Below are 72089 nucleotides of genomic sequence, written 5' to 3' on the forward strand. Positions count from 1 at the left end.
TCAAGTTAAATATCATTACTCCATACAGTAGCGCTGGTCTGACCTCTGAAAATCCTTCTTATTTGTGTCAACTTCAATGACCAGCATTAAAAAGAGCTTCTGGCTATTATTATTATTTACATTTACTTACATAAACACACACTATATAGTCAAAACATAGAAGCATTTTATTTGTGTAAAGAGGGTCAATACCTCGTTTATTTTGAAAGACCTGACCGGATTTGCTACCCCTAATCACGTCTGGCTTGACACCGGTGCCGACACCGCCGAGTGGCCCACTGAGCCCAACCTCTGAAACGGACAGAAGAGCAGTATTACCCGGACGGTCGCGGTAGCCTTCTGGCGCGGATATTTTTCTTTTTTCTGGATCCTAAACATCACAAATAAATCGCGGGATGCCTTCAAATAAAAACGTCCAAGGTAATAAATGTATAGATAAATAAATACGTTAGCGGACTGCCTTGTTTATTTCCCGGGCGCTAGCTAAAGCCTCTTTACAATAGAGCATCAGCAGGCCGACCGGGTAACCGTTAAAGATAAGCCTATATTAACCAGCTGGTTTGTGAAATTTTCTTTTTTTTTAAACAGGAGGGAAAGCCTTTGGACTGTTAAAGGAGCAGCAGCGGCAGAAATTGGAAGAAATAAACAAGGTACACATGTTCCCTTTATTTGCTGTCTCTAACGGCACCTCACGGGATTTGAATGTAAGGAGCACGCACACACTTGACTTGGCATTGGCCTTGTTCTTGAACGTGAGGCCACATTGATAATTCAGATTTAACTGCTCCACTAGCGCTGTGAATAATGAATTCCCCCCCCCCCCCAAATGCCACACTCGGTTCAGTGTAGTTGACCATAGCGACGCTGTTAATGCATTTTATTGATTTTTGTTCTCCCCCCTGTGGTCTCGTGGGCACTTGTTGAATGGTTTGCATGCTGTCACATACATCTTTCTGTGTGTGTATGAGTATTTCACCCTGACCTGATCATATTCACCACGAGTAAAAATGCATTTGAAGCCTTTGCCATCCCATATTTTCTGTGCACGCCGAGCTGCATGTGTTTAGACAGGGGGGGAACAGGTGTCTGAATGAGCTCTTTGTCTGACATTAGGCCTTGTTCAGTCAGATAACTCTGCAGTAGTTCCCACAGATTAACTAGATGTCTGTATAATCTCTGTTTCCCTCCTTTATTACTCTGCTGGCTGCCTGCCTGCTTGTCATCGGCTCCCCGCTGATGCCACATGAAAACCAGGTCGCGGCAAGAGGGCAGCCGGGAGCGCCTGTGACATTTCTGTGCACAGTTGCAAACACTCCCTGCTCCCCCCACAGTGATTCATGCAGTGTTTTGATATCCTTCATTTGTTCATTAGAGAAATGGGAAGAGATCAGACCCCAGATTCCTAAGCGGCTAGTTCTAATAATAACCGTACTGTGATTAAATCCAGTCCAGACATTTATTCTATTGTTGCATTATATTAATATGGGTGCATTTGCGTGAGTGGATCCTGTGGGAATAAAACCTCAAATACCATCACTGTTATGTACTGTATAAAGGGTGGCTCCTTCTGTGAAAATCTCATCTGATAAAAACTTGGGAGCTGGTATGATTAGTTGAATAATTTATTAGTCAGTTGGCAGAAAGTTAATCTGTGAATAGTGTGATAATAAGTGAATTGTTTCATTGCTTTAGAGCTGCAACAATTAGATGATTGGTCAACAGAACAATTCAATCAATCGTTTAAGTCCTTTTTTAAAGCAAAAAATGCCATACATTTGCTGGTTTTAGCTTCTAAAATGTGATGACTTAATGCTTTTCTTTGTCATACATGATTCTCTCTGGATTTTTACTGACAAAACCAGATGTTTTAAAATGTCACATTTGACTCTGGGGAAATTATTACGGCTATTATTCACTATCTTCAGACATTCTATAGACAAAACGGTTCATCAATTAACCAGATTGTCTGCTTTAAGAACAGCGAGGTGCAGACCAGTTTGAGCTTCAATGTAAGGCTGTCAAAATTATTATTTTTGGCTACAGCTGAATAAAGCAGGGTGTGCTGCTGGAAAGGAGTTGCGCTATGTGTTTTAATTTTGATGATGGATTAACCCAAAAAATCTGCAGATTAATCGATAACATAAATATTCTCGAGTTGCAGCCTACATTGATTGTTGTAATGTTTTCAAGCAAAAATACCCCCCCAAAAAATCATTGCTTCCTGCTTCTCAAATGTGAATATTTTACTGGTTTTCTTAATCTTCTATATATGAAATTGAATACCCCTTGGTTTTGGTCTGCTGGTTTGGACAAAGCAAGAGTTTTTGAGACGCCTGCATGTTCTCAGAGTAATTATGGTGGACATTTCTCAATTTTTTCTGATATTTTATGGACCAAACAGTTAATTTATTACTACTACTAATTCTGTTACAGCCCTAAAATATTTAGAAAATCTAAGTATCTTGCTGGAGGAGATTTGCTCTGTCTTTGACCTTTCTATGGCAAAACATTCTTTGCAGATACTGACAGAGCTTTCATACCTCATAATACTAGCACCATATTTGTTCAAAGGTACTTGCATTCTTGCGTGATACTGTGTGTTTGAGAACGGACATTCCTGTGTGCGAAGGCTGTAGTGGTGATTCAGCACAGCTGAGTCAAGCCTCTCTGATAAACATCCAGTAGTGGTGTTTACCCTGTTCACCCTTAATTATAAACCTGACGGACACATAGAGGTCAAGGCAGATAACAACGGTACTTTCTGTCTCTCTCTTGGTCTCTCTTCTTTCCGTGAAGCTGACTCCCACATGGCAGATTGCGTCATTATAATTTCATTAAAGTGGCTCCCCTTTGGGCATTTTCCTACTCCTTTCCTTTTACACCCTTGTGAGGTGTCCCACTTAATGATTACAATGATAAGTAATGACAATCCCGGAGGAAGTACATCTTAAGATTGTGAGTCATCACGCTCAACTTGAAGACAGATTTGACAGGATACGATTAGATGAATGTACTTTGATTTGTGTGTGGGCTTCCTCCTTCTTATGTAGTGTATTGTGTTCAACTAAATGTAGATTGGCTGAAGAGTTTCAGTAAACCCTGTAAAACTTGTTTTTTTTTCTGATCACCTTTTGTTCACACCCCTCTCTCTCCATCATTCCCAGGAATACTTGGAAGACCAGAAATACAGGGATGAAGAAGACCTGGCTGAAAAATTGGAAGGTTTCAAAAGTAAGCAAGTCCAGTCCTCCCTTTAATTCCTTAAGGATCTGCAAGCATGTGGCTGTCTTTTTGTGGGTGTGTTCCTGTTTTTTCTAGCTTTTGTCTTCGCCTCGATATTTGTTTATTTGTTGGCAGTCCGCACGCACACAAAACTCTGAAGTATTTTGTTTTTCTCTGTGGGAAAAGACAGACCGCTGTGATTTCTAAGAGGTTTGCAAGGCCGAGTCCTCAACGGCCTCGGAGGAATGTAGCGGGGCGTTTCTCTGCTTGTTGTTACAATATTCCAAACTTTCCTGGGTAAACTCATAGCTCATGGGAATAGAGAAAACACTGCCGCTAGGAGAATGAAATTGCTTGATTTACCAAAGGACTCCTCCTCATTCCTTAGATATTACACATGTAGTCTATGCATTTGGTGCTTGTAGAGTTTTTTTTTTTCCTTTCTTTTAGCGTCTGTGAGTTTTCTATCTGCGCTTTTCCAGACAGAATAACATAAAGCTGTTTATTCTAACAGGCATACATATGTCTTGAAAAGAGAAACATGCTCCAGTGTCCTACTTACAATCTGTGCCTGCTGGAGGAAATGGAGCAGAAGTATATAAACAGAAAGGGGGCCCAACACCTAGGTCCTGAGAAGATAGCTATTTTTTTTTTTCGCACTTTCTTTTTCCATCTGTTTCCATACTGTCCCAGTTTCCCAGAGGTCAGTGTCTAAACATGGTGCCTTTTAACCACCAACCAAATAGCATCAATTCAACTGAAGACCAAACAATTCTTACACAAACTCTTCTTTAACACTGACGTAAAGGCTGCAGCAGGTGTATTAATCTAATGATATGTTTCTTATATGAGTTATTATAACACAGACGCTTGTCACCGTGTTTGTTACTAAAACAGACATCAAACAACTTTCACTTAAACTTTCACAGTTGTCATTAACGGAGGCACCTCATGACTACATTAAGCTGTGTTATAAACCATTTATTAAGTGTTTATATAGCTTATAAATCCAAAGTAAAGTGTTACCTCAGGTGCTAAGGTGCCAGTCAGACACCAGGCTGAAGCTAGTCTCACCAGTTGGACACACCATCACCCCAGTAGAGTTTGAATTGAGTTGTGACTTTTATCACCTGTTACCACCATCAATGGCACTACCACTAATTTCATGAGTGAAACCCTGAAGATATATCATAAAGATTTGTGTGATTTTATGCTTGTATATCATGAATTTTATAGCACACACATTTACCACTCTAAAGCCCTTATATGTTGAATATTTACTGTTTTATGTCAGTGCCAAATCAGTGCTGACTGCAAAGTATAATAGCTGAAGAATGATTAGACCGTTGTTGTATGTATTCCTTTTTTTGGTGTAATTAGTCCTGGTATTGTTGCCAGAAATGTGCAGCACAAAGGAGCAGCCTGAAACAGGAAGAGGATTATTTCACTCTCTCTGTGTCATGTTTCATATAGTATGAACATTTGGGGTTTTTTTTTTTAATTAGCAGCTTGAGTTTGCATCCGGTTTAGGTGTTTTTAACTGAACAGGACTACAAAGCTTATTATGTATTAGTCAGTCTGAGGACAGATTGGGAGGAGAACGGAAATCAAGTTGTTTTTCAAACGAACAGAAGCCTGCATCGACCCTCCCATCTGCCCTTAGGGTCGGGTTTTTTTTTTTAAAGATATGGGAAAATTCTTTCTTTATCTATTGGCCAAAGTGGCAGGGGAAGTCATTGTCCATTTCAGCTATTTTATCAGCATGGTTTGTTTTCTTTTTTGATAAGTCGAAAAGCCCCTTCAAATTAAAGCGGTTGGCAGCAACAAATTAAATCAAAATAATGTCAACAAACATCAAAAAGAAGCAAGAAAAAATAAAAGTTAAAGTGAAAATGACTCGCAGCTCGTAAGCTGATGGCAGCGTCAGTTCGTCACGTTAGTTTCTGAAGGAATGTAGGTTAGGAGGACAGACTAAATACTGCATGGTTGTTCAGTTCAAGCCACTTTCTGTGGCTGCAGATGATCAACAGACTGCTACAAGACAAGTGTCCCACTCAAGACCTGCTCTGTATGTGTATGTGTGTGTGTGTGTGTGTGTGTGGAGGCCCACTCCTCAGAGTTTATGAACAGGGTTAGCATTGTCCTGTCCTACTCCCCATGGGTTCACACAGTTAACACAGTTCCCTCTCTCTCTCCCTCCCGATGCACACACAGAGCGTCCATTGTGGGACAGAAATAGCAAGTGTAATCTGAATAAAGTGGTCTTCCACAGTCGAAAGAATGGCGAAATTTAGGGAGAAGCGGGAAAATGTCTTGTCTGCTATCAGTTTTCATAGCAGCAGCAACTTCAGTAGTATGTTAATAATGCACTTTTATCAGAGAAGGAGAGTAGAAAGTAGTAAAGATTTACTATTTAAATGCAAAGCTGTCTGTGGTTATAACACTGCCTACCATCATGACCAGATAAGATACTGCAGGAAAATTGTACCAGGGGGAATTTTTGGAAAATTCCCCCTGGTACAAATTGTCTCTAAAAGGAAAATCACATTATAATTGGCTTTGGATAATATGTATTTTCATATGTTTTGTATATGTTTTGTTGTTTTGCATAAACAAAATTAAAAAAAAAAAAAACAGACAGGGCCAGCTGTTTCCTCTTGCGTCTAGTCTTTATACTAAGCTAACAGTTTCCTGGCTCCGGTTTCATATTTCATGGACATCTAACTCTTCAAAGTACAGGAAAGAAATCCTGTAGGCATATTGCCCAAAATGTCAAAGAATTTCTTAAAGCTAAATGACTACCTGCATGTTCTTTACATTGCTCTTTGCCACTAAAAAAACCCTGTTTGCGATATCGCCTACAAGATAATACCAAATACTGCTGAAAGTTAATACCGCAAAAAGTTAAGGAAGGTAAAAATAGTGCAAAGTATGTTTTTAATTGTGATTTTTTTTTGCCACTCATCAGTGTTTTATCTGCATGTTACCAGACTAGAAGTGAGTGACAGTAGCGTAGTATGTAATATCTCAGCAACAGAAGTTTAACTCAGGTATCTTTGTTTTTCTTCCTTCCTTCTCGCTGTGTTTGACCTTAAAATCCTATTTCAATTTCTTGACCTTTTCCCTCTAATCTGTCTTGCATGGCAGCCCCGCTCAGCTGCCCTTTGCCTGTTTTCCGCTGACAGACATGCAAAAAAAACACACACACACACACACACAAAGACACACCTGTCATTATCAGCTATTTGTGTCTGTCCTCATGCCAGGTCAGCTGTCTGCAGCGTGTAAGACAGTGAAATCACCATAAAGCTCGTGCTAACAGTTTTGCTGACATGTAAGATGCCAGCTGCAGGAAGATGTTGCATTACAGGATGTGTAGTGTGAGTCGAGAATGAAATAGCGTTGCGAGTAACAATCTCTTGTGTGTGTGTTTGTTTCACAGATAAATATGCTGAGTTTGACCTGACTGACGAAGGAGAGATTGGTGAGTAGAAGTCACCACCAAAACACCAGCTGCACCCCAGAAAACAACTGTCAGTTGACCCAAGTGCAGTGGCGACACGAGGGAACAGTAATTAATACTGTGTGTGTGTATTGTCTGACCGGTGTGAGCATGAACAGGCTCATGTGTCGTGTTTGTGTCTGTATGTAAAGTGAAACCATACTGTACACCGGTGTGAAAGGCCTTTGGTTCACGAGCAGCGAGGTGAGCTGTAGTGTAGGAGTCAGACGGCAGATATGGTTTCTGTCTGCAGGTCCTGAAAGAAGTTGTGAACAAGAAGTGTCCTATAATTTCAGTTTTTTTTTAGCCACATGAGCAGCATCGCTCTAGAAATGGCGATGTCAGTTTGACGTTTTAGTCCAGAGTGAGATATCTCAACAATTATTTGAGGGATTTCAATGACATTTGGCACATATATATTCACGCAAGACAGATTTTAAAAAGAAATCAAAGTCAAAACTGAAGCAGCAAAGGCAGAGATACCATGACTTTTAGTCTTTAGTACAAGTAAAGCTCCAATAACACTGGATTCTACATTTCCCATAATGCAACTCAATAGCTTCACTGATTAAACTCTCCCTGCCTCCTAAATGCTCACTTATACCTCCTGGTTTCACAAGCTTTATGTTTAAAGCTTTAAGTCTCAAGCCCAATCCAAGATGACCCTGATGACCTCATGAGAAATACAGACTTACACTCTGAATAGATAAAAAAAAAAACATTCATATTTCCCCACGTAAGCAGTCATCTGATTGTCTTTCCTTGTCCCAGATCTTATGGGTCTGAAGAGGATGATGGAGAAGCTAGGGGTACCCAAGACCCACTTGGAGTTGAAAAAAATGATCGTGGAGGTGACTGGCGGCAGCAGCAGCAACACTATTGACTACAGGGACTTTGTCAAGATGATGTTGGGCAAGCGCTCAGCTGTGCTCAAACTGTAAGTAAACCTCTGTGAATGTGTTTATAAGATGATATATTATATATATTATAAGATAATATTTTTTAAGACAGTTGAGTAAGAAATATAAAAGACCTGCGCCCCTGCAAGGCTGTCATCATTATGCATAAAATACAAGTTATCCCACATAGCTATTGACTATCAGCACCAGATTCTTCAACTAAATTCAGGACATCCGGTTTCAGCACAGATAGAGCAGAATGGTCCGCTCACTAATTGATGTGCTGTTGTTTGTGTTTCTTGATTAGACATCAGCCCGATATCTGCGGGCTGCTGCTAGCTAGTGTAGAGACAAACTATACAATTTAGAATCTGGAAACTGTTCAGTTGACTCCCGGCGCTTCAACTCTTACAACAAACATAAACCGAGAGCGCAGATCAGTGTACAAAGTCATTTTTAGTCTGTCCTTCTCATAGATTCGGCTGTTAAATTCACTGTAAGATAGCCAGAGGCAGCTAGCCGCCTGAAGTTACAAGAGTCCTGTAAATTACATGTAGTGTAACTAATCACAGTTGGTAGCAGCTACCATCTAAGTTACTTTTTGACTAAAAATAACATTTTTTGTGAATATTGTAATAACTCAATTTTACAATTTAGACATTTTACACATTGAGCTAAAACAAAAAATTAAATTAACTGAATTAATTTGAGATATCACTCAGCCCTACTTTAAACCCTCTGCTGGTTCATTGTGTATGTGTGTGTGTGTGTGTGTGTGTGTGTGTGTGTTTGTGTGTGTGTTCACATAATGGAGAGGGAGTATATGAATCGTGTGCTGTGTCAGCCAATTGTTTTATCCATCAGCAGGGGTTCTGGGATGACAAGCGCTGATGTCACTACCCACATGATGCATTAGTCGTTAATCTCCATGGCAACAAAACCCATCTATATAGCCTATCCATAGTCAACCCATCCTTATCCTTAGCTGGGATCATGTGCTTAGGTAACTGATTATAGGCTGATTAACCACTGACAGTCACGTAGGACTGACAAATACGCCAAAACTCATCATATTCTATGCCAAGAACTCATACAGGACAACTTGTTTCTTTCAAAATTACCTGGATATATTTTTAAAACAGGTTAGTGTAACCGATATAAGCCTTTTAAAGCAGCCTTGCACTGGGTCAGACTGCAAAAGCCAGAGTGTAGTGGCTGCTGCATGTCAGCTCTGCTGGAATAAGCTGGCTGGACCCTTTAGTAGACAAATCTCATAATCCCAAATACACCAAGCACAGGAAATGCATAACTTTTCCTCCTTTGCCCTCAACCATTTTTCGAAAGTGTATCCCATAATCCCACAGCCACTATTTATAAATGTCTCATTGCCTCCCCGCTTCACTCGTCCACTCGGTAGCACTCTAGTAAGAGAGCGGCCATATTCCTAAAAAGCGGATGTGTGTAATTGTTTTCAACTTTGCTGCATCAGGAGAATCGTACATCATTGCTCAATAACTGCAAAGGTCTACAACGCCTATTGTTTTTGTCTCTAGAGAGAGGAGAGGGGAGGGAGAGGTTGAGTGTACAAAACAGCTTTACAATAGCGTTATTCAAAGCATTTGGCAAAACAATTGATTTAGTTGCAAGTAGAGGACTATTTTGGAGGTCAGGGTCCACAATTGGGCTCAGACTGTGAAAGGCCTTCCACTGAAATGCAATAAACAATGTGAAATGATATACAGTCAGTCGCTCTAGTTTGTTTATCCAAGGTTTGACTCTAATAGATGCAGATTTTTTATTTTATTCTTGACTAAAAGCCTTCCACACAGTGTGGATCTACTAACTATTATCTATGTGTGTGGGTGGGTATGTGTGTATTTTTGTCAATATAAATACAGATGTGATAAATATTTGGTAAGAAAATTAAGGCAACCAATCACTTGATCTCTTAAATTCTTCTGTACATAGAACAGATTAACCAAACATGGCAGTATCATAAATTGATTGATTTTAATGTATTCCAAATCACAAAAATGTAATTCACGTATTTACTATGAATCACTTCTTTAAAGAAAAACAGCGTATTTTACTTATTATTGGATTCGTCATTGAATCAGTAGCTGAAGGGTGACTCAGCGGTGACCTGACCGACTTCACCCAGCGTTTGAGTGCAGAGGAAGTTTGCAGAAAAAGGAAATGAGAGTGTTTGCCAGAGAGATATGCCAGAGTTTGAGATGCTGAGGGCTGGTTTCATCGCTGGGATCATTGCTCCTTATGGGCTTAGCGGGGCTTTGCGTAGGTTTTCCAAAAAAGGAAATTAAAGACAGACATTCGCTGCGAATAGCTCCCGTCAGATCCCTCACTCTACTGTGTACAGTCTAAACCACTATTCCCCTCAGTCGCTTGGTTTCCTTTCATTCCTTTGCTTTCACTTAATGCTCGGCCAGTTCATACCCTGAATATGACCGCGGCTTCTTCAGCAGCTGAGTTTCCCTCCTCACTGACACATCATGATTGTAGTGTTTGTACTTCTTTTACAGTGTTTTAACCTTATGTCTTCCTGATTAGTGTGTTTATTATTTTATTACTTTATTATTTTATTATTCTTCTGCCATATGTCTTTTGCTTGACTACTACTTCTGCATACTTTCAGCTACAGAAACCATTCAAATATCAAAATGTTCAGCTCTTTAAGGACATTTATGCTAAGACTTTTTTAAATATTAAGCTTTTTTCAACATTTTTTTTTTATAAGTAAATAGATGTAATGTTCAAAATTTTCAAATGTTCACTCCAAAAAAACAGCTTCAGCTTATTTTTCATGCATTTTCAACTCTTTATCTATTAATTCATGCTCCATTCAAACCTTAAAATGTTCCACATCTTTCATACATGAGGAGTTTTATTCAACTTTTAAATCCAATTCAGACTTTTTGAAAATATTCAACACTGCATGCACACACACGGTGTCATTTCCCATTTTCAAAATGAAAGCCCAAGATGGTAACTTTATCATAACAGGAAAGTCAGGATGAGCCAGACTTTTCAAAATAAAAGCTGCATACTTTCAGCTAGAGATTCCATTTAAGCTTTTAAACAGGTCACAAGACTTTCAGCTATTAAACTTTTATTCAGCTTTTCATAACTTGTACAGTTTTTTAATTATCGCATTTTAAGCTTTATGCTTTTTTTCAGTCCTCTTCTGAGTTTATAATGAATTGCTTCTGAGCTGGAGTTTGACATCTAACTTTCATGTTAATCTCTATTAAATGACCAGTCTGACCCTGGACTGAGACAACAGTTAACAGCAGTTGGTTGATTCTTAGCTGATGTGACATTCACTTGCAGTCACCATTTTATCCCTAAATGTAATTGGTTGAGCGGGTCCACCTTCTTGGACAGCTAGGTATGGTAACATCACTTAGACAAACCACATAGACCAATTCTATATGAAAAGTGCCCTGAGATAACTTCTGTTCTGATTTGGCACTATACAAATAAAACTGACTTGACTTGAATGTGTGCAAAATCTTACACAGAGCGTTGTACTTGAATGTGTCTGAGCTCTGTCTTTTGTCTTCTTCCATCGTTGACATTAATTTGATAAAACACTGGTAATTTGTTATTTAACTGAGATCCTGCGGGTATTTTTATATTGTTTATTTTGATAAAATGTCAGTGTAGGAAAAGATATTGAATCCATTGAGATTAAATATTATTTCAACAAGCACAGTCTTACCTCATGGAACTTCTCATTTGTTTTCACCATTCTAATTGTATTATATTACATTTTCACAGCATATGAGTTATTACATAAAAATGTTTGGTTCATGATTAAATGATGCTGACAGTGCCTTTATACCTAACGGCCTTTGCTCAACGACATTGTGTTATCTCTCTCCCTGTGTGTGGCCTGTGAACCTATTGATATGGACAAGTTCATGTATGTGTGTGTACTGATTAGTGTGAATGCTGTTCTTCTAAGCTTTATTATTCTTCTTCTGTATATTTTTTGCTTGACTACTACTTCTGCATACTTTCAGCTACAGAAACCATTCAAATAACAAAATGTTCAGCTCTTTAAGCACATTTATTAAGCACACACACACGCACAGATACCAATTATATTTTCAGATCTTTGTGTTTGTTTGTGTGTATGTGTGTGACAGAGTACACACATGTACATAAACTTGCCCCTATCAATACGTTCATAGGCCACACACAGGGATAGATAACACAATTGTTGAGCAAAGGCCATTACATTACATATAGAGGCATTGACAGTATCATTTGTAACACTGGTACAAAATAACAAAACTTCAAACAGCTAGGAAAATGACTTTCAATCCCTTACCCTCTACCACACTGATTGGCAGCATATTGGTCTCAACCATTCGGCACACCAACTGGGTGACAGCCTAATAAGAAAGTAACACCTGTATTGTTATTACAGATAGACCCTAGGATTAGAGACACACTGAGAGCAGGCTGAGCAGGCAGAGAGCGGGAGAGTTCCTGCCGAAAACAAGCACCAAGCACCCTGGGAGACATAAGAGCTGCTGCTCACTAACACCTACGTGTGTTTACAACAGAGAGCAGGAGGGAGGACAGATGTCTCACTCCGTTACTCTGCGTTGCGACACTGCTGCTGCTGCTCCTGTGAACGGTCACAGAGCAGACACTTCCAGTTTATAATTGTAGCGTTCATTGTCCAACTTAGTATTGATAACACGCTGAGTATTTTACAAATTTAGAATTTTTTTATTTGATGTACGTGAGGGCTGATATGCGAAAATGAACTTAAATGGGCAAGTAATGTAATCGGTGTATGCCCAAACACCATGTAAGACCGACTATCACAGCAAGCATAATGTTAACAGGAAACAAGGGATGGACCTAGTTTTTCAAAATGAAAGTGTTAATAGTTCAACTCTTTTCAGGGCTCAGATCTCAGCTTATGTTTTATCCTTATTCCAACAAAGACAATTAAAGGAAACCTCAATTCCCTCTCAGTCCTCTTAAGCTCATTTAAGTCTTTGCTCTAAAACTCCCATTTGAACTTCTTTCATTGTTTAGTCTATATTTTTCATCCTCCATCCCAAAATATTCAACACAGCTGATTGAGATTTCCTAATTTAACCCACCCATTTCCCACTTTTCCAACTCATTTATACTCAATCAGCTGCCTCTTCATCCAAATTGAAGCCAGCAATCATCTTTACTACAGTACAGTAAGAGTAATTTGCTCTTACTGTAGTGTAGACATCAATATGACATAACTAAGACCAAATCTGAATATTGATATAATAATGTACATCGTCAGTGAGTTTGCTGGGTCACACAGGGTGATATCAGCCTGTGTCACTACTACAGACATACAGTGCACCAAAGCAACCATGAAGTTTTCCTTAGTATTCAACCACAAACCATAAAAACCAACACATACATCCCATTCCGCCCCAGCAACTGCCCAGAGCACTATACCTGCCACATAACCTTCTGAAAGTGCCCTAGATGCCTGACCCTGAAGAGTGTACCTATCACTGAGCAACACCTTAGCAACCACCTCGCAATGCTGCACCACTTATTCATTAGCAAAAACTTATATAAAAACCTGGTTCAGCCAAGGTTAGCTCTGGCAGCAGGCATACCGTACTCAAATGTTTACGTAATTGAACTGTTCCTCTGTCTAGTTCTCAAGAATTGTTTTAATTTTTCAGTGCAATCACATCGATTCTGACCCCCTTCACCCATCATTTTGCACAGGTTTTGAAGATAAGGACTCAGGCATTACACTATAATTATTTGTGTACTGTGTTTAGCTATTGCTTTCTATTTTTAAACATTGCCGATATATTTGACTTGTGTTTTTTTCATGATTCCTCTCTCTCTCTCCACAGAGTCTTAATCTTTGAGGACAAAGCCAACGGGTCTCCCTGCAAGCCAGATGGACCCCCTCCAAAGCGGGACATTGCTAGCCTGCCTTAAGTCAAAATGTCAGCCTCCAGACTGCTAGTGGAGTAGAGGGACCATCGGCGGCTGCTTGGAATTGAGCTGTTCTCTTAACATGTGGAGTGATGTATTAGTGTGGGACCAGTGATCGAGGATATTATTTTGTGATTTACAGTGCGTGCAAGGTATCTGTTATTTGGAAGACTGAGCCCACGACTGGCTAAATGATGTTTGACTGTGAATATTATTATTCATCTTTTTTCCTTAATTAAAATGTAGCATTGATAGTTGTACATGTAATCTGCTTGATAAATTAAATTCTGTAGTAAGTGTTTCATGGTTATACTTTAAGGGAAGATGCGTTCATTTTAACGGCGTGAAAGTAGGACGCTTTAGGAGAAGCACAAGGAAAAGAAGCAGTTTTTCCAACACATTTTTGCACTGTCCTCAGTGGTCTCGGCATGGATTCTTGCCAGGCTAATCTTGGTCAGCGTCTCACTTTTAGATCAGGTGCCAGAGATTACAGGCCCAGCCCATTTCCTCTGGGTCAAAGGCATCAGCCCTCAGAGCTCGAATACTGATCTGGAATCAGTAACTAGGCTATCATGACCACCTCATGATCTGAAAAACATTTTTTTCTGCATTTTGAATATTCATTCACATCAGCTGAGAGAAGAATAAGTGATCATGTTGACCGTGGGACTTTCAGTATCATTCATTGTGTGGCTTGATGACCATAAGCAAATTTGACTCAGTTTTAGATCTGTAAGGTTAAGCATATGTTCATTTTGGAAGGAGTGTGATTTACAGGCACACAAAAACTCTACAAGCATAACAAATGTACATAATATACTACATACAGTACAATCATATTCTTTCCAAGTGCCTCAACATGCAGATACTGTAGAGCTCAAACACACAGATTGAAAAAAAAAGGAGGGAGTGCACACAGGTGTTCAGTTCAAGCAGTCCTTTTAGCTTACTAATTCCAGAAATCCACAAAATCATGTTCTTTGGCATTTGGTAAGGTAGTTTTAATGATGTTTGTTGAATTTTATTGATATGGTGTGTATTATTGCTTTCCACAACATTCTGAGTGAGTGAGGTTCACAAGTGGTGGGTTTTTTAAAAAATGTAGTTTCTATGTATTTTCCCTTTTCTTACCATTATTTTTTATGTCACAGCACACAGAGTTTAACATGTTTATTGGGTGATTTGACTGTTGAGGTTACCGTGTATTTGTCATGTTATTAATTTCTTTTCTTGTCTTGGATTCATTTTTCTCCCCCCACATTTTTTTTTCATCAGCCAGCAATGTGTGTCTGTTAAACTGTCCTGTGAATTCTGTTATTTGTGCCTCAGAGTTTGTCTCCAGTTGAAATGTTCCTGTAACTCACACTATTTACTGTGAAATTCGTACTTGTCGTATTTTTAACTCACTTAACACATTTTAAACTATTCTGTTCTTCTGTTTCCAGTCTGATATTTTAGTGTTGTTTAACTATCAGTAAGATGCACATTTTTTGCAGACACCAAAGGAATTAAAATTCTTCTTACACTGGCCTGTTAAGTTTTGAAATGTTCATTGTGGTGATAGAGACCTCTTTTAAACTCTTGATACATTTTGAGTTCGGATGAAAAATGACAAACAAGCACACAAATAGATTTAACTATTTGAGTTTCATTGAAATAATGTTTTCATTCCATTTTGTTTTCCTCATTAACTTTTCATGTTGCATAATGTACGTGCGGCTGTATGCATTACATACTGTTGAGCAATAAAATGTTTTCATGAAAAAGTAAATAGCTACTAGTGCAAACAATCCCTTAAATGGGTTTGGTTGTGTCTTATTTAAATATTCCGTTTCAGTGGGAGAGCTGTTGTTTGCGTGTGGCACAGTGTCAAGGATAATAAGCAACACTTTAACGAGCATGCTAACAGGCAGGTCCAGTAGGATTATAATAAGCACCTCTGTAATTAAAATGATAATCACTGTTCCATGCAATAAACTGCCAGGAGCTTACTGTATGTAGGCGCAGTGGAAGAGGAGATGGAAGGTGCAGGGATCCTCATATAAAACAGCAACATAAAATTTATTCTGCACATTTTGTATTTTATTTACTTCTTCAGATCTCAATTGTAAGTTGTGTGTCATGCTGTGAAAGGAGGTCTCACTACATGATCAGTTACAGTGTGCTAGTTTAGGTTTCTCAGTATTATTCTTTACTGTACTGTCTCGCTCCATTCCCCCTCACTCATAAACTATTTTTATTTCTCTGTATGTCATCAGTCTGTCTGCTTCAGCTACATGTTCGGGAGATAAAGCATATACTCAGCTGTTTCCACTCATTGACCCACGTGTGATTTATTTTGATTAGTTATTGCTGAGTCCAAACCAGCAGGTCTGTGGCTGCAACACTGCAGTGCATCCTAGGTCAGTACATCATCCTCCTGCTCTTTTGTTTAGACACTACCATCTACTGGTCGCTCAGAGTCAAGACATGAGACAGATATTTGGTAATAAGAGCGTGGTAGACTACTCAACCACCTACTTTAGTAACCCAAACATCCTGAATTTAACAATAAAGATGACTTTTTAACAGAAAGAAAGATGTTTTGAGCTCAGTTTGCTCTAAATTTGCAGTGATGTAGCATTAAAGCAGAGCCTTGTTACTGAACCGTTGATGTAATAGACCAGCAGCAGGGATGTGAAGATAATTAAAGCTACATTTAAAATAATAAAGTTTTGAAAAATTGAGTATAATTGTTATAAAATATTCAAATGAAAAGATTGGCTCCCTCAGGGGCGCCAGTGGATGTCTCACCAAGGGCACCAAAATGTCCAAAAATAGCCCCGATCATCAGACAGTGATTAGTGTAATATGCACATAACCCAAGCAAATTGTTTAATGTTTAAATACAGTACTACATAGATAATACTATTATATAGTACACCTTGAGTCATTCCCAAAAACTGGTTTGTACTGCTGTAGTTCAAATGAAAATAACACATTCATCCTTTTTACAGAAGGCATGCAAATTAGTATTATTTAATTTAAAAGAAATGTTCAAAAACTGTTTTTGTTGCACAGTTATTTATCTCATCTTGAGGGTATTTCAGTGTATATATTTATCACACCTCCCCTCACTCTATATGATTTGAACTAGCTCTCATTTAGAATTAATATTTCCTCTAAACTGTGTGTGATTGTTTCATTGTTGCATTTAATCCTAACATGGACAAATAGTTAATTCCCAATTAGTCAAATGCTAAACCACAGAACTAATTTTGTACATTATGAACATCTATTAAAGTGGAGGCATCATCCCTCATATCAATTTGCTACAGTGACTACAGTGATTGATATTTCAGCCCACTGGGGTCACCCCATTTAACCTTTGACCTACTTCCTATTGTAAATGCAAATAACATTGTCACCAGATATGTAGCTGTAAACATATAGTCCCTTTATCCCCACAAACCTTGTAAACACTGTCAATGAGCAGCTCTTCTCATCCTGACCAGCGCATTCTGCCATTCACAGCAAACAAGATGAACCGACTAGAATTACGCTTGAAAAGGGACAATTTAACCTGCAACAGGCACAAACAACCACAAGGTGCCGCCACTGAGAAGACTTTAGTTGATCACGTTCGTAGGGATCTGACTGGAGAAGGTACAAGAAGAAGGAAAGAAAAAGAAACAAATTATTGAACAGACAGAATTACAGAACAGAACAGACTTAATAACCATCAGTCCTAAAATATTGACGTGATAAATAAGGGCAGAAACACAACTAAATATACCTGAGTATATGTGCTGCACTGTACTGATGTCAAACTTCAAGAGGACTTCTTGTAGCCTAAAATGGGGTAATCAGGTATAAAAACTTTTAATTTAATCACTACCGTTGTATCCACTGTTCATTCCTACCAGACCACTCAAGGGAGTCATGGTAACTGTTCACCAGGCCTTTCTTTCTTTCTTCATTGACTGAGTGAAACGTGTTTGTTCAGCCTGTACTTTGGGTTTGACAAAAATGAAAATCTTTTAAGTTATTTAGGATATCCTTGGAGTTACATAAGGTTGTGCTTTGTTGCGCTTTGGGGTAATGAGTATCATTCGTCACAATGTATTCACATATTTGCTCATCCATTACTGTCAGCGAGCAGCTGTTCAGATCCTGACGGGCTAATTGTTATTCACAATGTGTCTCTCAGGTCATGAGATACAGTCAGAGTGGCCCTGATCAAAATTCACTGAGTAAGTCTTGGAAGTCTCAAGAAACAGCAAGGTCCAGCTGTCTTTGACTTCCTACTTTTGGAGATGCTCACAACTCACAAGGAGAACAACCCAGATCAGCACTGAATAATTACATGTCACATCTGCAGGCAAACACTTTAGGGTGTTCACATCTCTCTCACATGTCACAGAAGATTTGGGTTGTCAAATTGTGACTCAGCAAGACGGCGCTAAACTGATGAAAAACAACTATTTTTTAACTATTTTCTGTATATCACATGGGGGGGTTACAGATATGTAGATCACACAAAATATGAAATGCCATCATGCAAACCTATTCTATTTGATCATTAAAAGTTATGCTGGATTCTGTCTTTGTTTCCCATTTATTCACTTTAACTAGAATTTCCTTTCTCACTTTCTGTTCACTCTCTTTTGCTTTTGCAAAAGAATAGTTTCTTACTACTGACTACAACAGAATAAAAGCTAAGCAGGGTAACATGACAAAATGGATGTACAACTGAGACTGCATTTCAAATTTTATCCACCAGTTTGTGGAATGGAGCAGTATATGGAAAAGTATTTACATAGTAACATAACACAGTATGATGAGACTTACCGACCAAGAAGCTAAGATTCACTAAGATTCATTTTTGAAATGTTTTGCCATTTCATTTGTAATTATCGTGGAGTTTGTAAAGCATAAATAATGTTTCACTTGTCATGTATCAACAGAGTTTGTCTCCTGCTCTTAAATGTAAACAAACACTTGTTGTAATTTGATAATTACAGTGAGTCATTCCACTGAACTCGCCTGACACATTCACATAGTTTTGTGACGAAAGCTGAAAGCAAATCCAACGATTAACCAAATCAAATAAAAGACAAGAAATTAGATTAATGAAATCAAATAAGAGAGAGAATAATGTTTCTGGTTTTGGCTGAATATCAGGTATTAATGTTGCATCAGCAATTAGTCCTGTAACATAATACATTACTCATTATCTAGGATATGAGTAATGAATCTAGGATAAAGGTCACCTGCTGAGGTTGCCTGGCTGTGTATCAGCTAACCGTATATTTAGCTATGCAAATAAACATTTTGCTTCTCATTCGGGCCTTGTTGAGACACATGCCTGGATCAGGTACCTACAATATTAGATAGACTTATACCAACAAGTTCCTCTCTTGTTTGGTCTGGTTTGTTATCCTTTGCTATCCCATTAGTTCTGAAAAACAGATATGAGCCCCTTTGTTTGGGAAGAACTGCACACTTTACAGTAAATAGGAGGTTTGGTTATAAGTGGTGATTTTATAGGAGTGACATTCCAGGAAAGTTCAACATGATTTATAATAGTTTTGTCATTAGGCAGATGTGATGCAATAAACTGTGGAGGATTATGATTTCTTCAACAGGGTGATTATTTTATTTCATTTACTGAAAAACAAAAGCTTTTAGGCGATGTTTGCATCTTCAGAAGTTTGCTTTAAATAGTGCACTGCCCATAACAGCAGATTTCTATCATATGGATCCTGGTAAACAGAAAGACACACATACAGTAAGCCTGTCAAATGTATGCTCATGTCAGTGGCATTCCAGTAACATAATGGGTTACAAGAAGAAATTTTCCTTTGATAATTATTGCACTGGAGATATATTTGAGACCACTTAAGCTTGGGAACAACCTATTCCTAATTAGTTTTGGGAAAGAGTGAAAACAATATTTTTGGCACTTGCTTATGATCTTTGGGTGTGGCACATATTTAAAAATAAGCCACATTGTGTGACCACAGAATCAGATTCTCATGAAACGCAGTTCACATTATGAATGGGTTAAACGTTGGGTGAGTCATATACATAAGTCTAACTCCCTGTTTGTCATTCAAACAGGATTTGACCAGTTACAGTCACATTTTGCAGGCTGTATATTAGACAAAGGTTGTACCTAAATGTACAAGGTCAGATTGACTGATAAGAATATGGCTCATACATGGCACTGCAGTACTGACTCAATCCACAGTTCTCATAGTGCTTAAACCTTGAATGCCTGAAAGCATTTGTCTCTTGTTATATATTTAGGACAATGTTTAGCTGTCTTTGTAAATAATTAATGTTACATTTGTGTTACATCTGTTCATGTTTGCTTCTGTCCTTTTTTCAGCATGCAAGTTTTGTTTTACTTACTTTTTTCTCATTAGTAATCACGTGGATGTCTTATGCATATTTACTCTCTTTATTCACTATGCGACCTTGATTTAAAAAAAAATAACCATACCACATGTTTTTTTTAGGCACAATAAACAAGTTGATAATCACTGATAGTTGGAATTTCCTGAGAGCATTTGAAGGCAACACAATACGTAGCCTACGTTTTTGACGAATCACGCAGGAGCCGGGGCGCCTCCCACACTCTGTGCGGGGCAGAGCCGCTAGAGTGGAGGCGCACACCGCGGAGCTCGGTCCATCTCTGCCCGCAGCTAGCTAACCCCGCAGCAAGGCCACTGCGGGAAGATGGCGACGGAAAAAACCAAACATGAAGGAAGAGTTAAAATAGGACATTACATTCTCGGAGACACACTCGGAGTGGGGACGTTTGGAAAGGTTAAAGGTACGTCTGGCTGTCTTGACGTTTGTGCATCCTGGCAACTGAAAGATGGTGGCAATGGAAGCTTTTAGCTTCGCTGCTAATTTAGCTTGCTATGAAAGCTAAACTTGTCGCAACCCAGGAAGGTATCACACTTGTTGTCTCGCTAGTTAGCTCAACTTGTTTGCGGCTAATGTGACATTTTGGGGATGTAGCTGCAGTTGCTAACGACAGCCATATAATGCAGTTTTAACACATTGGTTTCTCTTTAAGCTACATTTATCTGAGCTAGCGTCGGTTGCGTTGCGCGCTAGCCAGAGAGCCACAAGTCGCTTGTCAAGACAGACACCGGGAAGTAAACCCTGTTAGATGATGTTAGCTCTTGCTTGGGACATATTCATTTGAAGCGTGTAGTCATTCCTGATTCCTGTCATTTCTGTGTCTGTCTGTTTGAGTTTTGCAACAGGGCACTTATTTTTGGTTTCAACTCTTTTGAGTTGAATTTTCCATCCTGTTGAGAAACACTCATTCCTGTAGATGTGTGTGAGGGGAGGTGGTCAGTTGGGTAAACCCAGCCGAACCGACGCCCAGTGCTGTCAGTTCAGGGGGCGGTACGATCAGTAAGTGTGTCAGTATACAGCCATGTATTTATCGAGTCATTTTCTTAATAGCTATTGTATTCCAGAAAACGTCTATATCTACATGCTCACATTTCTTTTTAGAACACATTATCAACTGATGTGATCATTAAAAGGCTAAAACATCTTCTATATGCCGCTTTCTGTTTCATCCTGTAGAGCTTTTATCCTCCTAGGAACACATGATAAAGCCCGAACATACCCAAATGAGGAGAACCAGCCAGGCCCTCTCCAAAAACAGTCAGAACAACCACTAGCTTTGTTTACAGTCAGTTAATTCTCAGTGAGTCATCTCTCTAGTCTGCACTCAGTTTTTTTTGTTGTTGCTGAAAGGAAAGGGGACTACACTGCACTGGTGTTTCTGCTCTGTTAATATGGTCTTGATTACAGAAGACTTGGTTAATAGTTTACTACCTGCACAACTGGTAAATCAATAGGAGCTGTTTACTCCTGCTCCCACATGCAAGTGTGCTGTCTTCCCACCACATAATCAGATGTTAACATTTATTCTCTCTGTGATAGATTAGTCCTGATATGTCTCAGCTATGTGTGTGTACTTCTCTCCTGGCTGCTGCTGTTGCGTATTGCTATTGTCGAATGAAATCCTCCATGCGATATCGTTTTTGTTATTTTTACTTCAACTGAACGATTACATCTTTGGGTTGAGATATATCTCAAACCTTCTCGGCTGGGAAACCGCTCCCGGAGTCTCTGGTTAAACCACATCCTTAAGATAAAAACAGGGTAGTTTAGGTTGTTTTTTATGATGTTAATAGTTCTGGGTCTTGAGTGTGAGGATGAAGCCACATCAAGGTTTTCGTGCTCTGCAGAAAACAGCCCGTTGTTACAGTTAAAGCTGTTGTAATCAATATAGTTATATTATCAATAGATCAAATGACTATGTGTATGTGAGACAGGTTGCTCTTAGTTTTGAACTCACACAGAGTTAGCACCTGACTCTGCTGTTCCCTTCAGCTCTATGGAAAGTTTGAGGGACTTTCAACAAATTGTTTTCAGGCCTGCAACTTTTTTGTTTTGGTGCATTCTCACCACTCTCACCAGCGTTGTTTCGAGATGCTGCAAGCAGCTGTTTCAAGCTCTGAGAGACCCTCTGTATGCTACCTGCCCAGCACCAAATGACTAACAGTAAAACTTAGCGACTAGCTGGTGAACATACTAGAGCTCTGGAGAGAAAAACAGCATTAAAAGTAGAGTGACTTCTTTTCATCAGATCTATATGAAAATGACTCCAAATGCATGCAAATGTTGCCCTGAATCTGATGTATATGCCAATAAGCAACTGTTTGCTAACATGTTCGCCCTATCAACTTTATATGGTAATAATATGTAAATGTTTTGTTCCATGGCCCCCAGAGTGGCCAAAACAATCTGTTAATGCTTATATTAATAATGATTTAACTAAGTCTTCACCTCATAGTGACAATTATCTTGTTTTCCCTTTTAATGGTGCTATTTATAATCTTTCTTATACCCTGGGTTCTAATCGATATTATTCCTGTGCTTCTTCTGTTTATCCTTCAGTGGGCCAACATGAGCTGACCAAGCACCAAGTTGCGGTGAAGATCTTGAACAGGCAGAAGATCCGCAGTTTGGACGTGGTGGGAAAGATCCGCAGGGAGATCCAGAACCTCAAGCTTTTCAGGCACCCTCACATAATTAAACTGTAAGTCCTAGATTACACCCTACTCGCTGCTCCATAATCCCCCTGCCGCCACATTAATGCCACCCACGGAGCTATTTCTGGGCTTTAATGGTGTGTTTTAGAGTACATCCATCTAGGACGATGTCTGTCTGACCCAGACAGATTCTCCTTTCAGTCCTCTGCTCATTCTGCGTTATGGCCCGTTTATGTTTATCCTCTCTGCTGACGTTACCTTTTGATGTACAAAAGTGCTTTATCATCGTGATTGCTTATGCCTTGCCTTTTGACCTGTCCTTAAGTGATTGTAACCACCGCTAGCTTGAGGTAAACACTGTTGCTGAAAGTGTCACTGATTAAAAAATATAGTTAGAGAATTACAGAGGTACTTCCTCCTAAATGTCCACAGGCTGCAGCGAGGGCTCAAGGCCGCAGTTAAGGGGTCATTAAACTTACCAGGAGGTGTGGCTAATTGCCCAAAATACCAGCTCCATGTCATGCATGCACAAGAATGTAAACTCTTTTGTGTGTGTGTGAGGGAGAGACAGAGAGAGATCTGATCTTCGATAGGGTTCATAGATACTGAGTGCATAGCGTTGCCTGTCGGAGGATAATTTCAAGTGAAGCCAAATGGAATAAACAAGTAATATAACACAATACTGCTTCATGTGATATACAGGATGTTTGTAGCAATTGTGACACATGAAATGTTTTGTAATGGATAGACTAATGATGGTGGACTTGAGGATAAGACAGACAGAAAGTTTTCCTGCAATATCTTAACACTGTCACATTACCATTTTGTTCCTGTTTTTAAGTATATTCAAACTTGTGGATTTAGAGCTGCAGAGTTTACAATGTGGTTTCTGTGCAGCTGACATGAATTTCACTTGACCAGGTAGTTTGTTCTGCTGTTTGATGTGCAGTCTGACGGTCACAGGGAGAAATGTGACTTATGAGCAAGTGTAGCTACAGTACTGGTGTAATAAAAATAGATATAATAGTGTGATGAATGCCAGTGTGGATTCTGGGATAGGGTTGGGTATCAACACTGGTGCCCGGGATTTGGTACCAGCACCCAATGGTACCTTTTTTCAGTACTTTATTCTCTCTGTAATAACAAAAATGTCATTTCAGTTGTAAAAAATAAGTCCTTCTTAACTTCTCAATTTCATCATTTTTATTTATTTAGAACATTCTGTTGTGTAAGATAAAATAAACAATGATATATAATAGATTAGTAATAAAAAATTAAAATAAGTTGTTAAGGCTACCTGTTGTAGATGTGCTGTTTGCCGAAAATGTACTAAGAGCCTGTCGTCAGCAGCTCTTCATCAAGCACCTCACTGGGGCTGTTTCTGCTTGTAATGTTTCTTTCTGCAGTATTCTTAACTGATTGGCTGAACACATAGCTCCAGATATCTCAGGATCTGGTTGTGTCGACTTGTTTTTATTGAAGAGTAGCACCGCTAACGAAACTCCGCCGACCCAGCGATAAACACATTTCATTTCCTATAAGTTCTTAACAATAGTAGCCTTTTGTGAGTTTGTCAGTGGAAAGCTTATCATATGAAACAACAGGAAATGTTTTCATTAGCAGTAACTTAACATGGCTCCGATACGGCTGAAAGCGATCAGGAAACAGTAAAATAAGGCTGATATTTGAAACAGGAACACAGAAGAGAATTTTCAAGTGTGTCGGTAAACTAGGAGGAATTTTTCAAAAGGCTCATAGAAATCTTATCAAGATTAACTATATTATTGAATTCACAACACAGCCCGCTCTCAAGGTACTTAAATTTGGCACAGATTGATCTAACCTGAATAGGTACTCTGTAGTACCGATGTAATTCAGTCGGTACCCTTAGAAGTACTGAGTTTGGTACCCAACCCTATTCTGAGGTGTTAGAATTTCCCACAAAGCCTTTGGGCTGACAGGATAGGAGGTAACCAAGAACACATTTTCAGGCATTTGAAACGCTCAATCAAGTTGAAGTTAATGGCATTTTGGTATTGGCTATTTATAAAACTGTTGAGTCGATGTGGGAGACTCTTGACGGACCAACAGACACAGCTGATGGACTCAGTAGGCTAGTTTCTGGAAGCCTTGTTGGCTTGTGAAGAAGTATGTAACACAACTGTCATTAAAAATGAGTCTAAGCTCTCTATAGCAAAGAGAACAATGCAGTAAAGCTGTTAATCAACCTGCCACATTTCTTAATTGTTTTATGTCTATTAAGTTTTAACAAATTGTGATTTTAACAACTCAAAAAATAATTAAATCAATGAAAAACATATTAAAGAATCCCTTCAAACATTTTCAATGTTATCACATGATTTTACTCATCCAGTTTCTGACATTTATTGTTTTAAAATCCCCCAAGAGGTATGTTTGTCTTTGCTGCTTTGCGAGTGAATTAGTTTATACTATTGTGGTTTGACAAAGTATACCCTTTTTCAGACTGACACAGTGATACATGTTTATCTGAATGGGTCAGTGCACATAAGTTGACTTTGCCTTCATGACCCTCCTCCTGGCCAGTGATGAAAGCGGGGTGGACATTGCCCAGCTTCCATGAACAGGCTTTGCTTTCAGGGATGGAATATTTTTTTAATGTTAATGACATTTTAACAACATTTATGGCTACCGGACAACAATTGAAGGCAAGATATAAGGAGAGCATGCAAAAGATACAAGTATAAAGATGAGTATTTCCTCTAGCCTCTTCTGATGTTTCTACAATAGTTGATACCAAACCCCAGAGATTTAATAACAAACGTTCCTATTTTCGTCCAAGCACAAATGATGAAATAATAAATTTTAATGTCTATATTTGAGCAGTTTAATGTCAGCTAAGTGTTGATGACCTACATGATTTTAATGTTTTGTTCATATCTGTAGGTATCAGGTTATTAGCACCCCTACAGATATCTTCATGGTGATGGAATATGTCTCAGGAGGAGAGCTCTTCGACTACATCTGCAAAAATGGAAAGGTAATACACTATGATATTGGAAAACGTCTTATAGTCTGGTCTAATGATGTCCCACATTTTCTCTCACATTTTCCTTGTATGTATATATGTAGCAGATGTTGTACATTTTATCATTAGTTAGGGGACAGAAGACAGAAGTGCATGATGTGCTTGGTGTTATCGCCAGCCTATGCTGCAGATATTCTTTGAACTGTGCGAATCAAAATCAACTGGAAAAGATATCAAAACACAACACGGAGCGCTGCTTAGTCAGCTGTGATGTGCTCACTGAGTCACAAGAAAAGATCACACCTCATGGATAATTTGTGCTTTGACAGTTGGATGAAAAGGAAAGTCGTCGGCTGTTCCAGCAGATCATTTCAGCGGTAGACTACTGCCACAGACACATGGTGGTGCACCGAGACCTCAAACCAGAAAATGTGCTGCTCGATGCTCACATGAATGCCAAGATTGCAGACTTTGGTAAGTACACTTCAATCCTAAACTTGACATGACAAGAAGTGACAAGAACAACAAATAATTCACTTCAGAGGAACCCTGTGGAGTTTTTGACCAATAGTTGTGGTATGGTGTATGTTTTTATAAGTGGATCCTTGTTTTGATTGTATCGTATACGCAAGGAGGCACAAGCGTGAGGGCAACATGATATTCCACAGAGCAACAGTTGCTGACAGTGGTGCACCATAAAATGCAGTAACATGCCAGTGAAGGCAAGGAAGAAGAAGACTAATGGATTTAAACAATCCAGGATTCAAAATATTTACAAAAATAACTTTGCAACATGTTTGATAAGCCTCAAGGGATACACAGAATGTAAACATAGCTGTGTTTTTTTAAAAACCCATAAGCCTAAATCTTGTTAAACACATATACAGAATAGAATATTCAAACTCAGAATTGTACCTTAGGCTACTTAGATTCAGTGCAACATGTTGCTGTCTCTTTCATTTTGAATCCTCAGTGAATTATTTTATTACCTTATTAAATCTGTTTATTCACATGTGTATGTTATATAACTGTAAAATTCTGTGCAGGTTTATCAAACATGATGTCTGATGGAGAGTTCCTACGAACGAGCTGTGGTTCTCCAAACTATGCTGCACCTGAGGTTATCTCAGGAAGGTAATGTTTTGTTTTATTTTTTTTTACCATCATTAGAAGTTAACATCGACATAGAAGTGCTCTCCAACTGTGATGCTCCAAGGTGTTGCAGAATAAAGAAAACCTAGTAAAACATTACTTTTTGTGATTACAGGGTTGTTTCTGTTTACTTATTGTGTCTTTACCCACTTAACGGTCCTCAGGTTATATGCTGGTCCAGAGGTGGATATCTGGAGCAGCGGGGTCATTCTCTATGCCTTGTTGTGTGGGACACTTCCTTTCGATGACGACCATGTGCCAACACTCTTTAAGAAGATCTGTGATGGGATCTTTTTCACCCCGCAGTATCTGAACCCTTCAGTAATAAGCCTCCTGAAACACATGCTGCAGGTGGACCCCATGAAAAGAGCCACCATCAAAGAAATCAGGTAAACTGGACAGGCTAATTTACAAAGTCAAACTGTTACCTTCCAGTATTTTTTGTCTTAATTTTAGATTGTCTTTTTGAAGTCTTTTTTAAATTGTTGCACTCATGGTCTGCGGTTTGTTTTACTACAGAGAGGATGAATGGTTCAAACAGGACCTACCCAAGTACTTGTTCCCTGAGGACCCCTCCTACAGCAACAACATGATCGACGACGAGGCCCTGAAGGAGGTGTGTGAGAAGTTCGAGTGCACAGAGGAGGAGGTTCTGGCCTGCATATACAGTCGCAACCACCAGGATCCATTGGCTGTTGCCTACCATCTCATCATCGACAATCGTCGCATCATGAATGAAGCCAAGGACTTCTACCTGGCGTCCAGCCCTCCCGACTCTTTTCTAGACGACCAGCACCTAACCTCATCCGGTGCAGCTGTGGGCATTATGAAGCCCCACCCTGAGCGCGTACCCTTCCTCGTGGCGGAGACTCCTCCCAGGCCTCGCCACACTCTGGACGAGTTAAACCCCCAGAAGTCCAAGCACCAGGGCGTTAGAAGGGCCAAGTGGCACCTGGGTATCCGCAGCCAGAGCAGACCCAATGACATCATGTCAGAAGTGTGCCGTGCCATGAAACAGCTGGATTATGAGTGGAAGGTAAGGAAGAAAGTACATGAGAGCGATATATAGGAGAAAAAGTACTTAAATGTACTTAAAATGCAAGTATTGAAATAGTAATTTAAGTTAAGAGCCTGTTTAACGATAAATAACTTTTTGTGATATCAGAGTACCTCCACAGAGGTGGTTTTATACAGTTAGTTTCTTCACCTTTCATATTTTTTCCAGGTTGTGAATCCATATTATTTACGTGTAAGAAGGAAGAACCCGATCACCGGGATGCAAACCAAGATGAGCCTTCAACTCTACCAGGTGGACAGTAGGACCTACCTCCTTGACTTTCGTAGCATAGACGGTAAGTTTAAACTAAACAGTTCTTTGTCAATTACATAATAACACACCCCATTAATAGTGTGTAAATATATGTTACATGTTGCATGGTATTTGTATTGTGCTTTTCTCAAAAGACCAGAGTAAAAAAAAAAAACAACTATTGGTCAGAAAAGAAACTGCAGTTGTGGTGTTCTCGAATTTTTTATCAGCTAAACTGGTCACATACCTATTCCACACAGTTTATTAAGTTTATAACCTATTACCCTTCAACAGGAGTGCATTCTGTCCTTTAGTGAGCTGCCTCAGCGTAGACTTGATAAATTCTTTGACCAGAGTGGAGGGTGTGGGCTTTTGCACTGTGTAGATGTACAGCGGCGCCTCAAAGGAAAATATGAGATAAGAGTGTTGTTGTGGGTTATTTACGTAGCACAGGCATGCTGTGTAAAGGCTCCGAAGCTCAATTTTGACCTCAGGCTGCTTCAAAGTCAGTCAGTGTTTGTGTTCAGTTGCAGTTGTAACTGAAGGCTCTAAGGAACGGTAAAGCTGATTGCTCAAAAGTTCAAAGCCAAGTGTTGAAGTTATGGATATTAATCTGGAATTAAATAATTTTTGTTTGTATGTGAATATGTCTTTTGTGTTATTCAGATGATATGTTGGAGACAAAATCTGGAACTGCTACCCCTCTCCGCTCTGGATCTGTGGGCAACTACCGCACCACAATTAAGAACGATGTAGATGGTGCAGACGCTCCAGCTACGTCTAGCACTGTGCAACCCCCCAAGGCCGCAGAAGGCTCTTTAGCTTCATCGTTGACCTCATCCATCGACTCAACGGGAGGGGCGGACAACGCGTCCGTCCCTCGACCAGGAAGCCACACCATCGAGTTCTTTGAGATGTGCGCAAATCTTATTAAACTACTTGCACGATAGCTTGCAAAACAATCGCTAGCCTTTTTTCCTCTCCGAGTGTCTTTATAGCAATAAGCATGCAACCGATTCATGGCTCAATTCATCCCGGCTGAGGATGAAGTGATTGTTCCATGGCACTGATGCAGGTTGGTCGTTCCCCAAGCTGAAGGGATGTATACTGAGCTGGCAGGAGATGTAAGGGGTTATTGAGAAAGATGAATGGCAAGCTACTTAATAGCAAGGACAGAACAACATTTAGGAGAGGGTTTTACAATTTCCTGATCAATTTCATAACAAATGTCCACATCCCACCTATACGTATATGCGCAAGTGATTACACTGAATTTTCTGTACTGTAGCCAGTGAGCACTGCTTTCCAGTACAGAGAACAAGATCAAGTTTTTGCCTGCAGAGAAGGACGCCACAAGTTGAGTGTTTGGTATTTTGGGGTGGCAGTCGTATAGGATGCAGGAAGCACTTTTGCACAAGTTTCTTTTATTTCCTGCTGCTCTTGTTTTTCTCTCAGTGGGGATCAGAAAAGCGGTGCAGATGTATCGGGATACTGCACTGGCTATAACCGGGGTTGTCATGCCCATTCCGCTCATTGGACTCTGAAGAAGTGCAATGACCCCTGTATTTCTGTCTTGTCAGGGACAAAAGAATGCTTCATCAGATTTATGTTTGGTTTTCTTTTTTTTTTTTTTGTGAATTTGAGTTGTCAGAGACTAAATTTTCATGGTTTTGTCCTTGTTGTAAAAATCTGGTTGAATTTGTCTGTCCCCTACATTTTTATATAAAGACATGAATATATTTATCAGTGCGTTAAGTGGACAGAGTGTTGGTTCTATTGGAAATAGAATTGTTTTTCTTTTCTTTCTTGCATTAAGATGTATTGCTGGATGGTATATATTTTCCTTTTTTACTGTCTCGTTTTTAAATCAATATCACAGTTTTGTTTCCTTCAATCACAGTTATTCTGATACTTGATTGTCTTTCAAGATTAATATAGTCATGGAAAATACCTCTTACCATTGAAGAGGTATTTGCCACGACAGTCGGAATCTAGAAATATATCATTTTCAGTGTCACATATTAAAATGACAACTTGATTTTGACTTTTTTTTGTTGTATTTTCTCTATTTCTTGTTTTATTAGCAGATTAATGATTAGGATATGAATATGATTACTGAGTGAAATGCCTTTTTCCTACATTCAATTCTTAAATGCCAATCCATCAGAAGTGTATAGGCCTCAGGGCTCAATTTGAAAATGAGTAATAGCGATTACATGCAGTGCATGGACAATGTATTGGCAGGAGAATACATCCAAAATATTGCCGTTTTTGGGTATGTTTTTTTTTTTTTTGACTGCCCACACATTCCCTTGAAGGTTGACCTTGGAAAAAAAGGTTTACATACTGTTTGTTTAAACCTGAAACAGACTTGTGAGCTCGGAATTATAAAGTCCTGCTGGGTGGATTACAATTCTGATAAAAGGAAAAACATCAGACAAACATCATAAGATCATCAATGTGTGGCTGATTTTATATTTGATTAAAAACAGTCAGGCAGAACCTTATACTTGCGAGCTCGCAAAGTGTTAAAGATAAGTCTTTAATCATAAGTATGATGCGTCTTCCTCCATTTCTGGTCCAGAGTCTTAATGTTTTACAGTAAGTGGTGTCTGTTGTTTGGCTGCCTTATCATTATCAGTACTGTTAATCAGTTTTTATGTCAGTAAAAGTCAGAAATCAGTGCTGGTTGAAATTATTGGCACCTTTTGCAATTTTAAGGGTTCAAGTCCACAAATTATTGTTAGTGTTGCTAATTCACAATTAATGCTTGTTAAAAAAAATTACATTGGCATTACAAAATTCTCAACTGCAAAACTTAAAATAAACATCTGATTATGTTCTTGCCAAACTATTGTAAACCTCAGTAACTGCTACCATCTTTCAAATATGGTAATAGGAAAAACAACTGAGCCAGGATTGAAATACCTTTGGATGTTTTCATTGTAATATCATTTTTTTTTTTTTTTTTTTACTTTCATTGAGAGGTGTCAGCAGTTGCTGAAGTCTGGGTTTCCAGGGTTTAGCTCTCCACAGCTTTAAACATCTAAAATATCTTGTTTGTATAAATGATTTTACATTTCAGAGGAATAATACAACAGAAATCTTACAGAGTGACAATAATTGTGATCATCTTGTTTCTCTTGCTGTCCTGCTAGGCAGGTTTGGACCGAACTCTTTAGTTGATATTTGACCTTTATGTCTCAGTTTTAAACTAGAGTTTATAAAATATAGTGATCATAGTTAATGCATATACTATGGTCTTTAAAGATATTGTAAAACTAAACATTTTTAGTTCTGAAGGGAAGTTGCAAGTTCTGATTACAAAACTTCTCATGGATTACATGGTGGGTTTTGTGGGTAAGATGAATGTGTGAAAACATGACCTTTTGACAGCTTATGGAGTAGTGTCCTAGTGGACTGTTAACAGTTAAATTCTGTCAATCTGTTTGAACTGCTTCAAATAAATATTGTTCTATTTTTGTTTGGTGTGTAAAGGGACCCTACCAGATTGATCAGTGTAAATCTGAATGGACAGTGTTGAAAATCATTTGTATACACAACTGCCTAATAAACTGCTAAATTGCACACAATTCTGCTGAAGCTTCTCTGTATGTTTCTAGTTTTTTGACAGCTTTGAGGAAAAATTTAGGTTTGTTATCTTGAAATGTATTACCAGTGGAGCAAAAAACAATGCTAAGAAAACTGAATGTTACTTATTACTTTGCTTTTGTGCATTTGTTTACTTGTAAACAAATGAACAAATGTCCACCTGCAAGAAGAAAGGTTTGTACACCTCTATCATAAGTCTGAAACAGATCACAATAGGATAGACTTTATTTATCATACATTCACATATACATTTACATTGAAATCACAATCAAGTCTTGTGACAGGAAAATTTAGGAAAGGGACTGAAAATTAAATAAAAAATAATATATATGTATATATAGTATACAAATAAATCCGTTAAAATAAAGGCAATTCGATGCTTCCAAAAATGTAATTATAATAATTAATTGTACATATACTCTTTGTTTAGGAAAGAATTCAAAAAATGTGAATTTATGAAGGAAAAGAGAATATTTGTAATTTTTTGGGGGGAAAAAAACACTCATTATAATCATCACATTAGCATTGGTGTAAGCATCAAGGTGATGACGTACATTTTAATTACGACATTTCCAAAAATAACTCCCAAAAAACTTCTTTTTTTTAATTATATATATATAATACTCTGGGGTGATTTTAGAGGCCATGTTCTCAACTTGCGGTTCGTGTTTCTTTAAGAGATAATGTAAACATCTCTACTGCTTCCGGTTTACACACCGAAGGGTCACCAAAAATGGCTAACCGTTAGCTTCTGTTAGCTTGCCTAGTTTCGTATACGGACAGCTACTGAAGTCTGTGCGTATATCTTGTCATCTGAGCGTGTTTCGCTGCCTTAAAATAATAATGCAAAACATTATTGCCAAAATCAGATTAAATGCACTTTTATTTTGGATTTTATCGAAAGTGTTAGCTACCCTAGCTAACGTTAGCTAGCGTTGTTGTGACAAGGTTGTTTTGTTTACTAACTAGCTAGTTATATTTTCTGTACTTAAAGGAAAGATACACTTAACTATAGCAGCTGTGTTCAAACTTAGCCGTCTATACCGATGGGTATTTGAATATGTGATAGTAACATTCTGCTTGAACCAGTTTTCTGACATTTAATATATTGTTATATATTACGTTTCTAGTGAGATGGGGCTCATACAGCATACAGTCTGTAACCGTCCACATCATCCACCTCCCTCCTTTTTCTCTACAGGATGGCCTCATTTGGTTGGAAGAGGAAAGTTGGCGAGAAAGTGTCAAAGTCAGCGGTGCAGCAGTTTGAGGCTGAGGCGGAGAAAGCTCCAGATGATGGAGGAAGTCAGGACGAGGAAGTGGACTGGCTGCATGCCATCAAACGCCGGCGGGAGGTCCTGCTGGAGGACTGTGCAGCCAAGAGCACGAGGCTGAAGGATGAGGGTGCACTGTTGGCTGAGCAAGGCAGGTGAGGGAAGGTGTGAAAGGCAGTCCTCTGTGTGTGCATATCATGGTAGTGACAGCTTGGAAAATAACACACAGAGACATGTCAACACATTACATTGTTAAACAGCTTGTACACAGTAATTCTACATTACACCCTTGGTTCTGTGTGTGTGTGTGTGTGTGTGTGTGTGTGTGTGTGTGTGTGTGTGTTAGGCTGCAACTAATGATGATTTTGATCATTTATTAATTTGCAGATTATTTTCTTAATTGATTTGTACATAAAATGTTTTTAAAAACTTTCCACAGCCACAGTGGGATGTCTTCACTTTGCTTGTTTTGTCTTTGTAACATGCTTGCTGTACTGATATATCCTGGACTAATATTGGCTCAGCTATTGGTTGACTCTGACTGCCATTACTGAACAAACAGGCTTTATACTTGTGCTCTTTAAAAGATGTTCTTCCAGCAAGTAGGCTTACAACTTGAATCTTACTTTACTCTATGATACTGAGGGTGTCCTGTCTGTTTGTGTGCTGCTGGGTTTTTCATGTGGACTACTGACACATTGTCCAGTATGGATGCAAGTAACAATTACTTTCATTGTTGAGTAATCTTCAGATTATTTTCTCTATAAATCATTTGGTCTATAAAATGTCAGAAAAAAGTGAAAAATGTGCCCGTCACAATTCCCCAAAGTTATATGACATATTCAAGAGTGTTGTTTTATTAGACCAAAAATCCAAAATCCCAAAATATTCCGTTTATTATCATATATGACATACAAAAGCATGAGATGGTCGTTTTGGAGAAGCTGGAACCAAAGAAATTTTGGCATCTTTACTGTAGAGATGACACGGTTAATTGATTATCAAAATAGTTGCCTTTATTAATCAAGTAAATGTTTCGACTCTACTGTCCAGAGAAAGATTCAACGTCTAAATACAAGCAATGATGAAATTTGCTGTGGGAAAGAAAGTAAAGAATGAGGTTAACAACACTTTTCTCTCCTCTCCTTCTTAATTTCAGATTTAGATTTATGTTATCTACAGAATAGATTAAAGGAACACAACTTTGCCAATACTCAGAGACATGTGCTATTAGACATTCACCAGAAGAGGGCACCATTGTACAGAGCACACAGACCCATCCAACACAGCTTATAGCTCACTACTGATTTACTGATCAAGATGAACAATCAAGAATAATGCATTTCAAATGCACAATCAACTTAGATCAATCAGAGCTTGTGGTTTTCTCTTTATTGATTTAGTGGCTTTCCTGTGGAAGTGTAAGATTTGGCACACGTACTAACATGCTCTTGTACAGATTTGCATTTTAAAAGGCAAAGAGTGTTCTTCCTGTCAGGATGAGACCTGTCAAGCAAAAGTCATTTTTGTGGGTAAAGCTGGTTTTATTGCAAAAATCATTGCATGGCGAATGTATGACATTATTGTTTTTTTATTTTTTTTAAATAGACACAGATGTCAGGAAACCGTAAAGGCCTCATTCAGTATCTGTTACCTGATATTTCTTCCATTGCACTTGACCTTTTTAGCCAAATCACAATCACTTTGTGAAAATCCCCTCGTCCAGGGGATGTAATATTGTTGCCCTTATTGACTGTATATAATTGTATTTGTGAGGAGGAAGTGGATTTTGCCGGGGAAATGATGTCTTGCTGCTACATAATGGCTGTTCAGAGGTTTGGTGTCTGGTCAGGCATGTCAGCCAGGAGCTTTTTTTTTTCTCCCCTAACAACATCTACCTCTGATGTCAGTCTGTCATTACCGAGGCTTGGATGCTCCTGATGTAATTGAAGAGCTCCTCTAGTACCTGTTTATGACTTGAATCTCCTCTTGAGCCACATAGTGCTCTGATAGGTTTTGTTTTTCTACTTCTTTTTTTATTGTCAGCAAATAATGTCTTATGTAAATTTACATAAGACATTGTGTCACAATTCACAGTTAGGTACAATTTCCTGTACTGCCACAATTACCTAAATCTTACGAACCACATTTAGTATTTAGCAGAAGTTGGCAGTGTAATTTTTTTTTTTACCTCACTTGAGATTTTACCTCTTTAACAGTGCAGAAGAGTTCTATAAACTCTTTACAGACACATGAATCTTCACACACTAGCACACCAAAATATTTTCTGTAATTAAGTAAGGCAGCTATTACTGCCATACAGAGTAGAATCTTAAGGATGACAGACTGCCCTGTTGTTGTATATGCATGAATGGACTGGGTGACACTTTTATTCATTGTATATGGAATAGAAAATACCCATTGACAGACTGATAAATGAATGGTTGAATATACAAATAGAACAAACATATAAGATGCTTAATTTATAGGTTGCATATTCATTTGTAAATGTAGGTTTATTCTGGGCTCCTACTTATTGTCCTCGCAAACATTTTGGCAAAACAGGCATTTGTTTGATACAGTTAGCATTTTGAGTAGGTTGAACCAAAGGTTATCAACAATTCTTTTCCTCTCTATCAGCTTGGCAACCTTCCAAAGTGATAGAACAATGGCATTTTCTTTGGAAATTTCTCCAAAATATCCATTTAGTTCAGTTCCTTAGAAACACTAAGGTGACACATACACTTGGCTACACAGCTGTAGAATTGTGTCTTATTTTACATCTTTAATTGCAAGTTGTTCTTGGGAAGAGGTAGTTTTGGGAAGCAGTGACATGTTTCATCATCTAAATACTCATAGTTTGCCAATTTGTCAGGCTTTCAGTGTCTGTGCTGAGTCAGTTTTTTCAGACTAAAACCGAGCTGTTTCAACACTCTTTTTCATTACAAGATCGCGTGTTTTCTAACGTTTTTTCCAACAGTCTCTCTGTACGTCTCTGTCCTTTCTTTGACTGATGTATAGAATTGTAAGGAGTCATTTTTAGCTCTCAGACTTCATGTGATGTGGTACATATTGCTTAATATTCCTCACATGATATTGCAGTGTCCTTTGCCTCACTTGTTGGTAAAATGTCCACACTGCCTTAGTTCCATTTCCTCACTCCCCTAACTGTTGAATAGCAGCGGCATACTGTATGTTTGCTCAGGCTCGATCCTGCTTCTGGCTGTAATCCAAAACGATTTTAATAACTGATCCATTTTAATGGTTTTAATTGCTGTGGGATTTTTCAGGATATCCGTCTCCATAAAACTATAAAAAAAAAAAAAAAAAAAAAAGATGTGGACATGACAGATATGTTTGCTAAACCTGGGATTTCACCTCATAATCTTTCCAAGCCTTTGTCTGATCGGGCAATTGAAATGATTCTTGAGTCAACATTGACTTAACAAGGAGACGGTTTTTAGAGTGAGCAGGAACATATTCATGTGTCCATTCAGTTTGTTGAAAAAATAAATATCTTCTTGTCAAAAATCTAAACAATTGTCAACTCTCATAGACAAATATATGCAAAACAAATCAGTAGACTACAGGGGTGACAGCTGCTTGGAGTGAAGCTGCAGTGACGATTAGTGTGGCTTCTGCTCGAATGTATGCAAATTCTGTTTATTTTCTCTGTGTATGCCTGAAAAGGAGCCAGTAGCTAATCTCTGTGCCTCATTTGTTCAGATAAGAGGTTACAGGCTTTGCCGGGAAGATTTAGTAACTGATCTATTCACCTTGCTGGACCTGTCTTTGTTTGTTCAACCTGCTGTTGCCCTTGTGCAACTAGACAGGTATTGGGGTGTACGTTTGCAGCTATATAGCTTTGAGAAGCTCATGGAGCACATTAGGCCTCAAGCAAGAAACACTCCTACGAACAGACTCAGTCTTAGGAAGCATGTACTTCTTTTTAAGAAAATTTGTTGCATTCATTAACATTCTTGAACTTAGATTTTTCTCTCAGGTATGAACTAAATTTACGAGTGGTCCAGACTTGTCGTACAAGTCATGAATAGATAGTCTCCGCCTTTCTTCACATAAGGAGAAACACTTGTTTGATTTAGAATTATATAGTCTTAATCTGATTGAATTAGGAGTTTAAATTTGATACCAAAGTCAACTTATAAATTATGTAACTAAAACAAACAATGTAATATCCTGTTCACCATATGATATAATGATATTATCACCATCATCATCATCATGGTTTGCTAATTTATGGAGAGGTTTTTTTAGATTTTAGGATTTTTCATTGGCATATATTGGCGCAGCAACAATGCTAACTGAAAATTAGCATTAGCATTATCTCAGCTAACCATAGACCGTAAATGGACAGTGCTAACCAAGCTAGAAGCCAGCTGCTAGTGTTAGGGTCAGTTCCACCCTCTCATCCAAATATGGTCACTTCTGGCTCCAAAAATCCAAGATTGCCACTGTCAAAATGCAAACTCAAGGCTTCAGAACAGGAAGCCACAAACCATCGGGTGACATCAATGCGGCTACATCCATTATTTTTTTTTTTACAGTTTATGGTTTTTACTCTCTGGGAACATTTTTGTGAATGAAACTGCAGAACAGGTTGCCTTACATAACAATTTTAGGGCGTGGATTATACTAATGATCAAATCTCACAAACACACACCTCCCAATGAACAGGTAGCATTCATCAGGCTGAAACGAGCAATTTATGACAAGTTTGGGCAGTTAAGAGAGTTTCTTGAATCCAACATGGAACATATACACTCGTACGAGCAAACCTCAGAAAAACACAGTTTTAAAGATAAGAATACGAAACTGTTCTTTGTGCTGGGAGCCATTTTTCCTTTTTCTATTAGCAGAACAAAGATCGATCATGTTTAGCTTTTTATTTGAGTGAAAATAAGCAGTAACTAAAATTAACAAAGTTAAGAAACTATTTTTAATAAAATTCTATTTGTCTCCACTTTTCAGAAAATCTATGTAAGAACACAAGTGACTTCTCTAACAAGCAACAAGTGAAATGAAAATGGCTTCATGATCTCCACTGAACAAACATGTGGCCCTATGTTAGGTTACATAACATTTATCAAATCTCGGAACGGAGACAATGAAACTGTGTGTCTAGTTTCACAGTTTTATGTGACTCTTTCTGTATCAGTCGGAATTGAACCTCAGCTAGCGTCAATACAAAGCCATGTTTAACCAGATGTTGTGTAACATATCTGTGTTGGGTGTCAATAGTTGAGCTTTGGGTAACTTTGATATCGTAATCGACAAACATTGATGCATATTTAATTCAGATGTTGCTGCGTTAAAGGTGCAATATACAACATTCAGCCTCAGTAGATGTTGCAGTAGAGCACCAGCATCTCAGAACAAAACAAATGCACACATTGTTTACTTATTAAAGCACTAACATGCCGCATGGCCAGACCGGCTTCCAAAACAACGAAACAGAGAAGCTCCTATAACAACACATACAGAGGCAGTGTGACTTCATTCTCTGCTCAGGTCGCCATTACTCCACTATATCTTTACATAGTAAATAGTTGTTTGCTGACATTTAGTGGGGCTGAATGTCATATATTGTACCTTTTAACAACAACTACTCTTCCTGGGGTTCATTTTATAATAAAATACATATGGTCAATGTTTGTACTTACACTACATACTGTACAGTAAACAATATAGTTACAACATTGCTGTTTGCTTCCAGCAATAAAATTATGTGAAAACTATACAAAGGCCTGTATAAAACGTCAAAAATAGAACAATTTAAATTGGTTTGATGAGTAAAAACAGAACCACAATGATAATGTCAGTGCATTTAAACACAATGCATCAGGCCTGTCTTTTAAGAATAACATTTACCTTAACTTCTGAAGACCTTATTTTTGGATGTGTGTTTTTTTTAGGCACTGGGAGGCCATCAAGAAGTGGGACGAGGCCATTCAGCTGACACCAGACAACCCGTTACTGTATGAGATGAAGTCTCAGGTATATTAGAGCTCTTGCTCTTTAAGCAGCCAGACTTGTGGTGATGTGGTCAAAATTGCTTCTAACCGCTATGTTTCTGCTATTTCATGGTACAATACAAAGTGTGTCTAAAATGTGATGTAATCCAACGGCTACTTTCAGAGTTTGGGGTTGTGGTTTTGCATTTGAGTCGGACGATATATCTAACGGGGGGGGGGGGGGGGGGGGGGGTTTCGAGATATACCGAGGAAATTATAGCCAACAGACAGTAATCAGTCACGTGCAGCGACTTGTTTTGCAGCTTCAAAATAACAGTGCAGGAATTCCATTCCTGTCTTTAGGTTTGGAAATGCGACTGACCACCAGCATGCTATCTATTCATTCCTGCTTGTGTCCAGTGTGTGTATGTGATTATTTATCAGCCATCACGGGCCCTCTTTCAGCTGTCATTTTGGTATGCTTTTAAGTCAGATAAGTGATATCAGCATGGCAGTGACACAGCTGAAACTCGTCAGCTTGTTTTCTCTGTTTTCCTGTTCCTCTCTCTTGTTCCTTTCACTTCCTCTTCCTCTAGGTTTGTGTTTTTGTGTCTTTTTTAATGTTTTTAACTCTGCCCTCATTTCAACTCTCCTGATCTTCTTAAATACTGTAAGCATCTTTGATAAAATTGTTCCCATATTCTGAATTTGGGAAAAGTGGAGAAGCCACAGGAGGTGGACACAGCCCTTCAACATTATCTCTTATTACTTGAACTAACACAATAAAATCTCTTCTTATAGCCCTAACCATTCACATCACATGCCGTATTGTATGCCTAATATAATAGTATCCATTATAGGATATTTGAGAAGGAAATCATTAGAGGACCAGGCCTGGAAAACACCACCACAGAAAGCTTTACAATGCCATGTTGAGTTGAAGCATGAGATAAGCACAGACTTCTGTTTTTACTTAGAGTCAGTTTCAATGTGTGTGACTACGCATGTATAGCACATCTAACCTATTAGTGTCCGTTATCAATGTCGATATTTACATTTATGAGTCTGGAAATAGAACGAGCCTCATCAGAATCCCATTACTGGGCCAGATGACGAAGGTGGTTACACTGATGCTCGCCGTTTACTTCCCCTCATCACTTTTGTGGAAAAAAAAGGTGATGGATAAGGATTTTTCCGTAGCAGCTCCTTGGCTCTGGATTAGCCTGCCGGAGGCCATTAGACTGACTGAGTCTGTTGATGCTTTTAAGAGGGACCGTAAGATCCACTTTTATTCTCTAGCTTTTAATTGTCTTTAACCTGTTTTTATTTCTATCTGATTCCTTGGGTTTCCTTGCTTTATTTCCACAACATCTGTTACGCACATATGTCTTTATGCTTGTATGCGTACACATATGTCTGTGTTTGTGAAGCAGTTAAACCTGTTTGCTTTTTAAAGTGCCATATAAATGAAATAAACTTGAAACTTGAAACTTCCTTCTTCGTATTTAACTCAATCAGCTTGTGCCCGATACATCCAGCCCCCCGTCTGTCTGTCACAGCAGACTGTAGTGAGCTCTGGAGGAAACCAGCTCTATTTGTAACACTGTCACCACGTCTTCCTGGCTTTATGAGTTATTTCAACCTAACGGGAATCTCACTGATTGTGAGAAATGACCCTTTGTGTTCGTTAAAACTGCTGTAGATTTTCCCAAAGTGACAAAGTCGTGAGGTCAGTTGTGCTCTTGCAAATGTTAATTGGGGCTTTGAGGTTAATTGGGCTCTTCCAATAAACTTTTCTTGCCATTTTTCATTGTGATGTCTCCCTTCAATATGAACCAAAGTGCTCTGTGCATGTTAATAGTTTTACAGACATTTATGGGTGTTAGTGGGTTATCATTGGACATGCCTGTGTATCAAACACAGGTATTAAGGCAATAATAAAGCGTCTACCATGATGCTGGACAGGGTTTGGTTGCAGTGTGCCCATGTGAATTCAGTTTATTAAGCATTGGTGCTATTTTTGTATCCTTTTTTCATGTTTAAGTGTTATTGATGAAGACACTGAACGTTTAAAGGAGACATATGCTTTTTGTGATTTTCTGTCATTTATACACTGTTATGATGTTGGATGTCTATGTTAAACACGGCCAAAGTTCCAAAACTCAAGGTGAATGTATGTAAAAATGTTGCGTCAAGTCAAAGAATGTCAAGTCTAAAGCCTTTCAGCATGCTCTGGACACTTCGTTTGTAAGATTACTTCTACTTCCACATCAAACTGACTTCAGATTGTTCTGTAGCCTTTGTTGCTAAAGTTGTTCCATGGGTTTTTTCGCATTGTCCACTCACATTTTTCAGATTGGATTTTGGCTCGAACGTGTACAGATGTATTTTAGTAGTTTACATTTCTAGTGAAAAATGAGAAAAAGAAGTGAAATCCGGCTATTACTGTTTGTTTACTTAGCCTCCGGAGCCGCTGGAAGTTGGCCGAGACGCAGCTTCCAGAAGCTGTGTCTTACAAGAATATGTGATTAACTAGATTCCTAACCTCTGATGTCACACTTCAATCCCAGCAGAGAGCAAAGTAGACTTGATTTACACAAACCTGCATTTGTATAAACGTGAGATTTTTCTAACAAACATTGGAGCGATACAAGACATTTTAGGGACGTCTGTCACAGCTGCAACGTCAAGCTGAAAATAACACCGTACTGGACGATAAAAACTTCTAAACGATAAAAGTCATGAATAACTCTTGAATAACTTTTTTGATGCAAATTATTTCACTGATATGAAAATTCATATACAATGATATCAGCTCCTCGACAGCTGGTTTCTTACATGACAGCAAATTTAAACCATATCCCTATAAAACTGCAGCATTTATCTGCTTAGTGTCTGAATAAAAGATGATTCATCAGACTCTGCCGGATCTGGCGGGGTTGAAGAGGTTAATGAGCGCAATGCTGTTAAATGTGTGCGTACATAAATGAACAATGAAGTAATTTACAGAAAATAATCTTCCGAATATGACTGTGTTGTTGTGCTGTCCTACAATATGCACTTAGCATGAATGAGTCAAATCACTGTGGCAGAGTTATTTTCATTTTCAGGATGAATCTGTAGATTCATGTTTAAACAGTGAAAAATTCCCTCAAAATTCCCCAAAGTACAAGGTGTAATGGCTTCTTTAACAGTGCAGAACCCAAAGATATTCCTTTTTTTTTTCTGTTGATTGACTTATTGATTTATCAACTAATTGTTCAGCGCTACATATCACATAGAATTGATAAGAACTGAAAAATACTGACAAATATTGTTTGTTTTTCTTTTATATGTTACATCTGAAATGAGTAGATATCTCACCTCTGTTAGTTGTTTTGCCTTGGCAGATAAAATATAAAGGATTAAATGCTATTCTTCCATTATAGGTACATTACATCACCCTTATGTAATAATGTTCTTTATTTTGCAAATACTTTGTTCATATTAGGAATCACTGAAGATGACTCCATGCTCGCTATAAACACATTTAGTTTTTAACCGTGTCTTGTGTCTCCACAGGTGTTGACCATTCTGCAGGAAGTGTTCCCAGCTGTGAAAGCGGCAGAGATGGCAGTGAAGTTCCGTCCTCTTTGGTGGGAGGGCTGGCAGACTCTGGGCCGCGCCCAGCTCAACCTGGGAGAGGTGGACCTGGTGAGTATGAATGGCAAATAGACTCCAAATTCAAAGTAATTAGAATACGGTCTGCTCGTAAACGCTCTTGAATGCAGCACTGTAAACAAACTCGAGTGCTAGATGGAGGAATTTGTGAGTCACAGTGGGAAGAGACATGATCAGAGGGGGGGGAAAAAAACATCATAGAACATTGTTTATTAATTACAGATGACGGTGAATTGCAGTGGCTGCGGCGGTGCTCGCTGTGGTGATTAAAATCAAATGCGTTGCTTGGTTGTAGTCAAAAAGGCGCCATTTTGCCTGTGCTAACAAACTCGAACTTCAAGCTGGCTCATGGGTGATACTAAATGTAAAGACTGTTACCAACATTCACTCAGTTGCATAACGACTCATAGCTTCTTACTCACTGAGTGACTAATGATCTGGAATGTTCATATTTTCACTTGAATGTTTGATTTTGCAATTGGATACACTTGTTTTCGTAGGTGTCCATAAATCAGTTCGGGTTTTGACGAGCCGTTGAGATCTGTCAGTTTTTTTTCTGTTCGCTACTTTTTGCAAACTCCCTCTGTGCCTCTTTCAAAGCACGCCCAGGTGCCTCGGGCCTGGACGATTGCTTAAATTGCCCCAGAACATGCCGGGACCTGTGGGGTGTACGAAACCCGCAGATCACAGTTACACCGTTGACCCATTTAGAGCCAAGCAAACAGGGCTGAACTCAGAAACCCCTCAGCTAATGGCACTGTGTGCAGCTCCTACATGTCCTAGAGCGAGAGACCTGTCCTACGGCACCAAAAAACAACAATGGGAAGTGTTGACAGTTACCTCAACTAAAACTATGTCAAATATAGACACACCTCCTTGTATAATGAAGCTATTGGGAAGGAAGAGAAAAAAAGATCTATTTATAGCGAGGCATGTACAGTCGAGTTTTAGGGCTTTGTATGCATCAACATGTTCGAGTAGTGCCTGATTTTGCAAATGTGAGCAATTCCCCATTTTCTCCTCTCTTCAGTTATTTTCCTTCTCTTCTTTAATCTCCACTCCTGTCTTGTCTCACTCCAGTAAAATGTGGAAAGTACCCAAATAAAATAGATAGCTTCTGAATTCGATTTTTGTTTTTCTTTTCTTGTAATGTTTTGAAAATGTTAGAAACTGCCATTGACAGCGTCACAGCAGGGCAGCGCTATCACCATTAATCTTCTCATTATCATTATTATTATTATTATTATAAAGTTCTTTAGGCCACAGTTTTCCAAGAGAAGTCGTTAATCTGCCATTAGCCTGTTGAAGGATACTTTTGTTCGGACTCAAGTCTGTTCAAGATGAAACTTGATATGTTGTTTTGGGCGCAGACAGTTCCATTTGTCAAAAATCTATTACAGTACATCTTTTCAGCTGACTTTTTCAGTTGAAGCTCACAGTGCAGGTTTTTACAGGTCGGAAACGTTTACTGCTGAGTTCTAAACTGTTTGCTTGATTCCCATTAAGAGGTTAATGGATGGAAAAGAAGACTAGAAACAGATCTACAACTATTTTTTTTAACTACCAACTATATTTATTTTTACTTTCATAAAGAAATTCCCTTAAACAGTATATATGTCAAATTACTTACTTAAAATTATCCTTTTTTTGCCGTGTATTAACAAGTCCCCATTTTGTTAAAGCTATTCTTGTTTAGAATAAAGAGGAGACGAAAGCGTTCAACACCGGAGTGTGTTTTTGTTTTGATGCATCAGTGACACTTTAACCACATGTTAGCCACAGGTTTCACAACAGGTATGCATTTCTGTTTTACTAACAACAGGTGCACTTTCTGGAAAGCTGCCGTTTTCTCATGAGAATGTGGACTCAGCAGAGATGAGTCGTCTCATCTATACGTAGCATGTGTTGCAGTGCTCCAGCAATGTAGTGTTGCACTTCATAAAGTTGCAAGGCTTGTGAGAGGTAGATTAAAAAAAGAACAGTCAAAATGAAGCTGATTCTTTATACCTAGTATATGTTATGCTCCAAAAACACAGAATCTTACACTTCTAACAACTAACAATGCTCCTTAACAGCCTCATAAGACATACGGCTGTTTTTACAAGCTTGAATTGTACTCATCTTGACTAGTAAACTAACTTATCCCTTATCTGTAAAACTGGTGGAGTGCTCCTTTAAATTAACTTAAAGCTCCCCTGTAGACATAATTTAAGAAATATAAAAAAATGCTCTGCTTTGAATAATAATTTATGTCTGATATGTTTTTTCCACAAAAAAAGTTCAGTTACCTCGTTAAAATCCTTAAAATGACATCTACTCTGTCTACCTCATTACAAATTCAGATCTATGATCTATGAATACGCAAATATGTTTCATTTCAAACATTTAACTGCTGTATGCAAGATGTCTCCTACTTCTCCTACCTCCTACAGTTCATTCTCGGTGTATGTGCACTGGAGGTTTCAAATTTCCACATCATACTTGTGTAAGTTGAATACTGGACGAATTGAATGCTCCACATACTTTAAACTCAGATTTAAGGTGAGTCCAGAGAAAGTTTCCTCTTCAGCAGATGATTGTGAAAACACACTCTGCACCATACTGTGCGCTGTGCATTCTGCCCAGTGAAACTCAAGCATTCAACTGAAGTAACAATAAGCAAAACACATTTTTGAGTGGAAGAGGACTTTCAAATCCAGTGTTCATTGAGTTACATTTGCCTATTTTGTCTTCACTAACGAGACAATTGTGAACTCGTTTTCACTTTTACTTTGCTTCTTTACCATATTAACATGGACCTTGCATCACATAACCACTTTTTAACCACTCCACTTTTGAATATGTTTGACAGGTTTCGGTTATCTGTCAGCATTGATTTATGAGCTCATCTGTCACCGAAAGAAGCGTGTAAGGCTTCACCATTTCACAAGTGACAAATCGTCACAGCTTCAGATTGACATCAGGTCCTGTAACTTATTGGAGGCCGTTTGTAGTTCAGTTCGATGGAATAATAATTTCCACATCAACCTACAAATGCACAGTCAGCTAAGAGATATTGATGTCTTCGTAATGACACTATAAATCCGCCTACACACAGCATGACCGTATGGTGCTTGTTTATGGACATGCTTATGATGCATCCACCCATCCGTTCGCTGCACTAATAGAAGCGGTACACCATTCATCTGTGAGAATTACAGTGAACCACAAATAGGCTTGAAAGAATTCGGGTCTCAATTTGTTTGAGATCGTAAACAATGACAGCTTGAGTAAGTGCTCCTTTTTTTCACTTTCAAAAAAAAAAAAACAGTTCAGGACAACCAAACCTGCTGTTTTGTCTTCTGATTCTTTTTCATATCTTTACATTTTGGTGTTACTTTACATCTTAATCCTAAACTGCTGTCTGAACTGTCCCTGCAGGCTGTGCGGTCCTTCCAGGTGGCAATCCACCTGTGTCCATCAGAGCGCACCCTGTGGCAGGAAGACCTGGTGTGGGCATCGAGGTTGCAAAAGCAGTATTTGGCAAACAAGGAGAAGATTCGCAATGAGGAGGAGACCAAAAAACAGATCCTTAATGCCCCGGAGCTTGAGCAGGACTATGACTTTGAGTCTGATGAGGTGCTGGCCGCCTGCGTTGCGATTGCCGAGCGAGAGACACGGTATGAGGAGCTGAAGAGGACCGCTGTGGTCATGGACGCTGAGGGAAATATAAAAAATGTACTCACCGGGGAAGAAGGATCAGAGGACACAGGGACACCATCAAGTGAGCAGTTGGTCAAAGCGAGAGGACTTTGAACTGGTCTCAGTTGAATTTATTGTCCTGGTTCTATTTTTTAGGACTGAATGGTCACAATCAGATGAAGCCAACATGAGAATTGACAAATCCTAATGAAGTGCAACAGATTAAAAGAACGTTTTAGTTGTATTCATGTTTTACGTTTCTATCCATATAATGTTAATTTACAGAACATGCAAAACCTTATGCATGCATTAAAGGGATAGTTCGCATTTTTTGAAGTGGGGTTGTAGGAGGTACTTATCTAGGTATGCTTGCCGTGCGCTGTATTACGCTGCAAATAAAAAAGAGTGCTGCTGTGGTGTAATACAGTGTCTGGCATGTGTAGGAATATGGAAATTCTACGGTTGAGAAGATGTAGCGTCAAAGGAAAGGGCCGTCTGACGGCAAGGTAAAGCGGTGAAAATATTCTAAATATAGCGTACACTTAAACTGATATTGGTGAGCCTTTATTTTGGTGGCTAAAATACATTTTACTGCTGGCCCCATCCACAGCAGTACATTGCTTAGCTCCCGTGCCAGTACTCTTGACTGCCTCTCCAAACTGGGAGCGTGCTGACCCAAATCTACTGCAGGTAATACACTGACTATGGATAAGTACCTCATACAACCCAACTTCAAAAAACACTAATTATCCCTTTAACTTAACATGCCCAAAGATTAAAGATATCTTAAAATCTGTTCTGGATCATTAAGTCACATTCAATAGCTTTGGAATCACATTTAACAAAGCAACATCAGGACACTAATGTGAAGCTATAAACTTTGACAGCAGTTGTAGTTGTGTTTCATGTGGACAAGTGTTTTTCACTGACACAATAACACTTTAATTGTTAGTGTTCTCTGTGGTCACATTACAATCTGCTTTCCGGCATTCCTCCCACTTGATAGACCCCATAGGTTGAGAAATAAATAATAATAAAAACATTTTACACAGTGCTTGGTTGAAATTGGCAGCGTTTTCAATTGGAGTCACTTGAAAATTTGAACACAGTTTATCCAATAAAACCTCAAATAAAGAAAAACAAAGAAAAGGAAAATAGCAAATATGTGAAAACATGATTAAAGTATTGGAAAGCAATCCACGCTGATGTAAAACAGTAGTTCCCCGTGTTAGCCAGAAAATCCTGGGAAAATCAAAGCAAGTGAATAAACTGTGAATAAAAATGTGTGATAGGTCTCTGTGTTTCCAGCACTTTTCTTTCTTAGGGGACTTTTTATGTCCAGAGGATGAGTTGTGGAATATTTCTTTACTGAGGTGTTTCAAGGATGAGCCTCCCAAAACCCCAATGTGTTACCATCATAATCCTAAGAAACTGAGTCAGTATAAATGTATTTACATAGCACTTAGAGAAAAGTCACAAATTGCTTAACGATGAAAGCATTTAAATGAAAAGTCATTGTGATCAAATTGCATCAAATTTGTAAAATTAGAGGAAATATTGGAACTAAATACGACGCTTCAAACCAACACTAATACACATTCATATTAAAGTAGATACATGTGTGCTGCAGCTTCCAGCCAATTTAGACAGATGACATTTGTTGTGTCTTTAGAGTAATAATCTATTTAAAACTATGACTTGAGTGAATCTAGAATGTATCAACACACAGAACAATATTGGAGCAGAAATGACTAAATTAAATAAATAAATCACTCTTAGTTTCGTAATCAAGAGCTACAGCACACTGAAATTCTGTATAAGTGAACGTGTATTTTCTAAATATATCTGGAAAGAAATGTGTTTCGTACAACTTTTAGCGGGTGCTACAGAGACAAACCACATTATTTAATTGCAGTAACAAAGAACATGAAGTATGCAGAAGACAGTAAACCACAATCTGCAGATTGCTCTGTGTTTCCTTTCCACTGGCTTCAGTTATTGCAGAGAGTTGTGATTTCTTAAGAAATTCCCCAGTAATACCTCATAATGACCACATCAGTCAAAGCAAAAACTTTACTGTAAGATCTTGATTAAGTTTAATTTATAGTGCGGGAAACATTCTGTTTTGTTTGAGTAATAACAATGATTACTAATGGTCTACAGTTTTGGATGATAATTATGAATGAATATTAAACTTTATTTCCTGCCCTTTGTTAGAAAAATAAGATGTAGTGATTTCACAGGGGATGCTGGATTTGATGACGCAGTATGTACCTTCTCATTTAGATTAAATGCTGTCTGCTTTAATGTCTGTAATGTATGTGCTTGGAACAAAGGTGACAACATTTGCCTACAGTGAAAATAAAGGTATTAATTGTGGTTACAGATTTTTGTATAATTCATTGTTATATCACTATGCACAGCAAAGTTACTGTTGCGAAGGGAAACTGCAGCACAAAGGTTTCTGTGTGTTCTAAAGGCCAAAAGACAACATTCATGTTAATGGGAAAGAAGATAAAATGTCTTATCTTGACTGCTCAAGTAGTTGGTGCTCCTCAGCTTTGTAGGGCAGCATAAATATAGAATATGGAATTAAGTGTCTATAAAAGGGCATCGAAGTCCCAAGATAATGCAGCTTCTCTGTGAAGTTGAATATGGATATAACAGGAACATAAATTTGTCTGCAAGGTGCATACCAAGCTGTTGAAATAATATGACATCAAAACTACATATTTTTTTAAATGTCACAACATTCTTGTCAGAGGTGCAGACAGCTGCTATAAAGCAAACTGAAACATAATCGTGCAAGACAGAACTCATACAGAGAGCTGTTTTAAAAATAAGTCTATATGGTAAATGGCAAAGACACAGAGAACAACTTTCTATAAATTGACCTAAATTAAATACACAAATACAATAAAGCACGATTACATAAGTATTCACACCCTTGCCTATGACACACCTAGATAATTGCCAGTGCAGCTGTTGTTTTTAGAAGTTGCATAATAAGATAAATCGAAGTCACCTGTCTCACAAAAACTGCAACGTGAAGACAGAGAAACATTCAAATCCAAATGTGAGACAAGCTTTCTGAAAAGAACCAATCTGGAAAAATATGCAAGAAAACCCATTTAATGTTATTTGTAATTGTTTATTTTGCAACCACCTCAATTTTTTTTTTAAATCAAGATATAATTCCCCTGCCCCTGCAGCCCAAAAAGCATTTTCACGATGGACCGCCATTATAATCTTTTATAATGGTGGATGTCTGTTGACAGGACACCTCACACTGCAAAGAAGTTAATTATTATGATTATTATGTTTTATGAACTTCTAAACCATGAAGGTTTTATAATTGTAAAACGTTCTTAGAGCCGAGAAAAGTGATTTTAAAATTCTTGAGCGGGAATCTGCAGGCGTGCAGAAGCAAACCCAGAAGCTAGAAAATTTTTGGGCTTATTATGTGCCAGATGATAAATTTCTATTCGATTGAATAGGTGCCATCTTTGTGTCCGGTATTCAGTTCCTATAACACATCCTCTACTTAGGCACAGCAATATTTTGAGCTAAATGCTAACATCAGCATGCTAACATGCTCACAACAACATCAGCATGTTTAGCAGTTAATGTTTATGATGTGCTACCTCTTGGTTTAACATCTTAGCATGCTAACATTTGCTAATTAGTCCTAAACACAAATTACAGCTGAGGCTGAAGGGAATGTCATTAGTTTTGCAGGTATTTGATCATTATGCAAAGTTTTGGACAAATTAATATTTTTACCTGATGATGGCGCTAGCTTAAAATCAGAGGATTACCAGAGTCATCACAATTCATCCTGATGGGAACATGAATGTCTGAACCAAATTTTGTGGAAATCCATCCAATAGTTGCCAATATTTTTCTCTCAAAACCACAGAGCGACATTGCCATCCCCTGAGTCACGCTACTAGTGTGGAAACACAGGTTAAATGGGCCAGAAAACAGGATGTTAAAGTAATCATATCTTGATTAAACAAAGACCTCAACAATAAACTGAACAGCGTGGATGTCCTGTAAAAAAGGGCCAAAGTAATCTCCATATACTCAGGGGACTGAGGTCACTTGGAGTGACAAGGACACTGTTAGGAATATTTTATGACACTGTGGTGGCATCAGCAATCTTCTAAGCAGTGGTCTGCTGGGGGAGTGGAAGTACGGAGAAGGACAGAAAAAGACTTAGGCCTGGAAAGTCCTCTGGATTCCATAGAGGAGGTGGGTGGGAGGAGGATGTTAGTCAAGCTGACGCCAATCGGCAACACCCCTCATCATCCCCTGCATGAGACTGTGAGGGCCTTACTGCTACACCCATAGTGCACGAAGGAGCACTATGCAGTTCCTTCATACCGACAGCAGAACAGTAGCGTGCTGTAACACCGTTGTTGTCTCTGTCTCCATCACCCACCACTTATAACATCACAGCTTCTTAGCACAATATGTATCAGGCAATATATCTTATTTATTCATTCATAATTTTGTCATTTATTTATCATCACATTTATCTTGAGCAATTAGACTTTATATCGTTTTCTCTTTTTGTCCAGTGCAATAGCTTATTTTAGTACAAATGCTACATACCATGTGTGTATTACCACTGCAGGTCATATCTCTGGTATGTGATAGGTGTATACAGTGCATGTAGTTTTTATAGTTTTTATTTATCACTCACTCACTCTTTTCCTTCTAATTGTGACCTGCTGTAACAAGTGAATTTCTCCCGTGGGGATCAATAAAGTTTAATCATTCAAGACCTCCATTGAGTTTTAGAATAATTTTGTGATGCTGTAAAGCTGGGAAATGCTATCTTTATTATATGGACTATTTGCTGCATGTTACAGACTGCCCAACGTTGAAAGGAAACTTGGTTAGACACAACAACAAACAGACTGGATCAAGTGAAAGGTAAAGAAAAATGTTTTATTTCTCTGTATGGTCCTTTCCATAATGTTGTCAGACACTTAAAACAATCTGAGCCTGTCAGTGGCAAAAACTAGCACTTTTAGTGAACGTACATTGATGGTGTGCTATTGCCCTGTCAGATTACATTGCAGCCCATTTTGCAGCTGCCTGCTGAAGTGCTTTCACTCAATACTGGACCAATTTAAAAAACTTAGTCACTTAGACACAAAAAGATTGGAAAATAGGGTCCAGGTTGAAAAATCCTGAAGTTTCCCTTTAATCCTAAATCTATCTCTCTATTAGGGATGTGCAGAGGGCCCAGTATTTGTATTTGTATCTGTATTTGTTGAGGCAGCAAAATTATTTGTATTTGTATTAGAATAAAAGTTGAAAGATGCTTTAAAAATCCTGTTTTTGTTTTTATTTTAATTTTAGAAAATTAAAGTGTTACAATAAGTGTTTATGAAGTGTTCCCTTGGGAGCACTTCGCGTGTGTCAGTAGCTCAACTTTATCTCTGGGGAACACCCCCAACTCTGGGACTGATGTCCAAATAATGAAATGTGCGTCATGTAGCAGGTGGATGTGACTCCCCTTGTTGAGACCTGCTGATAGACATAACAGTGGAGCAAAGGACAGAGAGTGAGATAGAGATGTAACCGACCTGCACGCTGGTATTTGACTTTTTTTTTTTCCTTCCCAAAAACCAATAATTGTTAAAATATTTGTATGAAACAAATATTCGTAAAAAAACCACTATTTGTGCTTTGCCGAATAACATATTTGTATTCGGGCACACCCCTACTTTCTATCTCTCATCCCCAGATTCTCTGCAAATGCTCTACACTTTTATATCCATCATCTCCTGGATGCCTCATTGCTCTTAACTCCATGGCTGTATAAAAAGGCCACAACTTGAACGCTCCTGTTTTATGAGTGGCATCGTCTAGTAGCCAATTGTTTTCACAGGCTCCTTGTGGCAGGGGTTCAAATGTCTAAAACAGCCTGTCACTGTCACATACACTGTAGTCTATTACTTTAGTTGATGAGGTGAGGAAACGGGGGACAAGTTTCCGAGAAGAATCATTTTTCCTTTCGCCCTACATTTAAATCCTATCACAACTGTTTTGTCAATCACTATTTCCTCTCTAGAGGCTGTATAACTTTAACAGATTTCTCAGTCTGAGGTCACGGCTTTTTTAATGGGATATTGTTCTCACAGGGAGGTTTCTGCTGCTCTCTGAAGGCTTTGGAAACCGGCCACATTGGCCCTGGAAGTCTTCAGGGGTGAAGAAACCATCTGTCTACAGGTGAGAGGTTCCATGCCATCTGAACTGGCTACTGGTTAAACATGTGTTTTAGCCATCAGCACTGTGGAGATGAAAGGGATAAAAGGTGACCTGTATTTTCTCAGTAGCTAAATGGCACTGACAGTGACATGCTGGCAAAAGAAATTGTTATTTTAGAAAATTGACTTGAAAACAGGCTTGAATTTCAGTAAGGATCTGTTTTAGCAATCTCTACATCTGTTTTTACATAGAAATGAATTACACCCTAATAATTAGTGTTTCTGTGAGAGGTTTTGCAGAAATTCTTTGCACGTCACTCTCCTTCAGGTTAAGTTGTTTTGATTGATAAAGATGTGTCTTCCTTCCATTAACCTCAAGTGATTTATATCCATTTAATTTTCCATCATCAAGATGTTCTGATCAATATTACACATACAACAAATATTCAGGGAGATGGCTACATTCAAGTTAAATAGATTTTGCTGACCCCACCCACCATAGTTTCGAGTCACACGCAGATTATTTTCTTGAATAATTGCCTATAAAATATCACAATACAGTGAAAAATGTCCATCACATTTTCTGAAGCTTGAGGTGATGTCTTCAAATAATTTGTTTGTTTAACCTTAATCCTACCAACTGGGGAACCTGCAGACCCCAGAGGTATATTTTCTGACTTTGTCCATCAATTTATTCCTAATGTCTTCATATCATTGTTTTCTGTTTCTGTTTTAATTAGTGCTTTTTTAAAAATACCAATGTATTGAGGTTTTGGGGGACGTCAGTCAAAAACACCCAATTACATCTATGCAGTTTTAATAGATGGAACTATTTATTGAGTTCATGTTTACCATGGATCCCAATTTAAAGTATCACACACTATTGGAGGGGTAGTGGCACTCTGTCAGTCATTTTGAAGGCTTTGTAGAAAGATTGTACTTTGGATAAAAGCTGCAATTTGTATTAAAGAAAAGTGTATATTTTCATTTTACACAATATGCAAATTAACTTAGTAACTTTCCTAAAATAATAATGTTCTGGGTTTTTTTTTCCAGATGACATTAATTACATAACTAATAAAGCTTTGAGATGAAATAAGTTAACATTTTGCTATGATGGATGTTTCTTACAGTAGTTTATTCTTGGGGTCCCAAGGGACCCCAGATGGTAGTCCTTGTATGTAAAATATGTTGGTAGGATGAGAGTTAAACCAGCAGTCCAGAACCCCAAATATTCAATTTACAGAAATAAAAAGTAGCAAATCCTCACATTTGAGAAGCTGAAAACCAGTGAATGTTTGTCATTTTTGCTTGAAAAATATTTTAAACGATTAGTAGTTGCCAATGAAATTTGTCGACCAATTAATCAACTAATCATTTCAGCTCTAAATATATCCTTTGTATATCTCTCCTCCTTCTTTACAGCACAGTCTATATATTTTATTTACAGTGTTTTTTAGCTTAATATCATGTAGTAATTTTTGCACAGAAGGAGGGCTGTGGATCAGTATGAACAGGAGGAACAATTACAGCAAGAAAAAACCTGTTTCAATGTATATTTTGGCACCTGAGGACAAACTTAAAAAATTGTGAACCCCTCCTTTAATCTCTACAATGCAGAAGTTCACTTCACTGTGATACTAAACCTGGGTATTAACTCTTTCACTTGACAAAAAGAGACAAACTGTTAATTTATGTGAATATTTTCCAACTTTTATTTTCAGTTTATTCATGATTTTGGTACAACATGCAGTTTGCTCACAAGAGAGTAAACCTTTTGTGTTAAATGAGTCTGGCTGTTGCAACAACAACAAAAAAGAACTTTAACTTTGTAATATGAACACGTTTTGATATTTAGATACATCTTTATAGAAACAATAGCACTGATACTGTGTTAAACCAGGATATCTATTTCAGGAACAGACAAATCCCCTAAACTCAGTGATGTCTTATTTGCATTCTTGATTCTCCTATAAAATCTGATTAGATTAGAGGCATTGCACATTAAGGTAAAATCAGATTGTGTTGGATTAATCCTTACAAAGTAGTGGGGTAAATTGACAAAATTAACAAGTTTATATTAAGGCGTTACTTTAGGAGGCCTCCTAACATCCTCCAGGGTTTGTACTGTAGAGAAACCACAATATAGCTGCCTTTTATTATGAAATGCAGGGGATGGTATGACTCTGGCTTTGATGTTAGAGCTGCTCTGTCAACCAGCATGACCAAATTACTTGCAAATGTTGCTATGTACCAAAATAAAAATAAAAAAAAGAAAACTATGAACATTTTCATCTTGTACCGATTTAAAATGGCTCCACACTATCTGATTCCTTCTCACAGAGAAGACAATAACATACATTTTCATACTTAAAATAAATAAACATCATGGAACACTGTTCACATTTTTTAACATTAATTCTTTACTGCCATTGCGCAGATTTTCATAATGCTACAAAACAAACATCAGCCTACTAACAGCCTCGCAGTGGTTTTTGAATTTGAAAAGTGCGACAAAAGGAGCTCCTCTATAATGTCATGTTGTTCTTTATGGTGTTGTGGATATAACTGCTGTGATTGTACTGAAGTGTGTTTAGTGATATGGTGTTTGTGGTCAGCTACAATTGAGGAGTAATACATTGATCATGGATATTTAGTCCAGTAATATCTGTCCACTATGTCACATAGATATCTACAGATTGATGGATAATTATTCAGTCTTCAGACGCTTTTCCATTATCGTCTTTGCAGTGCCGTCATTAGTTCCTATCTTCTGTTCTGAGACAGTCCAATTACAGTGATGGATGATTTTTAGTGGTTATATGCACTTCTCCTGTATGTTTGCGGTCTCATCTGTGAAGGTTACTTGTAGTGCCGGGTTGGAGCACATTGGAAGTTCTTTCAGTGGCCGGCCAGGTGCTGTGTCCTCTAAATCAGTCTGTGGAAGCCCCGTCTGAGGTCCTTCCACCTCCTGGGGGCCCTGTATTTTCTGTTCAGCTGGTGGACTGGAGCTGCCCTGTGCCCCTTCTTTAAATGACCCCAGTCTCCCACTGTTTCCCTCAGAAGGGTACAGAAAGGTCTGCGAGGTGTTCACCATCTCCTGCAGCTCACGTGACACCAGCGACGGGGAATCCCGAGACAGGATGGAGGAGGAGAGGTGGCCGTCAGCACAGCGGAACTGCCTGCCGTTCCTCCGTCCCCGCCTTCCCATTTTGCAGAACAGAAACTTGATTTTTTCCATCAGCTTGAGGACCACCGTCTTTCTGAGAAGGATGTAGATCCAAGGGTCGAGGATAGGGTTGACGGAGGCCATGCGGATGGCCAGCAGGTCTTTATTCAACCCCAAAGACTTTCCGTCTGTCTCGTTTCTTGAGAGTTGGTTCATGAAGATCCTCAACTGACAGCATAGGAGAGAAAACAGAAGTGGTTGATTATTAATCACAGATGCATTAAGAAGTGAAATAAACATCCATAAATTGACTGTTTATGAAGTAAAAGAAACATGGAACAACTTTTCAAATGCAAAAACAATTTGAGTGAGTGTTTTTACAAGTAAAATAACTGTTTATTTCACATATTCTTACATGGTTGGCATGTGCTGGTCAACTCTAAATACACTCTTGGCCAAATTAAACATCTGTGCAACCACAGCCGTGCAGAGATGGCAAGAGGCCAATAACAATAGAGTTACATTTCTCACCATCATTCATCACAAATGAGCCTTTGGCTTTTGGGCTCCCCCAGAGTCTAATCAACAGCCATCCTTTCAGTGCGCCAGAATCACAAAAGGCTTGATGTTTATTGATATTTTAATGAGTAATAGAAGTGGGGTTATTAATTCAATCATTAACAGATGCAGGAATTTGTGTTTGTCATTCTGCAGTGAGTAAGCAAGAATATGGCAGAAATAAGCAAACTGTTTGGACTGTTTGCAAACACATGAGAGTTGACATTTTAAACCACAGATGTTCCTACGTGTGTGAGCATCACTTGCCCCCTCAGTAAGATGCGTCAAAGATCTAACAATGGAACACAAAGTTCAGTTTCGAAGAACTTTGAAAGAGAGGTTGCACCTGCAGTGTGCACACAAATGCACAGGTGATATAGGCTATTATTGTTTACCATCTGCCAGTTTGTGTTATTTAATGTTTTATGTAACCTTATTTAAATAAGTTTCCTTTATACAAGTGCAGAATCTTTTTATTTTATTTATTAAATTAGATTTCACTTTATTATTTTAAAGACATTTAATTGTATTCTCCAAATCTGCATTTTCGTTCTCTGAGTGACTCAACACTTATCTGTTCATTCTTAGGCGTAAACAACCTATTGCGCACATGTGTAGTTTCCCCAAAACTCACCACTAAAGGTATGGAGCAGATGAGAACCACAGCGGAGGTGGCTATAAGCAGGATGACCATCTGGATCTCTGCTCCAGCCAAACGTCCGAAACTCCGTCTGCGCCTGAGCTCCGCGATGCGCCGCTGGCCTGTGCCCAAAGACGTTCGTCGAATGAAGCGCTTGTGCATCAGGATCAGAGCCCCGCACACCATAACGTTGCATATGACAGTGGCCAACACAATGACTGAGTTCACACCTGCGTACATCAGGTTAAAAGTGGCGACTGTTGTGTGATTGTTCTGCCAGTCGATGAAACACCAGGTTCCCGGTTTTTGCAGCTTCACCTGGCCGAGCCCCATGATGGGCAGCGCGCAAAACACCATGTTGGTAATGTAAATGGCCAAAAGAGCCAGCGCGGCAAGTTTTTGGTTGACATATTCGTTATAGAAATATGCATGGTTTATTGCCAAGTATCTCTCCACTGACATGGCAAACACAATGCTGAGCTGGACCAAGAAGAAGAAGAGCAGGATGAATCCAGAGTACTGGCACAGCGGGTCTCCTCCCGGCCAGGAGCCCTTCATGTAAGTGGCAATGGTGACCGGGCTGGCCAGCAGGGTGCCCAGGAGGTCTGTCACTGCCAGGCCGCACACAAGTGTATAAAAAGTCGTCTCCTTTTGTTCCTTTCGTGATATCCGCAGAACCACTATGGCGATGACATTTCCCACCACCCCAAAAATGAACATAATCACCGGGATGGTGATGTTGTGAATTTGCTCGGTGGTCATACCTGCAGGGAGTTCTCTCATTGCTTCACACTAAGCAAAGGCTTTCCTCTCACTTCCGAAGTAGTGACACTTTCCATTAAATTGCGTTCTCCAGCTTCTCCGACATTAGGCAAATCCATCATCTCCATAAACGTCTCTTTTACGCACAGAATTCAAACTCCATATTCCAAACTTCAGTGTCTGATGAAAACACGGGGAATCCACAAATAAAATTACTTCAGAAGCTTTGTGTTGGCAAAAGATGCTCCCCAAGACTGCGAGCGGCGCCTCACGTTGTTACCTCACTCACAACTGACAGGGAAGTTTCTTTCTTGAGCCACTGAAGGCAGCTCCTCCTCTGCATATCATTTAACCAGTGGGCTGTTAGAGAAATAGGCGCCGTGTGTGCAGTCAGGTAACGCATGCAGAAAGAGAGGGGGAACACGCGTCACACGTCGCATATGTGTTTCAGTTCTTCATTGTCAATGTATCTCAACGCACGTGCTGGTTTAAAAAAATGAGTTAATTTATTAAGAAGTCTGCATGTGTAAACGAGGCTGTAAAATGTGGAAAAAACAGACAGACAAACACAGAGACCACAGCTGTTACCACATGACCTGCGCATTGCAATATGATTCTCACTTGAAGCATTAAGATCGAGAATTTATAAACTATTCGTTTTGGAAATCATACTGACGAAACAAGACTGCGGGCAAATCTTCAAAAATGTCCAATCAGCAGAAAAACTGAAATGATAGTGATTCACTGTGAGTTGTCCAGAGATTCCTCTGCTCTGAAAACAGACTTTGTTGGTGTATCATACAAAAAGTAGCAAGTGCATTTAAGTACTGCAATTACTATTGCTATTATATATGCTATTTTACAGCAATAGTCACTTGGTACTGTGTGTGCAAAGGTGGTGCAGTTCCTTTACTTTAAGTAAAAATACTCCATTGCAAGTAAAAGTCCTGCAAGTTTTACTTAAGAACAGAAGTTTTATCAGCAAAATGTATTTAAAATATACAAAGTCAAGTAATATTTCACCAGAATAGCCCCTTTCTGAGTGTTATATTATTGTATACATATTATTGGAGCATTATTAACATTTAGTCAGTATTTTGATGTTGCTTAAGTTGAGAAGGAGCTCATTTTTTCCTACATTATACTGTACACTGCTGGGTATTTAATAGGTAATTTAATCTGTAACAATGCAATGTATTTCATTAGCACATTATAGGTTTTGTATGTGAAATATTGATCTGCAAAGTTCTTACAAATAAATGTGATGGAGTTCAATATTTCCCTTTCAAATGAAATGGAGCAGAATTAGTATCAGGAAATGGCACTCAAGTAAAATACGTCAAAAGTGCACCACCACTGTCAAGAGTAAGATTTTATGTACAAAGAATATGACTCATTGTTACAGACCAGAGGTTTTCAAAGTGGGAAGTGGGCCTCCACAGGGGCCTACAAACAGTTTCAGGAGAGGCTCAGTGAATGCAAGTGAAAAATATTAAATAAGTTATCAAAAGGAGATCACGTAGAATAGCTTAAATGTGTGTGATTTGGTTAAAGAGATAGTTCAGAGATACAGTAGTTTGCAGGAATTTTACTGCTTTTCCCACTTTCCCAGAGTCAGAAACAAATAAATGCCTTCAGACAGAGCTTTTTTTATGTATTTAGTGTAGTCTGAAGTTTGTCAAACAACAATATCAGACTATCTTGGCTCAATTGTTGAGTGTCTTTAGGATCAAATAACATAATCTAACTAAGCAAGTAAACTAAGGGGGCAGGGGAGGAAGAGGTTGTTCGAGGGGCTGTTTGAGGGGGCGCCTTTTTCCAAGCTGTAAGAGGAGGCCCAAAGTCTCAGCCTATTGAAAACCCCTATAAAGACCAAACTTCTTGTCAGTATATAAAGGAGCTTTGTTCAAATAAGCTGCACCTAAAATGCTGCTTACATGTTAATGCATCAACACTGAAAAACACACACAATAAAAGGAGACATTCTGCATGAAAACATTTTAATCTTATCACTTCTGTACCTTTATTTTTTTACTTAAGTAAAATGTTAAATGCAGCATGTTCACTTGTAATGGAGCATTTCTACATTGCACAACTCTTAGTTGCTGATTCACAGAGTCATGCTGACATATAGTGTGATCCTTAGCAAAGGATATTGATGAAATAGAAGCAAATATCAGCCACCTATGTACATTATTATTTACTTCTCACACTCAGTTCACAAAAGTCAGAAACCTAAACACACAACTGCATCATCTACATGCACTTTCAACTTTTAGTAAAAGCACCTTACCACTACTGTTGCTCATCCTATAAACTTTCCACTGAGTCACTTCAAGACTTCGTAAAATTGCAAACCAAAACCTCAATGAATTAAACTATAAAAATCAAATAATTTATTGAAGACAGTTTTAAAATGTAGCTAAAAGGAAATAGTAAAAAAAAAAAGATTAAGTGGTGTAAAAACACTTTCTTTTAACACTGACATTTTTTAATTTGTCAGCATTCTGTTTTACTTGGGGGCAGTCGGATTGTGTCCCCGAAAGCAGCTGCGACTGATAAATATATAAATGTTTGTTAGGACACAATCAGGAAGTTGACAGTGTGTTCACTGAATCAAACAGGGAGTGACTCACTAATTTATTCTGTTATTTATGGTCTATAAACAAATTGTTTTAGAGCAGGATGTTATTGTTGGTACACTTTTACAAAGTGGTGAAGTGATCTGTGGTGCATGCTGAAAATGTGTCATATACTCCGCTAAACACTGACGAAACCTAGAGTTACCACTTCCTCTGACCTCAGGGTGAGGTTTCTCTCCGTCTCACAAAGAGGAAAAGAACAGTCGTGGTATGAAGGGTGAGGGTGAAGAGTAAATAAGTCAGCTACGCTGTAATTTGAAAAAAAATAATGTATTGTTGCACTAATATAGCATTTGCCTCTGCTGCTATGACCAACAATAAACAGAACTTATGTTGCCATTGAAATTAAGCTAATAGCAAACATATGGACACAATATATCATGTATATAGAATATTAATATGAATCCTGTAAAAGTGTTAAACCTGAATTAATTATATTTTTGACATTAAAATTAAATCAAATGCCTCTGTGTAATGTGGACAGGTTGCTTATATTGCAGCACAAGACAAAAGTGCAAAACTGGCACTGTGGCCTCTGCACTGAGAAAAGGGTGTTACTGTGTTTATAATGAAAAGAAAACCGCATAAGACTTCACCATATTTTATTTGCAGAGTTTCGAACAGGAGTTAGGCCAGTCTGTTGCACAGAAGTAGCATATTAAAACTTTTGAAACTTAAAGACATAATCCATATATGTACAAAAAAGGTATTAAAAGTGAAAACACAGGATTAGAACCTGCGAGCACTCTCAAACTGATTGGATGGTCTTAATGCAGGAAGACATTATAAATACTAAATCAATCAAACTGATCAAAACACTATATTAAAAGACCAGTGTGTAGGCCACTAAATTCTAAACACTGCACCTTTAAACTGATCATATATCAGAAGTCATTGCATGAGAAACACTGTGCATTACAAGCATCTTAAAATTATATAATATTATATCATACCTGTAACAGACTTGATGCCGGTGTTGCAAATCTCTTTCCAGTGTAAACTGCTGCATCACTACTGGCTTTGATAGAAATACTTCAGTAACGTCAAACATTGCTTTTTTATTGTAATTATGACAATAACTAATCAGTAGGATTTGATGTAAAAACCATATTTTATTTCTTGTAGACTATCTGTTACCACCAAACTAAGCTGAATGGAAATGCTTTTTTTTTAGTCAGCCCTGAACACGCTTATAACTTTTTTTTCTCTCCACTCGTCATCTTCAACTTTATCAGGTTTTCCACTGAGAGATGACTGGCAACCTGCATGTGAGAGTCCCTGTAAGTCATGCCCTTATCATAATCTTTAAGATAATCTTTGTTGAACTATTAGTGTGAACACGCATTCGCAACATGTGTAATTTCTTTCTGTTTAAGTCAAACATGGTTTTCACAAGATCACAGGAAGTGAAAATGTTTTGTCTTCTTTGAGCTGTGCTTATGATTGTGTGAATGTCACCTCTAATTTAACACCTCGTAATGCAATGTAAAGTATAAGTGGTGCGTTTCATACTATTATGGCTCGATTTTATGACAAAATGTGGCATCCCTGTGGCTTATTTACACATCCAGCAGATACAGAGTAAGATTTGTGTTCATTTGAAGTTATGTTTGTGTCTACTTGATTAATGTAAGCTGAATATTCACTCACCTTTTAGCTCTGTTGTGGTTTCCACCAACCACTGGGGGGAAACATCTGGCTCTTTAGCTGCTAAATATGCCCTTCATTTCCTTCCTTTGGGTATTTGCCGGAGGAAGACCTGTAGTTGGTCGAAACATTGCAAAATAGAATTAAAGGTATTTTTGATTTAGTGTTTGGGTACTCTTTGCTTTGTAATTCAATTGATTTTGTATCCAGCACCTATCCCACTGAGGTTTTGTTGATGTACACACCACTACTCTAATATACTCAAAAATTCAACCAGATTCTTCAATGTGAATATTTGATAGCTTTCCATGATAGTAAACTTAACATCTTTGGGTTTTTGACAGGTGGTCAGACAAAAAATGTCATCTGAATATGTTAACTTGGGCTTCATGGAGTAACGATTGACATTTTTTACTATTTTCTGACATTTTATACACTGTGCAATAAACCAATTATTGAAGAAAATCATTATTAGATCTTTTGATAATAAAAATAATTGTTTGAAGGTTGCAGCTTTACAGTACTCCTATGAATAATACTACCTTGCCCACAGTTTGCTGTGTGCGATTTGATGAAACACAGCTTCACAACAAATAAGCACAACATAAACTAAAACAATGAAAGTCTTAGAACTAGATTTTGACACAGAGTCCCTCTTCACCGCAAAATGGAGGATGGAAAACTTGTCAAAGTTGATATTGTACATCAGTGGTTAAATTTCTACCAAATTTGTAATTAATCAAATTATGTAGACCCAAATTATGTTTTTGAGTACACACAGGGCCACTTTTTAGAGCGCAAATAGATCCGCTCTGCTTGATAATGGCAGTTTCTTGGGTTGTATTCACTTTTTCCCCACAGGGAAGCTGCTACCTTACTCCCTAAACAAAATGGCCAATCAGGTATCACTCTGGTTTACACTTGATGTGGCTTTGGCACAATGATAGACTGGCAACACATCATTTAACTGTTGAGGCACGATGTCCTGGAAGCTGAGAGTGATGGTAAATGCCTAAGGGTACAAAACATTAGTGCAAAACAAGAACAATGATGTAAGCTCAGGGACATGTCTGCTGTGGCTCTTTCACAAATGAGTTAAATATTTGAGGTTGGGGGAAAATCTTTATGGTCTGAAGGCATAGACAGCTCACAGTTACACTTGCTAGTGTTTGGTCTGTATATTACCAGCTGAGGGAAGGGGCTTGAGCATTGCTTGTGGATAGTTGCAGAACATCTTGTAGGTGGATGCAGTAATATACAATTAGATAACCACTCTATGTAGCAAGCTGACACAAAACAAGAGGAAAGATGAAAGAAGAAAGAGGTCAGCAGGCACCTGAGAGGAAGGAAGTGTGAACCAGTACAACAATACAGATGTGTTTCCAGTACGCTACACTGCACCTGCAGACTAAGAATTTCGACAACAGATTTAATGAACCAAGTAATCTCTGAAAAGATATTGAAAGTCACTGTTAATAAATATACTATTTATTTTTCTAAGTGGTCATATAGTATCTGTAAATCTGCACAATCTGTTTACTTTTCTTGTGTGACAAAATGGCTTCAAAGCAATGAAACACAATCTTCAAACATAAAAACAAATAGAGTTGATGAGGACCACATGAGTCACCTTTATGGTCAGTTTCCAGTAACTGGACATCCCAGTGGAGTAGAATGATCCCCTCCCAGACATTAATGAAGGCCTGTGCAGATGACCTTAAGACCTCCAACTGCTCTGATAACAAGTATGAGACAGTTTCAGTGGTATCATTGGGATTTCCTTTTCTTCAGAATTTCAGTAAAATCTGGTCCATGGTTCTGTACATCACTGGAGCCACACTAAATTTCTAACACCTGACCATACAATTATGTGGCAGTCAGAAAAACATTTATTTCAATATTTTCACATGTCAGACTTGAAGCAAATATATTGCAATTGCTCAACTTGACAAGTGTGGATGCCTGTAAACATAGAGAATGTAGGGAATGGGTAGCTCAGTGGTTCAGTGGTTAGCACTGTTGCCTCACAGCAAGAAGGTCCTGGGTTTAAACTGTGGTTGTCCAAGGTCCTTTCTGTATGGTGTTTGTGTGGGTTTCCACCAGGTGCTCTGGTTTCCTCCCACCATCAAAGACATGTAAGTTAGGGTTAATACTATTGTCAGTGCCCCTGACCACTGGCACGTAAAACTGGAGTTGGCCCCGGGCACTGCACTGCAGCTACCCACTACACCTAGTGTATAGGAGGGGTTAAATGTAGAAGACAAATTTCATTTCAATTCATGTGAGTGCTGAGAAATGACAGTGAAGAAACCTTAAATGCTTCCTCTCAAAGAGGAATACACTAGCAAGAAGTCCTGTCCCAGCCTGGGAAAACCAGAGACATATTTTAGCTCCCCAGGGATGTATAAGCAGCAAGCCTACCACCCCTCCTCCCCACCTCCACCACTCGCACCATTTCAGCTCAGGTCCACTTTGTGGAGTTGGGTCATGTGACAAAACCACAGATTCTCTGGTAGAGCAGTATCCCCCAGGGAACTAATGAAAATACCATTTGCCATTTCGAAATTTATTGGCTGCTGAAGTGCACTTGCATCTCAATCCTGTAAGACCACACATAGATTCCCTGAAAAATATTTATTAACTGATTAAAAATGTGCATGTGCTGTTTTTGAGTGTGACTATAACATAATATAATGACTATAACTCTGTTTCTCTCCTACAAGTGCAGATCTGTATTTTGTTGTTTATTTTACTGTTGCGGTTTATGACTATGCATGTTTTGCTCTCACACGGTGTTCATTGCCAATAGTTTGAGAGGCCTATTAAAACTTGAAGATCCTCTTTGTTCTAAATAAGGGAACAGATCACTGAAAGGCAAGTCCTGATATGTCCGCACTCCTCTGTCAATTCTTGCAATTCTTCAGTCAAACTCAACAATACTAATTATTCATGAAAACCAGACTACACAACTCTGACATTGCCAAGAGGCCAGTGCCATAAATGGTTGCGTCTGTGTTTATGTGTTTGCTCCAGAGAAAGTCCAGTTAATCACTCATCCCACACAACTTCCCATGTAGTTAGTCAGGAGTGAACCCCCCTGGAGAGTCAGGTTACTTCCCCGGTTCTGCTAAAAAAAGTAGAGGTTAAAGTTGGAAGTCTCAGGACGAGGATGTAGTCTGGATTTAACCCCAATAAACATTCCAAAAATTATATCAGCAGTGAGATTACTTCCTGTGAAAGAGAATCCATAAACACTGAGGGATGACAAAAAAAGTGTATGCAGCCTGCTCGCCCCAGAGCGCTGATATTAAACCAGTGGTTTAAGGAAAGGAAGAGTTTGTCCTCATAGTTAAATATTTAATGAAATGGTCTGAGACGGGATGTGCTCCCCAGTTACAAACTCATCCACCACCACTGCACATAAACAGCACATATTTTCCTGAATTTTTTTTATTATTTTATATTTTTAGTTCAGTTAGTTTATTCAGTTTACTTGTCAGTGCAGATAGTGCACATTATGCACAATAAACATTACTGTAAATATGACAGAATTAGCCAGGAGGCTAGTTTTCATGGATGTTTAATTGATTATGCAACTACAATTTTTGAAACTTTTTGAAGAGCCTTTATTGCAGGTCATTCATCTGTATTAACCTTAAAAATACTTTGAAATAAGAGTTTTTGTCCTGTGTGAAAGACTGCTGTAGCATGTCTTAATTTGATCTTATCATGACACATCAACTTATTGATGGGTTTGCACACTAAATGTATTGAGGATACTATCAGATCAGATTTCTCAACTGAAATACTGAGGTGGTCGTAGCAACACATGACTACATGCAGTATGTGTTGTGAATATAAATGTTTACCTTAATACAATAAAGAGCTACGTAGACAACTGTGTCATCTGCAAATAGATTCACATTCGCTCAGGCCACATATCAGTGTTGTCATTACAGCTTGTTTGTTTTTTTGTTTTTTGTTTTTTTTTTACAATTGTTAACACAGATTTCTCAATACTGAATTCAATTTTTCAAAACTCTTAACAAAGTCAGCACAACAGAGGGCAGTGGTGGACTAAACTTTGGATCACTTTTCATTGCTTCAACACAAAACGCATTCAACAACCACGTATTTCAAAATTCATGTTCTCTCACTCAAAGTCAATCACCACCAAAACTCTGTGCATTTACAGTCCGTTTTTCACATACTTACATACTATTGTCCAAACTGTTAAACTTGCGTTCATAGACCTTACATAAAACAGGATGTGATGTTGAAAACAACCAATGACTATTCCCCTCTATCTTCTTGAGCAATAACAGAAATATGCAGTAGATCTCAGAATGAAGCATAGATATAAGACAATAATATGAGATAATAGGATGGGACAATACGTTTTTAATTTCTGTTTTGTCCACAGAATTAAAAAGTTACCCAAGTCAGTCAGATATGATGCTATTTGCATATTTAAAGGAATAGTTGTATTTTTGGGGAAAGACAAGGAGATCCATACTACACTCGGCTGTACACTAAATATGAAGCTAGAGCCAGGAGACAATTAGCTTAACAACAAAGACTGGAAACAGGAGGAAACACTTATCTTGGATCTGTTCAAAGTTTAAAAATCCACCTGCCAGCAACTCTGATGATCACTAGGCAAGGCAAGGCAAGTTTATTTGTGTAGCACATTTCAACAAGGCAATTCAAAGTGCTTTATATAAAACATAAAAGACATCAAAACAGAATGTAAAAGCAACAGAGGGCAATATAAAAAGTAATTTAAATACAATTAAAAAGTGGAAATAAAAATAAGCTAAAATAGAATACAACAGATAAAACAGGAGAGTAAAAGTTACAGTGCAGCGTAAGATAATAATCAAAAACCTCATGATTTTAAAAAAGGCAATGGCAAACAGAAAAGCCTCCAGCCTTGATTTAAAAGAACTGAGGGTTGCAGCAGACCTGCAGTTCTCTTGGAGTTTGTCCCAGATATGTGGAGCATAAAAACTGAATGCTGCCTCTCCATGTTTAGTTTTGACTTTGGGAACAGAGAGCAGACCTTTCCCAGACGATCTGAGAGGTCCGGATGGTTCATAACGTAGCAGAAATATATTTTGACCCTAAATCCTTCAGTGCTTTATGAACCAACAGCAGTATTTCAAAATCAATTCTTTGACAGACAGGAAGCCAGTTTCTTGGTCTTGGTGAGGACTCGAGCAGCAACGTTCTGAATCAACTCTAGCTGTCCGATTTATTTTTTAGGGAGACCTGTAAAGACACCGTTAAAGTAGTCATGTCTACTGAAGACAAATACATGGACAAGATTTTCCAAATCCTGCTGAGACATAAGTCCTTTAATTCTTGATATATTCTTTAGCTGATGGTAGGCTGACTTTGTAATTGTCTTAATGTGGCTGTTGAAATTCAGGTCCTGTGTCCATGACTAAACCAAGATTTCTGGCTTGGTTTGTGGTTTTTAACATTATCGATTGAAGCTGAGTGCTGACTTTTAATCATTCTTCCCTTGCTCCAAAACAATTATTTCAGTTTTATCTTTGTTAAATTGAAGAAAATTCTGGCACATCTAATTGTTCATTTGTTCAATGCACTTACTCAGTGCTTGTACTGGCCCATAGTCCCCTGGTGATATGGTTACGTAAATTTGTGTGTCAACTGCATAATTATGGTAACAAATTTTGTTGTTTTCCATAATCTGAGCTGGTGGGAGCATGTAGATGTTGAACAGAAGAGGCCCCAGAACTGAGCCTTGGGGAACACTCATGTGTAATTACCTATAGATACAAAGTAGTTCCTGTCCTTAAAGTAGGATTCAAACCAGTTTAGTACTGTGCCAGAAAGTCCCACCCAGTTTTCCAGTTTTTACTAAGACTGAAATACTGCTACTGTCTGTGTTTAGGTGGATGTCATTGAGGACCTTAACAGTAGCAGTCTCATTGCTGTGGTGTGGTATAATTACTGACTGGAAGACATCAACCCTGTTGTTTAGTGCCAAGAAGTTGTTCAACAGCTTTTTCAATTATTTTACTTAAAAATGGGAGGTTTCATTTGTTCATTAGTGAAGTGTCTAGATTGTTCTTCTTTAAGAGTGGCTTGATGACAGAAGTACTCAGAGCTTGTGGAAAGACACCTGAGAGAAGAGACATGTTAACAATTTGTGGAAGATCTGAAGCCATGCAATTAGAAACATTTTTGAAAAAGCCTGTTGGCAGAATTTCAAGGCAGCAGGAGTTTTTCAGATGTTGTATAATGTCTTCTAAGTTTTTGTGGTTGATACGATCATTGTGTCATACTACTTGAATTGATTTTAAGTAGACACAGGGACAACACATATCTTGTACCTGATATGGAGGCACTGTCTACTTTACTGAATTTTATCAGTGAAGAAGGGGGCAAATAGATGGCAGGCCCTGATGGATAGAAGTTCAGAGGCTACTGACACAGGGGGGTTTGTTAGCCTGTTGACAGCAAAAGTCATGAGACTGTCAGAGAAGAAGGACCTCCTTGCAAAGTCTCTCTTTATAGATACAATGATGAACCTGGAGATTTGTTTTTCACCACCTGCATTCAGCTTTTCGACACTCTCTTTTTTCTATTCTGACCAGCGTGGCATTTCTCCATCTTCCCTTACCACAGACAACTTTCATCTTAGTGGGCGCAATGGCATCAGTAACTATTTCAATTTTAGAAGTGAAACTCTCTACAAGCTCATTTACTGAGACCCAAGAGACGGTGGATGTGGAAGAGAATGCCTGAATAAATGTTTCACTGGTGTTTTCAGTGATGTACTGTGTTGTGATTAGCTGTTTGAACATTTGTGTGCACAGAGATAGGACTCTCAAAGAAAACACAGGAATGATCAGAGAGAAACATCAGTCACCACAACCTTAGAAATGTTCAGACCTTTGGAGATGATTAAGTCCAGGGTGTGCCCCTTATTGTGTGTGTGGGCTCCATCTCATGCTGAGTCAGTCAATAGTTATCAAGAACACAACACAGGTCTTTTGTCCCTCTGTCCTGGGGGTTGTCAACATGGATGTTCAAATCAAGAACAATAATTATACAGTCAAAGTCAATACAGATTATAGACAATGGTTCAGAGAAGTCATCAAAAAAAGTTGCACAATATTTAGGTAGCCTGTAGATATTTAGAAATATAGCTCTGGATGAAGAATTCAACTGGAGAGCCACATATGGAGGGAATCATTAAACAAAATGGCAACTCCAACTCTAGTTTCACTGATAAAACTGAAGTTGGAAGTTGTTGACTCAACTACAAAAGCTGCACTGTTGACTTGGTCTAACCAAGTTTCAGTTAAAAACATAAAATTAAGATTGTGCTTGGGTAGGGTGGGGTGTAAGTTCAAGCAGTGACCAAACTTCATTTGGTCCATGAACTCCTAGAGGAGGGAGGAGGGAGAAAGGGTGATTGGAGAGGATGGTGTCCTGGATGGGGTTTGGGGGATGAAGAAGGTGAATCCTCACAGGCACTTGTTGGTGAGGGGGGTGGACACTCTTCCTTTTGGCTCTGATAACTCATGTTTGAAGCTCTCTTCAGGCAGGGGCTGAAGTGGCTGTCTTTCACAAGGTTTCTGCCACGTTGTGTAATGTCTTCTTCTTCTTCTTGATTCCTCTGTCTCTTGTCCTTGGCAGAGGGAACAGATAGTTGACGTAGGAAGTTTAATAAGTCAGAGAGGAACAAGTTTGCTCCTGACTTATTAAGGCATCTTTCTCAAAAAGATGTCTGCGGTCCCAGAAGGTTTGAAATTGTCAATAAAGTGCAGTGAATGGACAGCACATGCAGTTGAAAGCTATGTGTTCAGTGCCAACTATCTGCTGAATCTCTCAACTCCTCTTCTGACTGGTGGTAGAGGACCACTGATAAACACCTCAGCATTCAAAGAGCTGAGTGTGTTCAACAGATCACCAAAGTCTCATTTCAGTGCTTCAGACTGTTGTTTCACAACATCATTGGCCCCTATGTGCATGAGGATGTTTTTCACAGTTGGATGCCCAGTAATGATATTCAGGATTTTTTTCTGTCATGTTAGAGACCATATCTTTGGGAGCGCAGAATATTTTGGTGTTCTCACTGCAAATGCTCCTTACATCTTTTACAGCAAATTCATCCACAATCAGAGTTTGAGGCCCAGTCATTAGCTTTCCTTGTATCCCTTTAATTTCTGTGTTACTCTCAGTTCTTAACCTGCTGTGTGAAGATGAGAGGTTATTCTGGTCATCAAACAGAGATCCAGGGTCCTGCAACAGTGGAGCAAATCTATTCTCCAGTTGCACACTTGGTTGTTGTGGAGGTTTGTTGCTAGTACTCCCTTTCACAGCTGTCCATGGCTGTGTCCTACTGTGAACAGGGCTTGAAGAGGCGCTCTGCCTGGATGATAATGCGGGCCAGCCAGTTGCATCACAAATCTCATTGCATTGGGCTCTGCCTGTTATTAGTCCGCCCATTTTCCAGGGAAATGATTTAGTCTTAGGCTTTGCTCCAAGAGGAAAGCTTCCAGCATTGTGGAAGACCCCTCTCACCCCTCACACTTGCTTTTTGTCCTTCTGTCATCCGGCAGGAGGTTCAGAAGCATCCGTACACGGACTACCAGGCTGTGCAACAGCTTTTTCCCCCAGGCTGTCAGACCGCTTAACTTACTGCTGCCCCCATCCATTCATCTAACTTGGTCCCCACCCTACCCCCTAACACAACACTAGTGCTCTTATTTAAACCAAGCGAACACTGCCACATCCATTTTTAGCTATTTACTTATATTTTTATTATATTTATTAATTCAATTTGCAGCCATTTGCACAGTGTACTAATGCACTTTTACATTTATCCACTATTGATTGTTCTTGTCGTATTGATATGCGTCTTCTCTTTTTGCTATAAATTGTTGATGTGTCGTGTTTATTCTCAATCCAAATGTCAATTTGTAGGTCTTTTGAGAGAAATGCAATTTCATCCTACTGTATACCTTTGCTGTGTAGAGTTGGGATGATAAACTTGAACTTGAACTTGAAGAGAGTTCCAGGGAGGACTATCACTTATAGTGTCATTATGAGGTGCATAGCCCTCTTGTTTCTTCTTAGTGGTGTTGGTGCTACTTAGCCATGTATTAGCATGATCTTGTCCACTGTTTTGAGTCCATGCTAAAGTGGTGTTGTTCTCACATAGTCCATCCACTTCCACGCTCACTTAAAACTGCAATCCTCTGTGGAAGTTTGTGGAAGCCGTCCATGGATAAGGGGGGCATCTTGCTGCTATTTAACTTTAGCTAAGTACCATGTTTCCAGCCACTGCAGCACAGGCTTGTGCTGTCGGTAGGCCACGCTCACGTAATAATGAGGAGGTCATAAAAATGTCGAAATATGGCAATAGTCTACTATAGCTTCAAAAAATTACAGTCCCAGTGATTTATCCAGAAAGTATCCAGTAACCGCTGCTCATATTTTCTCACAGAAGAAAAACAAGAACATCAGCAGAAAAATGCAGGCAGTCGAGTGCAAGCAGCAAAAGCATCTGCACTGTTAAGTAATACTTTTTATCTTGTTTGTTTAATCCGTACAAAACCGAAGTGTAAAAATGTCAAATTTAACTTTTACGAGTTATGCATTAGAACTATTTCTGTGACTTCCTGGAATCAACGCTGGTTGCCTAGCAACCTGACAACAATGAGAAGACTTTACCGCACAAACATGTAGAGTGGTATCGATCTTCTCATCTAACTTCTGGCAAGAAAGTGTATTTTCCAAAATATCGAGCTATTCATGTGAGCAAAATATGGTCGCAAGGATCACTTGAGACACAGATGAAATAATAATGTCACACCCTTTGAACTTCCCATTTTGTCAACAGAAAACGAAAAATTAAATGAAAGGTTAATAATTAACCAGTAGAAGTCTGATAACAAAACAACATCTACAGCTCGGTCTAAGGAAACTCCAGGAAAAAACTTTGTGATATTAATGTTTAACCATTTTTGGACTGAAGAATGTCCTCCTTAAGTCTGTTATTTCACTAATAATCTACTAAAGGAGCTGTACTTAGAATCACAAACACACTGTACATTGTAA

General features: G+C 38.5%; 4 protein-coding genes and 1 long non-coding RNA gene across 5 annotated transcripts; 3 read left to right on the forward strand and 2 right to left on the reverse strand.

Annotated features, from left to right (window-relative positions):
- Nucleotides 1-249: 249 nt before the first annotated feature.
- Nucleotides 250-15407, forward strand: aif1l (allograft inflammatory factor 1-like). Its single transcript, XM_044334146.1, has 6 exons — nucleotides 250-420; nucleotides 589-650; nucleotides 3165-3231; nucleotides 6665-6706; nucleotides 7496-7661; nucleotides 13524-15407. The coding sequence occupies exons 1-6, from the start codon at nucleotides 396-398 to the stop codon at nucleotides 13609-13611; spliced, it is 450 nt and encodes a 149-aa protein (XP_044190081.1). The 5' UTR covers nucleotides 250-395; the 3' UTR covers nucleotides 13612-15407.
- A 1262-nt stretch (nucleotides 15408-16669) lies between these two features.
- LOC122968904 lies at nucleotides 16670-18537 on the reverse strand. The gene is made up of 3 exons (XR_006398907.1): nucleotides 18439-18537; nucleotides 17384-17439; nucleotides 16670-17244 (listed from the first exon to the last, which is right to left on the reverse strand). It is a non-coding gene; the product is annotated as an uncharacterized LOC122968904 (long non-coding RNA).
- Nucleotides 18538-20214: 1677 nt separating this feature from the next.
- On the forward strand, nucleotides 20215-31740 carry prkaa1 (protein kinase, AMP-activated, alpha 1 catalytic subunit). Its single transcript, XM_044332831.1, has 9 exons — nucleotides 20215-20428; nucleotides 22585-22726; nucleotides 25605-25698; nucleotides 26016-26160; nucleotides 26733-26820; nucleotides 27003-27227; nucleotides 27358-27874; nucleotides 28064-28190; nucleotides 28814-31740. The coding sequence occupies exons 1-9, from the start codon at nucleotides 20332-20334 to the stop codon at nucleotides 29095-29097; spliced, it is 1719 nt and encodes a 572-aa protein (XP_044188766.1). The 5' UTR covers nucleotides 20215-20331; the 3' UTR covers nucleotides 29098-31740.
- Nucleotides 31741-32447: 707 nt separating this feature from the next.
- On the forward strand, nucleotides 32448-48731 carry ttc33 (tetratricopeptide repeat domain 33). Its single transcript, XM_044332832.1, has 5 exons — nucleotides 32448-32554; nucleotides 32961-33188; nucleotides 38967-39048; nucleotides 42567-42698; nucleotides 46086-48731. The coding sequence occupies exons 2-5, from the start codon at nucleotides 32962-32964 to the stop codon at nucleotides 46458-46460; spliced, it is 816 nt and encodes a 271-aa protein (XP_044188767.1). The 5' UTR covers nucleotides 32448-32554; nucleotide 32961; the 3' UTR covers nucleotides 46461-48731.
- Nucleotides 48732-54261: 5530 nt separating this feature from the next.
- ptger4b (prostaglandin E receptor 4 (subtype EP4) b) lies at nucleotides 54262-58036 on the reverse strand. The gene is made up of 2 exons (XM_044334599.1): nucleotides 56932-58036; nucleotides 54262-55967 (listed from the first exon to the last, which is right to left on the reverse strand). The coding sequence occupies exons 1-2, from the start codon at nucleotides 57718-57720 to the stop codon at nucleotides 55389-55391; spliced, it is 1368 nt and encodes a 455-aa protein (XP_044190534.1). The 5' UTR covers nucleotides 57721-58036; the 3' UTR covers nucleotides 54262-55388.
- Nucleotides 58037-72089: the final 14053 nt, after the last annotated feature.

The sequence above is a fragment of the Thunnus albacares genome, chromosome 18 (genome assembly GCF_914725855.1).
Source record: "Thunnus albacares chromosome 18, fThuAlb1.1, whole genome shotgun sequence".
Taxonomy (NCBI): domain Eukaryota; kingdom Metazoa; phylum Chordata; class Actinopteri; order Scombriformes; family Scombridae; genus Thunnus; species Thunnus albacares.

Coding starts and splice junctions, on each gene's coding strand:
- aif1l (XM_044334146.1), top strand. CDS start 396: ATGCCTTCAAATAAAAACGTCCAAG. Junction 421..588: donor TTCAAATAAAAACGTCCAAG/GTAATAAATGTA, acceptor TTTTTTAAACAG/GAGGGAAAGCCTTTGGACTG. Junction 7,662..13,523: donor CGCTCAGCTGTGCTCAAACT/GTAAGTAAACCT, acceptor CTCTCTCCACAG/AGTCTTAATCTTTGAGGACA.
- prkaa1 (XM_044332831.1), top strand. CDS start 20,332: ATGGCGACGGAAAAAACCAAACATGAAGGAAGAGTTAAAATAGGACAT. Junction 22,727..25,604: donor CACCCTCACATAATTAAACT/GTAAGTCCTAGA, acceptor TCATATCTGTAG/GTATCAGGTTATTAGCACCC. Junction 27,875..28,063: donor AGCTGGATTATGAGTGGAAG/GTAAGGAAGAAA, acceptor TATTTTTTCCAG/GTTGTGAATCCATATTATTT.
- ttc33 (XM_044332832.1), top strand. CDS start 32,962: ATGGCCTCATTTGGTTGGAAGAGGAAAGTTGGCGAGAAAGTGTCAAAG. Junction 33,189..38,966: donor CTGTTGGCTGAGCAAGGCAG/GTGAGGGAAGGT, acceptor TGTTTTTTTTAG/GCACTGGGAGGCCATCAAGA. Junction 42,699..46,085: donor ACCTGGGAGAGGTGGACCTG/GTGAGTATGAAT, acceptor CTGTCCCTGCAG/GCTGTGCGGTCCTTCCAGGT.
- ptger4b (XM_044334599.1), bottom strand. CDS start 57,720: ATGAGAGAACTCCCTGCAGGTATGACCACCGAGCAAATTCACAACATC. Junction 55,968..56,931: donor TCTGCTCCATACCTTTAGTG/GTGAGTTTTGGG, acceptor CTATGCTGTCAG/TTGAGGATCTTCATGAACCA.